Raw genomic sequence first — 72,089 nt, 5'->3', positions numbered from 1 at the left:
TGATCATCCTACTTTGATAGATAAGAAGCTTGGGGAAAATGGAGAGAATAAGAAGGAGGGAGGAACCCATGTTGTAACTATCGTTCCTACATGGCCAAATTTCTCACTAGCTCAACAATGTCAATACTCAGCCAATATCATCCCTTCTCATTACCCACCACCCTATCAGCCAAGAACACCTAATCATCCACAAAGGCCACCCCTAAATTAGCCACAAAGCTCACCTGCCACATAATCGATACTAGACACCACCCTTATCATGAACCAAAAACCAACCAGGGAAGGAATTTTCCAGCAAAGAAGACTATAGAATTCACCCCAATTTTGGTGTTGTATGCTAACTTACTACCATATCTACTTAATAATGCAAATGTAGCCATAACCCCAGCCAAGGTTCCTCAACCTCCATTTTTCCAAGGATACAACTCAAACGCAACATGTGCTTATCATGGAGGAGTCCTGGGGCATTCCATTGAGCGTTGTATGACCTTAAAACATAAGGTACAAAGTCTAATTGATGTGGGCTGGCTAAAATTTGAGGAGGATAATCGCTTGTAAATTCTGACGTTGGCAAGCGATGCTGTGCATGGGGCAATAAGAAGATTGTTGCTAGATGTCTCCAATCACTCATTAGGATTTTCAAGTTTATGCCATTACTGTAAACAACAACCACAATGCTAATAATATGGATAAATTTGATGTCCTTGTCTCATTCTCTCACAATTACATCTTGGCTTATTTAACTTCCACTAGAATGTGAATATAAGCCGTTGGTCTATTTGCTCAAGCGACCTACGCTCCTGAGTTTGACTTCTAAGTCTGTTCAATTAGAAATTGTTTGTTCTACACGTTTGGTGAGGGTGTCATAAATGACAAGTAAAAAGTAAAAAAAAAATGTTTGATTGAATGTGTTTCAAATAAAAAGTACAAACATTCATATGAACTCATTTTATCATTCCTAAAAGTTGTCTTTTTGAGATAAAAGTGAGTTATCAAGAATAGGAGTCATTTGACTTAATCTGTCAATTGAAAATCCTTTAAATGTTTCTCGTCCTTGAAAATTCATTTTCAAGAATCTGCATAGTTTCTTTCATTTCTCCTTGCTACAAGGTCGTGACAAAAGACAACAATAGATACCTTAGAGCCCTACACAGGGGCAATGAGAGGCAACATGCATGAGCCTCAAGCGAACCTAGGGGTAGATTAGAAGTTCTTACTTGGTAGGTCGAGAACCCAAAAGGGCGGCCTAGGCAAAAATTAGGGTAATAAAAAAGCACAATCAGGGGCATGTTATTAAGGTTGTGTCCCAAAATCCAAACTCAAAAGGATCTAAGTCAAGATTTGAAATGACACATGGTCATGTTTCAACATCCCAAACACTAGTTTATCCTTTGCTACCCCCTCCAAGCCAAAGCATATTTGTTTTCTAAAAACAAAAACAAAAAACAACTAGAGCAAAATAGAAACCTTGAGTGGGAACCACCACTAAACTAGTGAGAAGAGAAATGCAAACAACACATGCATGAAGTTGGGAAGCAATTAAAACAAAAGGAGATAAAATCCACCAAAGGCGAGTGAAGAAAAAAGAGAGACAAAAGATCTCCAAATTCTACAAGAAAGGCAAAAAGTCCAATAAAAGACTAATGTGTAATACAAAAGAAGTAAAGCCCAACCTAAAAGGTACGAGCAACACTCTTGAAGTTCTTACTCAATGTAACCCTCAAACACTCTTTTGTAGAAGCAAGCTTCATGATGATGAATCAAGTTGATTCAAGTAGTTTTGATAATGACAAAGATGATGACAAAAAGCCCAAAGAATGATTTCAAGATTGAGTCAACAAGAATCAAGAGAAGTTTGATTTCATGATTCAAGAGAAGATGAATTCAAGTTTCAAGAGAAGAAATCAAGAAGACTTCACAAGGGAAGTATTGAAAAGATTTTTCAAAAAACAAACATAGCACAATTTTGTTTTTCAAAAGAGTTTTTCTCAAAATTTTCTAAGTTACCAGAGTTTTTACTCTCTGGTAATCGATTACCAGTTTCCTGTAATCGATTACCAGTTTCCTGTAATCAATTACCAGTGGCAAAGTTTAATTTCAAAAGCTTTTAACTGAATTTGCAATGTTCCAATTGATTTTTAAATGATGTAATCGATTACAATATATTGGTAATCGATTACCAGTGTATCTGAACGTTGAAATTCAAATTCAATTGTGAAGAGTCACATCTTTTCATAAAATGCTTTGTGTAATCGATTACATGGTTTTGGTAATCGATTATCAGTGACAAGTTTTGAATAAAAATCAAAAGATGTAACTCTTCCAATGGTTTTCAGGTTTTTCTAAAGGTTATAACTCTTCTAATGGTTTTCTTGACCAGACATGAAGAGTCTATAAAAGCAAGACTTTGACTTGCATTTTAAGAACAACTTTTACACAACTTTTCATATATTATTTTACAACCTTTGAATCTCTTTGAATATCTTCTTGAACTTCTTCTTCTTCTTCCTTTGCCAAAAGCTTTCTGAGTTTTCTGGTTTCCAAACTTTCACAGAAAACAAAAGTGTGCTATTCATCTTTTTCATTCTCTTCTCCCTTTGCCAAAAAGAATTCACCAAGGACTAACCGCCTAAATTCTTTTTGTGTCTCTCTTCTCCCTTTTCCAAAAGAACAAAGGACTAACCGCCTGAATTCTTTTGTGTCTCCCTTCTCCCTTGTCAAAGAATTCAAAATGACATAGTCTGAGAATTCTCTTGATTCTTCCCTTTCCCTTAAACAAAAGATTTCAAAGAACTAACCGCCTGAGATATCTTTTGTTTCCCCTTCACAAAGTTTCAAAGGACTAACCGCCTGAGAACTTTGTCTTAACACATTGGAGGGTACATCCTTTGTGGTACAAGTAGAGGGTACATCTACTTGGGTTGTTGTGACTGAGAACAAAAGAAGATACATCTCTTGTGGATCAGTTCAAGTGGAGGGTACATCCACTTGGTTGTTCAAAGAGAACAAGGGAGGGTACATCCCTTGTGGATCTTTGCTTGTAAAGGATTTTACAAGGTTGAAAAGAAATCTCAAGGACCACAGGTCGCTTGGGGACTAGATGTAGGAACGGGTTGTTGTCGAACCAGTATAAAACTCTTGTGTTTGTCTTCTTCTTCCCTACACTCTTTAATTTTCGTTGTGCACTTTAATTATCGCTTTTACTTTTGGTTAAGTTTCTATTTCTGTTCTTTACTTTCTTAACAGTATAGTAAAAGCCTAATATAATTTAGTAACATTAAGAAGAATAGATTTTTAATTAGTAAAGGTTCATTAATAATTAATTCAACCCCCCTTCTTAATTATTTTGAGGCCACTTGATCCAACATCTTTGAGCCACTCTAATCCTTTCTTTCGTAGCCCTCTTACCCCTGACCACGTTACAAGCCCAATAAAGCCCATGTGGATCAAGGAATGACTAATTTTGCTTTTAAGTTGGGATTCTGGAATGAAACCCGCGCATGCTTGTGATTTTTGAAAATATATATTTATATATATAAAGAAAGAAAAACCCCTGAGGTTCGCACTTGCACATTTGAGAAGAAAACTCATTTGACCAGGAGCTCGTGGAAGATGCCCAAACATCTGATGTTAGTCTCTCATGCAAACTCTTTGGGATTTCTTTCGAATCCAAGGGTAGCTCTGTTATATAAATTCTTTTGAGATCAACCCATGTCATCAATTTTCAGCGGGATCAACAGACCCTTGGCGCCACTCTATCAAGAAAGTTTCACTTGGTCACATACCAAAGTGTGACAATTCATTGCCACCCTTCAGTGGGGCGCACGATTGATCCCAAAGCCTTACGTTTTCTTTTTGCGCAGAATAATCGAAGTTTTTAAAAGGAAAAGGGAAAACCCTAGGATCAATATTTTGATTGATTGAATGTTAAATGGCTCCCAAACAAAACATATACTCTGAGGGAGTCCCAAAGGAGATTTGCAAAAAAAGAAGAATGAGGTTGCACGAATTATAGCGTCTTCCAGAAAGAGACAGTCAATCTATGTTTTCCACAAAAGAAAAAAAGAAAAAAAAATCAAATCAAAATAAAAAAAAATAGGAAAGAATGTCATGAGCATTACACAATTCAAAACCTTTTGCATTTCAAGATAAAGGTTGCATGCATCTGCATCCCAAAATCATGTTCATATTAGGCTATAAGTGCATAGATTTCTCTTTATGTACCACTTTCCCAAATCTAATCTTTCAAGTTTAGGATGAGGGGGCCTCTCAAAGACTCAATCTCTGGCTTTCTCATAAGGTTGAGCCCTTTGGTATTAGTGCCCATTGGCTTGTTTCATAGGACTCAACGTCCTTTGCTTTATGCTTTCATATGACTCAAAGTCCTCTGTCTTTGCTTTCATAGGACTCAAAGTCCTATGTCATTTATATTTCAAACACTTCAATGTCTTTTGTAAAGACTATCATAGTCTTCTTTACATTTCAAAGACTTCAATATCTTTTATTGAGACTATCACAGTCTTCTTTACATTTCCAAGACTATCAGAGTCTTTTGTCAAAACTATCACAATCTTCTTTACATTTCCAAGACTATCAGAGTCTTTTGTCAAAACTATCACAATCTTCTTTACTTTTCCAAGACTATCAAAGTTTGTTGTCTTTTCCAAGACTATCAAAGTCTATTTTCTTTTCCAAGACTATCAAAGTCTGTTGTCTTGCGGAGACTATCAATGTCTTCTGCCCTTTATTTTTCAAAGACTATCATAGTCTTTTGTCTTGCAGAGACAATCAAGGTCATCTGATCCTTTACTTTTCAAAGACTATCAAAAACTTTTGTCTTGCAGAGACTATCAATGTCATCCACCTTTACTTTTCAAAGACTTCAATATCTTTTCTCAAGACTATCACAGTCTTCTTTACATTTCAAATACTTCAATGTCTTTTGTCAAGACTATCACAGTCTTCTTTACTTTTCAAAGACTATCATAGTCTTTTGTCTTACAGAGACAATCAAGGTCATCTACTTCTTTACATTTTGAAGATTATCATAGTCTTTTGTCTTGCAGAGACAATCAAGGTCATCTGCTCCTTTACATTTCAAAGACTACCAGAGTCTTTTGTAAAGATGACAATGTCTTCATTTACATTCAAAAGACTTCAATGTCTTCAGTCATTTATGCTTTCAAAAGACGACAATGTCTTCATTTACATTTCAAAAGATGATAATGTCTTCAGTCATTTATGCTTTCAAAAGATGACAATGTCTTTATTTACATTTCAAAAGACAATAATGTCTTTAGTCATTTACGCTTTCAAAAGACTACAATGTATTCATTTACATTTCAAAGACTTCAATGCCTTTTGTCTTTTATAGGACTCAACGTCCTTGTCTTTGTGCTTCATAGGACTTGACGTCCTCTGTTTCAATGCTTTGAAAAAAATATGTGTATAAAAAAAAAGAGAAAAGAAAAAGAAGAACTTCAGATATCTTCCACTCTACATAACTTCAATGTCCTTATGTTTTCTCGGTTTCACTTCCTTGGTTCGCCAATTGCCCAATCGAATAGTAGGATCGCTCAAACGAAATTAATGTCTTTATCTTTACTTCCCTTTTATTTCCAATAAAAGATAAGTAAAGAGGGGCAACTGTCATACCCTAATTTCGTTTGGGGACTATCATTTGTTGATATTTTGATCCTTGCTACTTGACTTGCAATGTTAAATGCCAGTTACAGTGCGAAACAGACGATCATTCAATGTTTTGATCAAGGATGCGAAGATGCCCAAAGGGGAGGGCAAAAAGGTCATTTTAAGGCTTTTTCTGAACCCTAGCTCGCCTAGGCTAGCCTCTGGCTCACCTAGGCCACCAAATAACTTCATGGTGAAGTAATCATCTTTCCTGGGCGAGCTTAGCTCGCCTGGGCGCGAGCAAGGTTGCTTTAGGATGAAGCAACAACTCACTTGGGCGAGTTGTCATGATCCCAAATGCCTTATTTTTCTATAAATAAGCGTGAAAAAGGGGCTGAAAGGGAGGTTCTGAGGTCCGAAGGTGAAGGATTGGAGAGAAAGAAGAGAAAAAGAAGCTAAATCGCTACCGAATTGTGACCATAATCGTTCTTCGTTTCTCATCCGGTTAGTGCTTGTCTTTAAGGATTTGAACATGATTCATGGACCCTTAGGGGTCCTCTTTATTGTTTTGTGCATCTTCATCTCCTTCTCCTATAATCGGTAATCATTTTTCTCTTGTAAAGTAAGTTTTAACTAATCATTAGTGCTGCAAGTTATCAATAAAAAAGGTTGAAGGTTAATAAACAAAAACCAAGATAAAACTAACTCATAACTAACTTTCTTTTTTATCAAACATCACTTGAGATTGTTTCAAGGTCCAATGCCTTAACGATTCTCTCCTCTTTACGATAAAAGCAAAAGATCATTTCAAGGTCCAACGCCTTAAACGACTGTCCCTGCTTTTCAAAAATCAAAAGATCGTTTTAAGGTTCAACACCTTAAACAACTTTTGTTTGTGGTCAAAATCAATCTTTCAGAAACCACAAAAATAATTTAACACACAAACTTTCAGACTTAAAGAACTACGTAGGTCTGAATTTCTCATCACACCTGAGGATACGTAGAAGCAAGGGCAACACCCTTATCGACCCCAAAAAAAGGGAAAATACACGATTTTGAAGTCATGTTTTGCACATTCGATTAAAGGCTGACATCCATTGTGACGAGTGCGTCGGGTGCTAATACCTTTCCCATGCATAAACAACTCCCGAACCCTCATTTTCAAAACTCACATACCTTTTTTTTGTTTTTCTAACATTTTCCTCAAATAAACGTTGGTGGCGATTCCGCTCGTGTTCTCCCTTGGAGACAAATGCCTTGGCCCATGATCACGGCCTTTTCGCACCCTCGCCAAAGGGTAGGTTGTGACAACATGGAATTGAAATTAGTGAATGATTAGGTTTTGGTATGAATATGAAGGTTTTAGATTATGCCTCTTTTGAAACTTTTTTGGTACTTTGAATTTGCTATGGGGTTTTAGGTTGGTGTGCTGAAGTTGGGGTTTTGTCGGTTTATCACTCACACCTTTGTTTGGTTTTCTAGGGACTATTTAGAGGAAAGTTTGATTGATTTTGTTTATCTACATTGTAATATGTAGAATTTTTTGTGTAATTTAGAGTGTGTTATAACGGAGCCATAGAAGAAGGATTTTATTTCTCTGTGAGTTGTATTGGTATAAGTTGTAATTCAACATTAATCTATGTATGTTTATATTCTTTAATTCCTTGTGTTTCTTTTATTCAATATTTTATTTCAGTTTCATCGAGAGTTATGTATAGAGGCATGATGTGAATCATGAGATTATTAGTCGTTAATTGACAAATTCATAGTATAAACCCTTTTTATTATTTTGTGTTTTTGATTCTTTTACTATTATTTTTTAGAGGATAAAGAATATATTATTTTAAATTTTTTTAAAAAATACATTCTAAACGGTTCTTTGAAAAATCGTCTCAGAAAGTCTACATTCTAAGACGGTTTTCTGGAAAACGGTCTTAAATGTATTTTTTAAAAATATAATTTTTTTAAAAAAAAGACATTTTGAGTACGTTCTTTGAAAAAACATCTTAGAATCTTTAATTTTTTAAGATTTATTTATAGAAAAAAGAATTCTAAGATAGTTTTCCCAAAAATCGTTGTAGAATTCTAAGACGGTTAGAATTCTAAGACAATTTTTAAATTTTTTTAAAAAAACATTTTGAGACGGTTTCAGAATAAAATCATCTTAGAAATTGTATCCTTCTAAGACGGTTTGAAAATCATTGTGGAAAGTTTTGACTATCCACAACGACGACTTCTGTGATGATTGAAAACCGTTGTAAAAATCCCCTCATAATCGTTGTAAAAGAATGTTTTTTTAGTAGTGTGGTAAACACTCTTCCCAAGTCCTAAGAATTTTATTAATAACGAATCTAAGAAGAGTATAAAGAGTTCTATTGACCACCTCAATTTTCCCATAGATTTGGGGATGACATGTAGTTGAAAACAATAATTTAGTTTCAATCTTACCTCTACAAAGTTCGTCAAAAGTGACTAAGAAATTTGGAATCTCGAACACTTATAATACTCCTAGGTAAACCATGCAACATGACAAACATCATCTACCTTCTTGCATGATATGAAGTGAGCCATCTTAGAAAACTTGTCAACCACCACAAAAATTGAGTCCTTTCCTCCCTTGGACTGAGGCAAACCTAGAACAAAATCCATAGAAATGCCAATTCAAGGATGTTCAGGAACTGGAAATGGAGTATATGAACCATGTGACATGACCTTGGATTTAGCTTTCTTACAAACAAGACATTTATCACAAAACTTATGCACATCATGCTTCATGTGAGGCCAATAGAAGTGCCCATGCAAAATGTCATGTGTCTTTTGTGCCCCAAAGTGCCCCATTAAGCCCCTTCCATATGCCTCTCTAACAAGTAAGTCCATAACTGAACCCTTAGGCACTCAAAGTCTCTTGCCCCTTCACAAATACCCATCATGCCTAAAATACCCATCAGATGCAGCATGAGAACATATTTATTAGAAAAGTTTGCATCATGCTCATACAATTCCTTAATGAACTCAAAACCAAGAAACTTAGTTTCAAGGGTAGACAATAATGCATACTTGTGGGAGAGTGCATTAGCGACCACATTATTCTTACCTTATGTCTGATCACATAGGAGAATTGTTCAAGAAATTCCACCCACTTGGCATGCCTCTTGGTCAACTTTCCTTGTCCTTTCAAGTATTTCAAAGACTCGTGATCATTATGACTAACAAATTCCTAGGGCAAGAGATAATGTTTCCAAGTCAGCAAAGGTCTAATTAAGGCATAAAATTCCTTATTATATGTAGAATAGCTAAGAGCAACCCCATTCAATTTCTCACTAAAATATGCAATGGATGCCCCTCTTGCATCAACATAGCCTCTATGCCTACCCTAGATGCATCACATTCAATATGAAGGATTTAGCAAAATTAGGAAAAAGCAAGAATAGAAGCATTAGTTAACTTTTCTTTCAAAGCAGTAAAAGCTTTCTCTTGTTGATCGCCCCATTCAAAAACAACATTTTTCTTAACAATTTCATTTAGAGGTGCAGCCAAAGTGCTAAAATCTCTAACAAGCCTCCTATAGAAACTTGCAAAGCCATGAAAGCTCCTTACCTCACTTATATTTTTAGGGGTTGGCCAATCTTGAATGGCTTTCACCTTTTTTGGATTAACCTGCATTCCTTGTAGGCTAACAATAAATCAAGCTAAAACAACATGGTCCATACAGAACACACATTTTTCCATGTTAGCAAACAATTTCTCACACCTAAGTGCTTCCAAAACACACCTCAAATGCACAACATGGTCATAATAAGATTTGCTATAAATAAGAATATCAACAACATAGACCACAACAAACTTTCCTATAAATTTCCTTAACACATGATTCATTAATCTTATGAAGGTACTAGGAACATTGGTTAACCTGAAAGGCATAACTAACGATTCATACCACCCATATTTAGTTTGAAAGGTTGTTTTCCACTCATTTCTTTCTCTAATTCTAATTTGATGATATCCATTGTTCAAGTCAATTTCAGAGAAGACACAAGCACCATACAACTCATCCAACAAGTCATCTAACCTAGGAATGGGATGTCTATACTTTACCGTGATGTTATTGATGGCTCTAAAATTTGTGCATATCCTCCAAGTTCCATATTTCTTAGGGACTAGAATGATTGGAGCTGCACATGGACTCAAGCTTTCTTTAATCCACCCCTTTTGCATCAAGTCTTCAACTTGCTTTTGAATCTCCTTGGATTATTGGGGATTGCTCTGATAGGCTGGCCTATTGGATAATGAAGCTCCTGGAATGAGATCAATTTGATGCTCAATGCCCCTAAGAGGAGGTAGACCTTGATGCACTTCCTTAGGAAAGACATTTTCAAAATCCTGCAACAAAGAAGAAACCTTTTTTGGAAGACACTTAGTAGGACATGCATCCTTTGAATTTCACTCTTTACTCAAAAGTAAGAGTATTGAATTTCTCAATTGCATAACCTTTTTCACTTCTTTTTCTTTTATAAACATATTTGATTATTTTCTCTCTTTCTCTTTTCCACCCTCTTTTTCCTTTTTCTTTTCACTCTATTTATCTTTTCTCTCTGCTTTTCTTTTCTTTCTCATTTTTAATTGAACATCACTAACTTCTCTTGGAGCCAATGGTGCAAGAGTAGTTTTGTGATCTTTATGCAGAAAAGTAAACTTATTGGTGAAACCATCATGCATGACTCTCCTATCATACTACCAAGGTCTCCCAAGAAGCAAATGACAAGCATCCTTGAGCACCACATCACACAAAACAAAATCTTCATATTTCCCTATGGAGAAACCCACTTCAACTTGCCTATTCATAGTCATCTCACCATCTCCACTAAGCCATTGAATTTTGTACGGCTGCAGGTGTGGCTTAGTCTCTAAATTCATTTTTGAAACTAACCTTGCACTAGCCACATCAGTGCAACTTCCACCATCAATGATCAAAGAGCATAACTTCCCTTGGATGAGGCACCTCGCATGAAAAATATTTTCTCTTTGACAGTCATCCAACTCAACTTCTTGACTACCCAACATCTTCTAATCATGAACAAATCTCCTTCCGACTCTCTTTCCTCTTCATGCTCCTCTTCATCGCAAGATGGGGAAGATTATGAAGAAGATTCACTAATTATTTCTCCATCCTCCTTAAGTAACATAGTCTTCTTAGTTGGATATTAAGAAGCTATGTGTCCTTTTCCCAAACACTTAAAGCACTTAATCTCACTACTCCTTGCTTTCTTAAGTGCCTCATCTGACTTATTTTGAGTTTTTTGAGCTGTAACATTGTGATTGCTTGTTGATGACCCTCCATCCTTCTTATTTCTTTCCTTCCAACCAAGAGAGTAAAAATTAGATGAACTCCTCCTCATGACACTCTTTCTCTTCAATTGTTGTTCCACCTTAGAAGCTTGATGTACTAAGTCCTCCAACTCCACATAATTTTGCAACTCCACAGCATCCCTTATATCACTATTAAGCCCATTTAGTAAACGAGCCATAGTAGCCTCTCGATCCTCCATAACATTAGCTCTAATCATGGAAACCTCCATCTCCTTGTAATACTCATCAACACTTCTACTACCCTTGTTTGAGTCTTTGGAGCTTATTATGAAGGTTTCTTTGATATGAGAAGGAACAAATCTTCTTCTCATCAACCTCTTAATTTCTTCCTAACTATCCACCAAGGGTTCTTCGCGTCTCATCCTCTTCCTTTGTAATTGGTTTCCCCATATGAGAGCATAGTTAGTGAATTCCATGGCTACCATCTTCATCTTTTTATCCTTAGTGTAATTATGGCATGCAAATAGTTGCTCGATTTTCATTTCCCACTCCAAATATGCTTCTGGATCACTCTTTCCTTGAAAAGAGGTTATCTTCAACTTTACTCCTTCAATTATGTCCTATCTAGCATCACCCTAATTATTTCTCCATCTCTTCCTTCTACCTCCACCATCATCACCATTTCCTTGATTTTCTAGTTGTTCAATTCTCCCATACAACTCCTCGGTATGTTATGTCAACATTCTTTGCATTTGGGCTGTAATGACATCAATCAAAATCTATTATCTCCCCCTAGAGGATGGGTACCATCACTACTTGTACCAGCCATATTTCATGTAAAGGACCAAAAAAAGTAAAGTAATAGGACCTCACCACTCTTCTCACGTGTTTATACTCAAAGATGTACCACTCGCATATAATGTTCTCTTTTATGGATTTTTCTCTAATATTTCACTCTTTTCCTTTTACCACTCTTTTCCTCACTTAAAGTTCTTACCTAAACCAAAAAATCTATAATCAAGAAGTACTTTCAAAGGTAGCATTCGTAGAGCTTAAACAAAATTCCAGCACCAATAAATGCAAAGAAGTAGTAAAGAACAATGTCACTATGAACAAACAAGCAAGACAAACGTTAATTTTTATGGAAAAACGATGATTAGAGAAGACACTTGACACTTAGGAGTCTTATCAAACAAGTGGGGTGCAATGAATATAATGAGCACAATTGATGTACTTTTTTTTAACTTCTTTTTGCTGCAGAATTTTTTTTTCTTTTTTTCCTCAAGATGCTTCTAATAATGAAATATGTAATTTTGGAATGAAGCTTTGAAGTTGCAGCAACTGAGGATGAAACTAGACTAAAATTCCCAACAAAACAAGAAAATATTTAACACTCAATAGCAACTTAGCCCAAATCACATGGATTGAAAGGATTAAAGTTTATGGACATAGGATGAACTCCAAGAACACAAATGTAAAATTGTATCAACTGAAAAAGAATTGAAGAAAATGACATTCTAGGAAATTGAAAGAATAAATTGACCAAACACAAGGTTGTAATAGAGTTGTATAATTCAAATTGAGCAAATAGAATTTAGGGGATTAGGGTTACCTAAAAACACAGAACATGATGGATGAACTCAACCTTATTTCTAGCCCTAGAACATTGCTCTGATACCAAATGATTTAAATCCCCCTACCTTGCTTCATTTCTAGGTTAAAATTTACGTATCATTAACTTTTATATGTTTCTCGGCCTATAGAACTCATATTGGAACAATTCCAAAATGAGGTGAAAAGGGACATTCTAAAACGCAATTTAGGCACAAGAAATACTGAAAAAAGATAAGTAAAACGAGAGATATGCAAATAAGGAATTCAAATAGAATTACAAAATTAACAATGTGGAAATTAAACAAGGAAACAAAAAATATGAAAAGGAAGAACAAGATATGCATCACAAACAATGATGTTTAATAAGGCTTAAGGATCGCCACAAGAATTGAACAATTCTTGATAATATCAAATGGTTCAAGAAAAAATCCTAGCAGAGACAATTCTCATGCTTTAATGACAAAAGTCCTTTGTCTATTCACTTTAAAAATGATTTATACAAATTAGTTCTCATGCATTTGGTAGAAAATAGAAGAAAAATAAAATCTCAACATTGTAAGCATAACTAAAATTTAATACGATGACAATAAACAACAATTACCCTTGTGTTATTACAAGTTCTAGCATTAAGTGAAGTTGTCGTATAAATATATAAGTTACATTCCAAAAATTGAAGGAAGTAATGTGAAACTTATGAACACCCTCCCTCAATAGATGTAAAACAGGTGGGCCTACTACAATACACAATTTATTAGGATGAATTATAAGCTCAAATAATATTTTAGAATATTTCATCTTAAAACTAATTAACATTTAGTGAAGTTGTCAAACAAATATATAAATTGTATTTTAAGAATTGAAATAGATGATGTGAAACTTCCCAACAATTAGGGTGAAGTACACACCAATTTTGTCATAATTAATTTTTGTTAAAAAACTAATTGATTATCTTTAATAGGATCTTCAATTAAATTTTTTTCATGCACAAAATTAAATTCAAAATCTTCTTTAAGGATCAAACTTTTTGGTTGGACATTCTAATACACATCTTGGCTGGTATACACATCATGTCATTATGATAGTTTGGCTGGATGTGTATGCATGCGTGTGTAGAAAAGAGAGAAAGAGAGATAGAGTTTTGGTGGTTTTGTCGTTGGTGTACGTGTATGTGTGAACAAGAGATTCATTATGCCTATGTTTGGGTTATCGTTCATGTGTCACCAACCTACGTTTACAAACGGAAGGATCCTCTTATGCGTTGAACTTGCTTTGGAATTTGTGTTCTAGCAATTTGGACGAATACACAATTTTGGCTAAAATTGTTGTTTCTGTTTCTTCAAGGATTTTTTCCAATCTTGTTCAATGAAAAAGGTTTAAAATGCCATGTTGAATCCTAAGACAACATTCACAGTTTCATTACTCTACATGTATTAACAAAACCAATGTAGTTCGTTATTTGGTTTATATCAAAGACAATCTGATTAACAATGTAATTTATTGATAAATTTCCTAGAAATTATGCCTAGAGTTATTATTGTAATTGCTAAAGCTGATATTGTATTGTTCATTGTGCAATTTTCTCTTTTATTAGGTTGAAGATTCATTGTTTGAAGCCATGAAATACTTGAAATTGCTATCGAAGAATTCACCTGATTCATTGGAGACACATTTTTTCTCTTTGGAACTATATATCATAAAACAAAATATTTTGCTTGCTTTTCAAGTAAAAATATGTAAAATGAGAAGCTAAGATTCATTTTGTTAGGCTAGTAATTTACATGGGATAACAAATCAGACTATCTTCCTTGACATTTTAAGCTCATTGCAAGAGTTTAGGGGGCCTATGTTGCGATTTTATGTTGATTAATTGAATATTTATGTTACTTTTTTCATTTCTTAACGTTATAATTTGTAAAACTTGTTATTACACTTTGCCATTTTAGAATAATGCTAGTTAAATGTGTTTTGTTCTCGATCTTTTGGCAGTCCTAATTCTCATCGTTGTTTGGTATGCTTGTTTTTTTTCTCTAAAGAACAAATCAATTTCATGTCACTAGAATTAAAAAGTTTAGGAATTTAATGTTTATTAATATCAAAACACCACATAATAACATCTGAGGCTTTTTTTTATCAATTAGGGGTAAAATTTTACCTAATTTTCTAATCGATGGTATATTTTAAAAAATTATCCAAAACGGGGTAAGTCGTAACAGGTGTTCTGACTTCTAACTCAGAAGTCGTAACACATGTTACAACTTTTTATTTTTTTGACTGAAGTCGTAAAATTATTTACGACTTCAGTTCAAATGTTATTTTTTTCCCGACTTTAAAGTCGTAATTTTTTTTTAAATCGAAGTCGTAAAATTATTTACGATTTCATTAATTTAAGATTTTTTTGTTTTACGACTTTCAAGTCATAAAAACTTTTTTTTTTATTTTTTAAAGGTTTACGACTTTGAAGTTGTAAACCTACTTTTTTTTTAAAAAAAAGAACTATTTTTTTATTCGTACACCTGTTTTTGTTTTGTTAACCTGTTTTTTTCTTTTCGTAATTTTTTTTTCTTTTAAATTTACAATTGTTTACGGTTTTATTTTTATTTTAAATATAAAAAAATTTTAAAAAATATATTTAAATATATAATAAATAATATTAAGCTGACTTATTTATTAGTATATTTTTTTATGATTTTATTTGATATGTTATTATTTTATTTTAATGTTTTATTATTTAACCAGCATTTGGTTAGTGTGTTGGTTGAATGTTGGAGAACAGAGACGCACACATTTCATTTTTCACATGGAGAGGCAACCATTACTTTACAGGATGTGGTCCTACAGTTGGGCTTGAAGATTGATGGATTGCCAGTAACCAATTTCATCACCAGTGATGTACGTGTTGCTTGTTAGACATTACTAGGAGAAACTCCACTTGATAAGTATGTAAAGGGTAAAATGATTTACCTAACTTGGTTGCGGCAAAATTTTCAGCAACTTCCCGTTGATGCTGATGATGTTGTCATTGCACAGCATGCTAGAGCTCATATCATGATGATTATAGGCGGTTGTCTAGGTGCAAGAGTTCATTTTATGTATCTTCTTTTATTATCAAATTTAACTGAGGCAAGTCATTACAGTTGGGGTGCAGCAGTATTAGCATCCCTTTTTCGAGCTCTAGATCGGGCTATGAAGTCGGACCAAACAGAAATCGGTGGATGTTTGTTGTTGCTATAGTCATGGGCGTGGGACCGCATTAAATGTATTACCCCAAAGATAGATAACCTATCCATAGAAGAAGTACAAGAAGGACTCGGATTTCCTCTTGCAGAAAGGTAGTCTCATCCAAGGACCGAAATAAATATTATCACCAATTTAGTGAGATTGATACATATCATATTTGATAGACTACATATTAATGAGGTTCATTTTTTAATTTTCATGAATTAACTATTTTTTCCAGTTTCCTATTCGATTATAAATATGTTACAATAATAATGCATGTGTTGCAGTTCTTATGGACTCCTTATGACACAAGAAATAAGGCCATTAATTAATGATGTAGAGGTATCAATGATTGTTCGGGCAAAAGTCCCTCTCATATGTTTTACAATTATGGAATGGCATCCAATAGACAGGATCATGAGACAATTTGGACTACGACAAATTATTCCAAATGATCCATCAAACCTAGATCAACTCCATGACATATATATGAGAGGAAGAACAGATATTTTTTGGTCTCACCATCATCGTCACTGGATTGTCAAATGGAATCATTGGAATAATTATATTGTTCATGGTGAAATAGACCAAGGTCTTTTACATGAAAATTCAGAATACATGCAATGATATATACGTCGAACTAGACGATATATATCGCGTGAAGGAGCAGTATCTACTGAGGTTGTAAATCTACTCTACAATTTTAATCATTCTTGATATTATTATTCATTGTTATTTCTAACTTTGTAAATTTGAATCACATTATTATCCTGGTCATCACTAACATCAATCATATGCAGAACCCAATATACCTCTAGTGCATGTTCCTGGATTTATGTCCCAACATCATCCATCACAAGCACAATATCAATCAACAAGTTTTTCTGGTCATGCATCTCAAGGATGTCAACAAAGTTTTCAACCACTAGGGTTCTCATCATATATACCTCAATACTCATTTCAACTCTCTTCTACCTCAAATGTTTTTTATGACTCCTCATAAATGTTTGCCACCACTTTCAACAGTCCACCATCTGCATATAATCTAGCACCATCGAGTTCTTGTTACCCACTCAAATACGTGACATGGGTCACGAAGATAAGGATGAGGATAACAACAATAACAATGATGACAATGACGATGATGATGGTGATGGTGATGATGATGATGATGATGACAATAGTGGTGATCATGTTCCTCAACAATAACAGATAATTACACGTGAGCATCCTAGAACAAGAGGAGGTAGAGGCCGTAGACCAAGAGGACAACAAACACAGACAAATCCAGTCCAACAAGATGAGAGATCGATACGCATATCTAGAAGAACTCGTTGCGGGACATCGTCTCGTTATTAGTTTAACGAATATGTAATTTTTATTTGAATATAATCAATTTTTAAATTAAAGTCTTTCAAATTTTTAATATCTCATTTTAATTTTTTTATGTACTTTTATTGATAGATTATTTAAACTTTAAATAAAAAATATTTAAAGTAAACTATATTAAAAAAAAATATATATATATATATATAACATGTTTTAAATAAAAAATATTAAAATAAAATAATAACATATCAAATAAAATCATAAAAAAATATTAATAAGTAAGTCAACTTAATATTATTTATTATATATTTAAATATATATTTTTTTAATTTTTTTATTTAAAATAAAAATAAAGCCGTAAACAATTGTACATTCAAAAGAAAAAATAGATTTACGAAAAGAAAAAAAAAACAGGTTAACAAAACAAAAACAGGTGCACGAATAAAAAAAAGTAGTTTTTTTAAAAAAAAAAGTATGTTTACATCTTTGAAGTCGTAAACTTTTAAAAAATTAAAAAAAAAGAAAAAAAAGGTTTTACGACTTTAAAGTCATAAAGCCAAAAGAAAATCTTAAATCAATGAAGTAGTAAATAATTTTACGTCTTCAGTTTAAGAAAAAAGTTACCACTTTAAAGTCATAAAAAAATAACATTTGAACTGAAGTCGTAAATAATTTTACAACTTCAGTTAAAAAAATAAATAAATAAATAAAAGTTATAACAGGTGTTACGACTTCTGAGTTAGAAGTCGTAACACCTATTATGACTTACCCCGTTTTGGGTAATTTTTTAAAATATACTCCCAATTGAAAAATTGGGTAAAATTTTACCCTAATTGCTAAAAAAGCCAATATCTGATGTTACTTGTGCAAGCTATCTTTTTATTTTGTTTACACTTAGCATTTAATACATGCAAATTAGATAATCTTCAAAAACCATTAATTTTAATTTGGTACAGGGTGCTTGTGGTTCCCCTCCCCTTTCTACTTTTTTTTTCTTTCCTCCTCTGTTTTGATTTCTTCCTTCCTCCATTAATTAGAAAAATGATTCTTTTTCTACTATCATTCATTTGTAAGCCCAAATGTTGATGCTTCAATTCTTCAACAAAGTGAGATCCATGAATGCTCCTATGGTTCACAATGAGAAACTAACTCATTTGGAGTGTCTCTGAATAGAGGGTCTTGGCTCCCTGATATTTTTTCATATAGTGACTAGTCACGTGTATTGCTTGCTTGGAGTGAGAACACAAGACAATAATTGACTTAGGCATTTAATAATAATAAAGTGTTTGTAGCTAGATTTTAGGCCTAGACCTCAAGCCTAATCATGTCTCACTTAACCACTAAGGCATTTTAGTTATGTTTACAATGTTGAGATTTTATTTTTCTTCTATTTTTTTATCAAATGCATGAGAACTAATTTGTATAAATCATTTTTAAAGTGAATAGACAAAGGACTTTTGTCATTAAAGCATGAGAATTGTCTCTGCTAGGATTTTTTCCTGAACCATTTGATCTTATCAAGAATTATTCCATTCTTGTGGTGATCCTTAAGGCTTATTAAACATCATTGTTTGTGATGCATATCTTGTTCTTTCTTTTCACATTTTTTGTTTCCTTGTTTAATTGAATTTGAGCCTATTTCAATTACACGCTCTTTTTCAATTTAAATTCTAAACTTTGAATTCCCCCAACACAGTGTTCATTTTAATTTTAATTTTTCATTTTAATTTCATTTAGTTAACAATAATTACTTTGCCAAATGTAACATTCCAACGAAAACAACGATTTATCACTTAACAACAACGTACACTTGCAGGTTTGATCCTTGACAATGGCGTCAAAAAGTTGAAAGACAAAAACCATAAGTGTAAGGTTTCATCAAGTAATAAAATGTTCTTTTGACAAGGATTTTGCGTTTGACAAAATAATTATTGCTAATTAAATAGAATTAAAACAAGAGGAATTTAAAATTAAAATGAGATTTGAGTTTAGGAAGTTAAGAGGGAATTTAAAATGTAAAAAGAGCAAGTAGTTAAAATGGTCCGAAATTCAATTTATGAGAACTGATTTTGGTTCATGCTATGACAATAAACAAATTAATCTCTCGAAATACTAAGAGGTATCTAATTAAAACTCTTGATTCCTATCGAAAATGCCCCCAACAATTTCTTCTCTTCCAAAAATATTTTGAATTGAAACTCCCAACTAAAATAACTCTTCCCATTGAATCAATGGAATTTTTCTCCATACATAGTTAACCGAAAGGAACGCATTCCCACCAAACAAGATTTCAAGAATCTAAACACATAACAAGAACCCAAATAAAATTTGGGTTTGAGAGTTCAAACAAGATGTGAAAGCTCCAAGAGAAGAATGAGAGACGCAAGCTTTTAGGTTTTAGAGCTGAAGCACTGTACCATATCTAAATTAGTTGAATGCCTCTCATGATGGAGAGAATCTCATTAAATAATAATCTCTAACTTCATACAAGGAAACTTTGCCTATCACTATACAAGAAAACTTTGCCCAATTACTAATTTACAGCTATTCACATCTGTCAATTAATGAAATAAATGCAGCAAATAAATCAGAGAATACTGTAGACAAATTATAGGAAAAGCAATAAATCAAAGATTTACCTAATTATGTTGACACTAATAACATGATTACAGAAAGAAGTGTCCAGTTGCAAAATCTTTCAAATCATTGGATCACACTACTCTAATTTAACCAAAAACATACAAACACTTAGAATTCTTTTATTTCATAAGTAGTACAATTACTAGTCAACAATACTATTATATTTCACACTATTTTTGAATGAGGCATGTCACTTATTTAGAATCACAGTGCTATGTCCTGAATTGATTGCAATTATCCCCAAGCATTGGCCTAACTTTTGTGGTTGGCCTTCTGCAGTTTGAGTGACTTCAACTCCTGGATCAGTTCTTTCAAATTGTTGTGAGAAGACCCTCCAACCTGAATAGCTTTCTTAGCAGCATCACTAAGTGCTTTTGCTCTTCTCCTCATTTCTATAGACTCTTCACCACCCATCAAAACACCAATTGCATTTCCTATCTCTTCCCTTTTTACCACCTCATCTCCAAACTCATTCCAATTCCTCCATTCCTTTGCCCCCACTGGCACCCCAATTCTCAGCACCTCAGCCAGCAACTTCTCATTGTAAAACTGCTCAGCAAACAGAGGCCAAGTAGCCATTGGCAAACCAGCATTAACACTTTCGATTATTGTGTTCCATCCACAGTGTGTCACCACAGCTCCAATGGCATGATGCTCTAGTATGAGAAGTTGTGGTGCCCAACCCCATATTAGATACCCCTTGTTGCTTGCTTTCACTCTCTTATCAAACTCTTGGAGAAAGTCATTGCCTTCCCCGTCTTCACTTTCACCCTTTTTCCTAACCACCCAAATGAAATCATGGTCTGAATCCTCAAGGGCATGAGCTATTTCAACAAGTTGAGGAGTAGGGAACTTGTTCATGCTCCCAAAACTCACATAGAGAACAGAGTTCTCTGTCTTGGAATCAAGCCATGTGAGCCACCCTTCTTCTCCTTCCCCTTGCTCTTCTTTGGCATGCCCTCTATCGGCCTTATCCAAAGCATCTTGGTTCACCCAAAAGGAAACTGGTCCAACACTCCAACTTTTAGTTCCCATGGCCTTCTTGTAATGCTCCTCATAATCTCCCTCAAGCTCATAAAAAGTATTCAACAGCGATCCATAGCTCTTTCTCTCCGAGTCTTTCATCATGTTCATCAAATAAGTATAACCTGTCGGTGCTCTAAGCCAATCCGGTAACTGCAAACGCGTCATCTTCAATTCATGGGGCAATCCAGGAAGCAGAAAACTCTCAGTATCCGAATCTACCTGTAACAGTTACTTAATCAGAAAAATGAAAAGTATTTAATTTGGTCTCTAAAAATATGATACTAAACATTGAGTATTGTAATAAAGAATAAGTCCCAACTTTTAGCCTTTAAAATATTATTCTAAGCATTCAGTACATTATATTAAAGAAATTATGTTTGATTGCCTAGTAACGATTACTCTACAAAAAATAGGTGTTTGTAATCAGAGGATGAGAGGGATACAAATTATATGCATAAGACAAATAGAGAGAATAATTCTCAGGAGATGTCATATTCATATAGTTTTTGGACTAAACAAGTGTAACTAATTTCTTACTAATTGTATACTTTAATAAATAATAATTGGAAATTCTACCTCTGTCGAATATGAAAAAGAATAGAATATGAGAATATCCTCTTGCTTGTCATGTAATCCAGCAGTACCTTGGTGTGAGGTGAGAATTGTTCAATTGTGTTCTGAGAAGAGTGAGCAAGGTAACCTCCACTAACATAAATGAGCCGTGGAATTCCCAACTTAGCAGCAGCATCCACAGTCCAGGGGTAGAACATGTCGGTGAACAAGAAATCAGGCTGCAAGTCATGGAAGAGTTGTTGGTATTGGTCTTGGAGAATGGTGAGTCCCTGGTAGATTTTGGGGACCAAATCCCGAGGAGTGTTGGAGTTGAAGCTCTCTACTCCTTCTGGCAACCCAACTTGTTCACATGGGAACTTGACAACGTGGGTTCTAATAGCGTGGCCGCGGTCACGGTCGCGATCGATAGAGCTTTGGAAAATGGCGGCAGTGGCTGTGGTGGTGATTATGGTGACATCAACACCATGAATGGCAAAGAGCCTAGCTATGTCTACTACGGGAATGAGGTGACTGGTTGATACAAAGGGAAGAGAAACAAGCTTTAGTTTGTGATCATGTTCACCTGGAACAATCAAGGAGCCCATGATGAGAATTATTGAGTTATGAACAAATTAGAAAAGATTTTGGGAGCGATTGGAATGCTTGCACACTGATTTTGCGATGGGGTTGTATCGAACTTGATTTATAGAATGTAACAATGAGTACGAGGAAAACTTCGTGTTAAATTCGAGAATGCTGGTTTTGTTTTTATGTCCACTCCTCGCCTTACGCGTGGGAATTATATATTCTAAATCTTTGACTCCACGAGTTCCATCAAGTGCATGTCTATATTCGTACTAAGATGAATAATTACGCCTTACGCGTGGGAATTATATATTCTAAATCTTTGACTCCACGAGTTCCATTAAGTGCATGTCTATATTCGTACTAAGATGAATAATTACTTTTGTCTATTATAATTCACGGATAAATGTGTCTTTAAAAAATAAAAATATAAAATTAATTAAAAAATATAATAAATATATCTTGTTATTTTCTTTAATAAGATAATATATGTGACACAAATAGACGAATTAGTCACTAAAATAATTGTCAACGCGGCATGTCATCGTCCTCCGCGGGCTCACCAACACCAGCCTTTGCTTCCACTCCACCATAAACGACACCTTGGGAATGGAGCCACACATGGGAACCACGCGCTTTGTCGGGATGACCACCGCCACGACAGAGAGGAAAAGCTTGAGATCCCTAGGGTTCGTCGCGAACTCAGAACTATGACTCACTTAGTGATGTTCGTGGAAAAGAAACAACCTTATATGTTGATTCTTCATTTGTTTTATTTAAATACCTTTTTGTTTTCTCTTCGTCTAGATCTTTAATATATAATGCCTAAACTTAAATGTGATTCATCTTCTAGGTGGACGAAGAGCTGGATGCATTAACTTCACGTATAAAGCTGGAGGAAGGAAATACAAAGTTCTAGAAATGTCACTTTTCAGGGGAGATGGTTACAGGAAAGGGAAGTTGAGTTGACAATCAAAGTTATGCAGAAGGTAAATAGCTAAACCTTGACTATTTTTTCCTTTTAACTGTAAGCTTGCTTCTTGTTGAAATGGTTTTAAATGTAGAAGGGATCTATTGAGTATTACAAAAACAACCCAGCAATGTCCATGTGTACTTTGGAAGAAAGGTAGCATCTTGGCGTTCAAAAAGTCGTGATCTTTGTTTGGAAAGATTTTATCCCTCTCCGACTTGGGTAATGAAAGCATGGGAAACAACTCAAGATGAAATGATGATTGCTGGTGGTCTGCATGTTGTGGTTTTTAACAAAATGGTTGTGTTCACGGTGTTCAATCATTTTAAAATTGACACTTTTGAAGCTTCATGTCTTATACTGTGGCAGGTTATGGTGAAATGGTTATACTATAAGTTTTAATTTGAAATCCACAAGATGTCAACCTACTAAGTGAAGTTACCTTAATCCTATATAAGTTGAAGTGAATAGATGGTATGGTATTAGGCTTAATTATTTTGATATTTCCTTTGTTTTTGAAGTCTACTTTCTGGATGAACCTGGTCCTAGGAATCATATGCCAAGAGTACATGTTTTGATAACATGACACCAACATTATGCACTACAAAAACTCTTAAAATCAATATTTATTAAAATGTTGAATTTGTTGCATAACAATTTTATGATTTGCTCAAGTCTCTTAAATAAAGGAAGCCAAACATTAAAAGTGTTTTGTCCTATAAGGGCACTGTCAACTAATTATTTTTTTATTGTATTAGGTACAATTATTACATGCAAATGAATGGTAAAGCAGAATGTATAGCATCACCTTATGGCACATGTTAGTTGCATGGATCATCTCTATGATTTGTCATGTTACTTGTAGCTCAACCTTAGGACTATAAATCACTGACTATTATTGTGGAAACAACAAAGAGAAATGAAAATTGCCGCTTTCAAGAAGCATCTGAGTGTTTACTATTTTATACTCTATTATATATAGTCACTCAAGCTTCTAGAATTTTTGTCAGCTGCATCAAAATGGGAAGCAACTTGAGGTTTTTGAGTCTTTGCATCAACTCATGCTCAACTTTAGCTTGGTTTTTATGTTAACAGTTGCCCAAAAATAGAGCAAATTGTTTTGAAATTTGTTCATGACCATATCCATAATGCTCCATCACTAGCAGCTGCATTAATAAGAATGCACTTTCATGACTGTTTTGTAAGGGTATGTGCTTCAATCTTTAAGCTTCTTTCATTTTTACTTAACAAGTACAATGTTATTGTTAGATTAAGGTTAAGGAGCTAACTAAGATGAAGCATTTCAGGGATGTGATGCATCAGCCCTTTTGAACTCAACAACCAATCAGGTTGAGAAGAATGCTCGTCCAAATCTTACAGTAAGAGGCTTTGACTTCATTGGCATTATAAAGAGCCTTGTTGAAGCTGAATGCCATGGTGTGGTCTCTTGAGCTGATATCCTCACTTTGGTTGCCAAAGACACTATTGTTGCAACAGTAAGTACTTAATTGCTATCAGAAAATCTTAAGAGTGTGTTTGGATGAGGGAATTTAAAATTCTAAGAAATTTTAAATTCTAAGAATTTCAAATACTTCAATTAAAATTATTTTATTTTTAAAATTTTGTGTTTGGATAAAAAAAATTAAAATTATGAGAGTGAAAAAAAGAGAAGATATGGTTGGTGTACTAATTATACTTGTTCCTCTACACTCACACTCGATCCATATTCCATGAGTCCAAACGGTGTTGTTTCTTGAAGAAGAATATAAGAAGAGAATTTCAATTTCTCATCTTTTAGAAGGAAATTGAAATTCCAGATTTTTAGTTATTTAAAATTCTGTTTTAAAATACCAAAATTTTAAATTCTTCACAAAAAACATTCAAACAATGAATTCTAGATTATAGAAATTTAAATTCTTTGATAAATTATTTTCCTCAATTAAAATTCTCTATCCAAACGCACTCTAAGAGTATAAGTACAATTTCTGATTCACCTTTATTATCTTTACGCTTTCATTTTTAGAACAAGAATGACCCATTTGCTGGTTTATGCCATTATTGAAATTGGCTTTCAGGGTGGACCTTTCATGGATGAATCTTGTATCATTTGTTTTTTGGGTTTGATTATTTATGTTATGCCATGTTTTTTTATTAGTTATGTTATGCCATATGGTGTCTGTCTACATATGTGTGATCCTATATGGTATGAACTAATATGTTTTTGATAAATTGATTATTGATCAATAACATCTATCACTTCGGAATGAACTAATGTTTTTTAAGCAAAAAAGAAAAACTTTGTTAATTGAACAACTAACTTTGTTGACCAATAATTTTTCACATGTTTTGTGTCTAGTTCTAGCTATATATCGTCTCTAATGATGGTTATTATAGTGTATGCATAAGAAATTATTTGCTTAACAATTTGTACAATAATAATTGGAACTGAGACTTGTGCTCACAGGAGTGATACTGTCGTTGACTATATATGTGCTTAATTGATATAGGTAAGCAGTTTAAGTCATCAAGTTAAAATAGCTTTTTGGTGATGCTAAATTGAAATTTGCGTTGGGCCCTTTATGAAGTTTCACCATCTTTTTTTTTTTTTTTGGATTTGTCTTTCTGGGATTTTAGTATTTTTTTTCCCTTTAATTAGAAATATACATGATTCTAAGTTTAAATTTTTTCTCGCAATTCCAGTTTCATTATTTTTACAATTAAGTAAATATTTAGTTTTGTTATTAAACTTCTTTTACTTTAAATTCTTGTTTTCTAATCAAAATCTTTAATAACTTAGTTGAGTAAAAATTTTAAAGTCTTCTTTTGTTAAAAAAATCATTAACAAAAATATTAAATCTTACTGGGAAAAATGGTGCAACCCCCCCCCCCCCCCCCCCCCCCCCTCACATCTTGTAAAATCTTTCGATAAAAAGTTCACTAACATTTCTTATGTTCCAAATCCATCATAAATTTTCAAATATTGGATACAAAATGATAATTTCAGAATTTTAGATAGGAGTAAATTTAGATGACTTTAAAGAGAGAGAAATTTAATAGCCTCAAAATCTAAAATTGCGTACACTCTATTTTAAATTGATTGAAAGTGCAATTAAGTTTTGTTATTATTAAATTGGGAGAGTTTAACCTTTTCGTGTTCCAACTGGAATCATTCTTATTATGATTTTTCACTCACATTTTAGATGTTAATGCATGAATAGTGGATTTCATTTGTATCATGTCAGTGGGATTTCAGTTCCTAATTATTTATCTAGGTCATAGTTATTGCATTTCACTTGTGTGACTTTTGCTATTACCCTTGGAATATAAGAAACAATTACTTTATATTATATTAAATTGAATTTCATTAGCTAGATAGTGGGGTGTTATCTCTACCTAGAGCATTATTTATTTATGTTTTTTTAGGTTGCTTGTGTGTATTTGGAATCCGAGATCTAGATCAAAGACTTTGAAGCTAAATGGGCATATAGATAACACCGGGGTCTTACTTCTCGAAACTATGAATGAATATTTTTTTTCCTTTTGTCTGTAGCCCTGGTATGGCACGTATGGCACGTTTGTCTACTAGAATTTTATTCTTTTTTCTTTGATTGAAATTTACCCATATAAAATTCAATGCATGGAGTTTTTTTTATGGAAAAATTCAATGCATCAAGTTGCTAGATATACTTTATGGTATTTTCTTGCTAAATTACTTGTCTATTATAGGATGATTATATCATGTGTTTTTATTAATGTTGCTTATGTGTCCAATGGGAGCAATACTCGAAATAGCAATATTTAGATCAAATAAAACAAAGTTATAGCCAAAAGGAATTACTAAATAACTTAATATAATCGATATGACTGATATAGATGGTCCTATACCGAATAAATGAATATCTCCTCTATATGGAATAAGATTCTCTTTGAAAAGTAATTTGTTCCATCTGCTAGAGCTTGAAGAACACCAAAAGGACCTGTGTATTCAGGTCCAATACGTTGTTGTATCCCTGCGGATATTTCCCTTTCTAACCATACAATTGCTAGTACACTTATCGTAATTCCCAATATAAGAATAAAAATAGGGGCAAATACCCATACAATTCCATATATCTCTTTAAAAGATTCCAATCTGAAAAAAAAAATAGATATCTTGTATCTCTGTTAAATAAATTATCATTTCAACAATCAACTTCTCCCATAATAATATCTATGCTACCTAGTATTGTCATATATCGGCCAATTTCATTCTTTTAACTAATTGAGGAAGAATTTACAAATTGATAAAACCTGGCAGACAAATTTTCCATCTCCAGGGAAAACCATTTTGATCCCCTTGTTAATCTTGTAGATTAATTGTCTGCTAAGTTGGGGATTAAATTGTCAAATTAAATTTTTTTACGCCTAGAGGTTCTTGAAGTTCTGCTTGTGTTAATTAGTATTAGAAAATTAATTCACACTTCTTAATAAACATACATTTCAATATAAATTAGTGGTTGAAACTAATAAAAAATTTATACTAATTACATTCAATTATTCAAATTTATGGTTATATATTTCAGTAGAGTTACATAATTGGGCTTTGGATGTCTTTATCATTGCAAATGCTAAAAGGTGTGTTTTAATTTGTGAGTTTATAATACTTTATATTAATTATTAATTTCATGTAGTTGGGTTAGAATTGATATAGAAATTTTGTTACTAACCTTATTTACTATTTTATAAGAATTTTTATTTTTTTTAAAAATAAGACATTTTAAGATGGTTCTTTAAAAAACTGTCTTAGAAAGTGTATATTCTAAGACGATTTTTAACTAAGAACTGTCTTAGAAGAACACGTCTTAATTAAGAACCATTTTAGAATGATATCTTTCTAAGACACTTCTTAGTTAAGAATCATCTCAGAAGAACACGTTTTTCTAAGATGATTTTTATAGAACCATCCTCAAAAGTCTTGACTTTTAATGACATTTATTTCAAAGACAGTTCAAAACCGTCTTTGTAAGTCGTTAAAAACCGTCGTTGAAGCTTCTTTGTGCAGTAATGAATTAATAATAATGTAATACCTATATGAAATATATAAATTAAATATATAACAAATACATATTTATAATTGTTTAAATTGTAGAATTCATTTATGTTACTATCTTTAAAATAAGATTTAACTATTTTGTGAAATAACTCAAAAAGGTGCATTGGGGTAAGGCTTTGCTGCGTTTACGTCTAGAGGAACAATTTGTTTGGCATGACAACCCCTGTTTGATTCTCTCCTTGTGTAAAATCTCATTGTACCAGGACAGTCATGCACCACGAGTTGGATTAGCCTTCGACCCAATGGGTTAGGAGATACAATGATTTTTGACCCAAATTAAAATTAGAGCTATTAAAATGGACTAGCCCAGCTTGTTAGGCCCTACATTTTGTTTGGTCCTGAAAATTTTAGCTTGGCCTGAGCCATCACGGGTTGGTGGGTTAAACGGGGTGTCCACCTAAAATTGAAACAAAAATTGTTAAAAAGAAAATTCAACAAAAAATCAATTTTTGAGAAAAATAAATTTGAAATATTTAGCATAAATTTGAATATTCAATGATGATATTATTTTTAAATTTCACGAGTTTAAAAATACACAATTTAAATTATATTATAAAGTACATGTTGTGCATGACTCATATTTTATGGGCATGGCATAGTTGGGGTGGAGTATAAGGGTCACCTGTTCTTGGGTTATGAAGCAGGTTAGGGGTGCAGGGGCAAAGCCCTTGCAGAACACGTAATATTATACACGGATTAAGATAACGCACGTGGGCTAAGATTTACACATACATTATCTTTACAGGTGCATTATTTTAATCCATGTACAACATTATGTGTTCTGCGAGGGCTTTGCCCCTACACCCCCAACCAACTTTGTAACCCAACAACAAGTGATCCTTACACTTCACTCCAACTTTGCCCTGCCCATAAAATATGAATTGCACAACAATCTCCACCTTGGCGAATATTTAGCCCGATTGAAGATAAAGAGCACTTTCACTTCATAGTGTCCTAGGTTGGGGATCCTATCGCGTCTAGCACTAAGCAACATACAACAAGTCCAAACAATGCTTGAACTTGTTGGTTGTAACCACCTTGGTTAACATATTATTGCATTCTCTGAAGTGTGAACCTTCCTAAGCAAAACCTGACCAGATGTCATCAGCTCCCTTATCTCATGGAACCTCACATCAATATGCTTGGTTCTAGCATGAAATACCTGATTGTTTGCCAAATCGATAGCACTTTGACTATCATAATGCAACCAAATTCCACCTTGTTCAATCCCTAACTCCTTTACTAGCCTTGCTAACCACACAACTTCCTTGCTGGTCTCTGCTACCACCATGTACTTCGCTTCAATTGTTGACATTGCCACAAGAGACTGAATTATGGACTTCCAACAAGTAGGCCCACCTCCAAAAGTAAAGACATACCTTGTTGTAGACCTTCTATCATCCAAATCACCAGCATAGTCAGAATCCACAAATATGAAAACTGAAGGATCATCTTGCTAGCTGTCTAACATAATACGATGACCTGTTGTACCTTTTAGGTACCTAAAGATCCATTTCAGTGCTTCCCAGTGTCACTTTCGTAGGACAGACATAAACTTGCAGACTTGGCTTACAGCATGTGTCAAATTTGATTTAGTGTACACCATAGCATACATCAAGCAACCAACTGCACTGGCATAGAGAACCTTTGACATATACTTCACCTCAACATCTATCTTTGAACATTGATTTATAGAAAGCTTAAAGTGTTTTGCAAATGGAGTACTCACAGGTTTCACATTGCTCGTGTTGAACTTATCTAGCACCTTCTCAACATAGCCATGTTGTGAGAGCCATAGTTGTTTGGATTTCCTGTCCATGTGAATCTCCATCCCAAGAATCTTCTTGGTAAGACCCTAGCCTTCATGTCAAACTCTTTGCTTAACAGTGACTTCAACTCATTCACATCACACAAATGGTTACCAGCAACTAGCATATCATCAACATACAGTAGTAGAAAAATAAAAGAGCTATCATCAAGGCTCTTAACATAAACACAAGTCGTACTCACATCGCCTATAGTTTTTGAGAAGTTCAAGCTATGGAAGGATGAAATGTTAAAAAAATTCAAATTTTTGTTTCATGAAATACACCTACACCTTACGAGAAAAATCATCAATGAAGGTGACAAAATAGTAAGAAGCACCCTAGGACGAATCTTTAGTAGGACCCTACACATCAATATACACATAATATAGAATCCCCTTAGTGGTATGCTTCACAGCTTTAAACCACACCTCCCAAGCACACAATACTTACACAAGTCTAACTTGCAACTCCAAACTCTTTTCAAGAGTCATCTCTTATAAAGCTGGGCCATCTCATGCCCATTGAGATAGGGTCGTGTCTAGAAGTTTTGGGACCTATGACAATTTTTTCAAAAAAGACTTACATTCTCTTTGAATAAACTTTTTTCTTAGCACGTTATGAAAAAAATAAAATAAATTGAAGTTTTCTTATACGATAAAATAAACTTATGCACTTAACATTTTTATAAATTATTCTTATCTAAATTCTCCATTATATTTTACCTTCATTTTTTTCTATAAATATTTATAGAGAAATTTATCCCAACATAATCTTAATATTTTAATCTTATGGAAAAATTTTAATATTTAACTTTCAATGGATAAAATGACTAATCCATTAATTTTTTGTTGTATTTGACCCTCTTCCTCTTTATTTTTTCTAAACTAAATTCATATTTTCTATTTGAAATTTTATTATATTATTAAACTTTATAAAGTATAAGAATAAAATAAAATGAAAATACAAAAAATATAAATAAAAAATGTTGCAAAATAAATAACAAAAAAATGATAGAATGGTAGAGCTTGGAAATAAAAAGAATTATACATGGATATTATCTATTATGACACCTTAATATTAGTTATCTACTATCAAAATCATTTTATTCATTTTAAGACTACTCCAAATGAAAATATTAAATTTTATATTTAACCGTTATTTTCCTCTATTAACATTCAAACTTTCAAATTTATCTGTTAATATTACTCACTAATTAATACTATTGTAAATATTGTTGCAATGATTATTGGCCAATAATATGATAATTTTATAAATTTGTAATTCTACACTTGCACACTTTAAAGCCTTGACATTTGTTTCATTAAACAAAATATGGCTTTGTTACTTGACGTGAATTAATGGTTGCCGCCGTATTGAATTAGTATATAATAAAATCACTGTAGTTTTAGTGAACCTAAGGCAATAACCTACTTCGACTTGTCGTAAAAGTATGGCTTTGCATTGAGATGACCTAAACATAGGTGTCACAATCTAGTAGCATCATCATTAGACTCAACAAATGTAACTTAATCTAAAATTATGCTCTCCACTACTACAAAATTACTTTTTTACGACATGCATTCTACATCGGTTATACGCAACCGCCTTAGAATGTCACGCAGTGACAGTTTTGTAATTAAGAAGAATTTATAACACACATTCTAAGACGGTTTTACAAAACCATCTTAAAATTTACTAGGGGAAACCTAAACGATAATGGATTTATATATAGAAACGTCGCTATTTTTCTTCCATGCCAACAGTCGCGTGTACTTTAATTTAAAATTCCTAATCCTTTAACTAGAACCCTTCACTCTCTCGAGCTTCCCTTGACTCTTGCTTTGGCCACTAGCTCACGCCTGCACAAGAGCATCACCCGCTTCCACGACGAGCTCGATGTCGTCCTCGACTGCCACTTCCTTGCCCTGTCACGCGTATTCGTTGGTGGCATCTACATTAGCGCCCTCGTCCCTGCCCTCCTAACCTGCCTCCAACACATCTCTGCCACCGACCTCCGCCACCGCGCCCTCTCCCTCCTCCTCCACCTCTCCCTGGACAACGACGCCAAGGTCAGCCTCGTCGTCGAGGGCTTCCTCTCCCCCGCCGCCCCCTCCGACTGTCGCGCCCTCGCCGCCACCCTCCTCACCAGCCTCGTCGTCCTCCACGTTAACAAGGCCACCATCGGAGCCTTCCCGGGCTCCATCCACGCCCTCGTGACACTCCTCCGCGACGGATAGGGAAGGGAAAGAAAAGAAGCCGCCACGGCGCTCTACGCCCTCTGCTCCTTCCCTGATAACCGGCGTAAAGCGGTGGAGTGCGGCACCGTTCCCGTTCTGCTTCAGAGCGCCGATTCTTGACTTGAGAGGAGCGTTGAGGTTATTGGGGTTTTGTCAAAATCAAAGAGGGGAGGGAGCAGATGGAACGGTTTCGCGGGTGTGTGCAGATTCTTATGCGTGTTTTCAGGAATGGAAGCTCCAGGGGAGTTCAGTATGCAGCTAGTGGATTGTGCCGGTGCTTTCAATAACTTTGGCTGTAATGGTGGCTTTCCATCCCAATCCTTTGAATACATTAAATACAATGGTGGCCTTGACACAGAGGAAGCATATCCCTACACCGGAAAAGATGGTGTCTACAAATTTACAGCTAAAAACGTTGTTGTTCAAGTCATTGACTCTATCAAATTTACACTCATTGATGGGACATTAATAAATATGAATTTGTGTGGCAGGATGTAAATCATGCTGTTCTTGCTGTTGGGTATGGAGTTGAAGATGGTGTTCTGTATTGGATCATTAAAAATTCATGGGGAAGCAACTGGGGTGTCAATGGTTACTTCAAGATGGAATTAGGGAAGAATATGTGCGCTAAGGATCCACAGGACCTAAATTCTTAAAGAATAATTAAATTTGATTGGTTATTTTGTATGCATTTCGAAGGTTTTAAAGGAAAATAGTCTCACACTAATTGTCTATCAATTCCAATTTTCTCTTTATTTTAATTAGATCTGCAACTTTAGCTTCGTGGTTAGTTACACCCTCCAATACACCTTGTTCATTATGACATCCACTGCTTTTATATGCTCCATTTGAACTGAAATACTTGGATTGTTATACAAGCCTTTGTTTGAGTTGCTGGGTAGCTGCCTATGGCAATTGGAGATGATGAGAAATTATATTTTTGGTATGTTGTTTGTTTCTTGTTGCTTTTAAGACATCGGTTGTCAGCCTGCAATTTAGTTACATTTTAGCTTGATGAAGGCATGTAGTGGTACTAGGGAAGAAAAGCTAGTAAAAGTTCTCTAGTAAGATCACTTTCAGTGGTACTAGGTTCTTCTGAATTTGCTTTGTTAATTCATGTGCTGCTATTTTAGTCATGTTATCAATGGCATTAGCTGATACTGATGTGGTCGTTGACATCGCATTGTTGTGCTACACATTCATAGCATACCAGCCTTTCAGAAAAGCAAGCCAAATTTCTTTTAGGCTATGTTTTTTTTTTTTTTTTTATGAAATTAGGAAGGAAGAGCAGTGAGAGAAAAAGTGAGGTTCATTATCTCTTCCTCTTTTAGTTTTTCATAAATAAATAAAATATTGTTTAAGGATACGCGTGTGTGTGGGTCTGCATCTAGAGAGAGATCGCATAAACAATGGGCTTCATTGGGATAGTTTTGAACCAGCCAAATGATTGAGCCCAGATCTACACCATGACAAATCAAGCTGAGAGAGTTACTTTAATGAATTTTGGACAAAACAAATCATGACAAGTTTATTAATATAATCTACCTTTGGAAAGAAGAAATAGAGAAAATAGGAAATCAATGATTACTTTTCAACCCAAGGTGCTGTTATTGTTGCTTCAACTCTTCAAATAGTACTAGGCTTTAGTGGCCTTTGGCGTAATGTTGCAAGGTTGGTCTCAGGTTCTTAGTAAGTAGCTGCATTATATTTTGATGGTCTTAATATTTGGTTGAAAAATGTCTGAATTGAAATGTGTAATGTAGATTCAGGGCATGTTTTGCCATGTATGCTCATTGTCAGTTGTTACTCTGAATTGAAATTGTTAGAAGTACATAATATACTGACATGTTGGAGTGATTTGTGCGATGTAATTTGTATCAACAATGTAGTCCCTATGAACTGAATAGATCAAAAGAACTTACCATTCCTGCAATAGAGTGTAATATTCCCAAGTGATGTAAGTCCAACTTCTTTCTTTAGGTTCTTGAGTCCACTTTCAGCAGTCCCTTTGGTATCTCATGTTGGTTTTGGGCTTTATGAGTTGGGCTTTCCTGGGGTAAGTACATATTTAAATTGCTTGGGTTCAAAGCTAATATATTAAAAAAATTCAATATTGATCCCAGGCTTGTGTGTAGGTTGCTAAATGTATAGAGATTGGACTGCCAGAGCTTATATATTACTAGTATTTGTTTCGCAGGTAGAGTTCTTTAGAGTGTCAAAAACTCTTAGCATCATGATCTCACTTCATTTTATTCACTTGATTTCTTTACTTTTTATGGCATGATGGCTTTTATGAAACTTTTTTAAATAACAGTTGTTGGTTTTCAGGCAGTTTGTACCCCATGTGCTACATTAAGGAAAACATGTCTTTGATCGGTTCGTTGTTTTATTTACAATTGCAATTGTGTGGTTATATGCTTACCTGCTCACTGTTGGAGGGGCATACAATCATGCTGCACCTAAAACACAGTCAACCTGTCGCAAAGGCTGTTTGAACAAAAAATAAAATACACGTTTGTTATATGTCCGGTACCTATGCAGACTGTTTCAGCTTAATGAATTGTTCCTTACAGAGCCTCAAAAGTCTAGGATTTATCATTACTATGTACTTGTCTTTCTCTGGTGCATGTGAACAACAAATTACTGAGCATCAGTCCAAGTTCAAAGATGGAGAAGATATACCTCCTTTAGTGGGATGCTACATACTTGTCGCTCTCTCTGCCATAGTGTTATTTATTTTTATTTTTAAAAGGCACTCTCTCTGATAAATTTTAGGGAGTTTTCGTTTTATTTGTCAGTCATGTTTTAGCTCTATAAAGAGAAATAAATAACATGCTTGTAATTTGTGAGCTTGTTTTCAGATTTTTTTTTCTTGCATATTCTTTCAATATAACAACAATTTTCTTGATTATGTATGAAACAGATTGGTTTTAGTGCTCCTCAAGGTTGTGGAAAGACAACCCTTGTCTTTGCTGTTGACTATCTTTTCGAAGTGATTGGCAGGTAAGCTCTGAACTTTGAAGTAACTGTGATCTTAAAATTATCCTTCATTCTGTTGACTATAGAAAAAGGTTTTTAATTAACAAAATTCCAGGTAAGCTCTATAGATGATTTGTATTTGACGGCTGAAGGTCAGGTATCTGCTATTTATATTTGTCTTCACAATTGTAGCTTCTCTTGTTATTGTTTCTTTGGCGTGATGGGTTTATAACTTTTTATTGAGTGTTTTGACATGGATGAGGAAAAAAAAGAAGGAATAATAATAAAGGCGATTGTAACCAGCAGGAAAGTTTGATTTTGAAGATATATATGGAAAACATCTTCAATTTGCTTGTATATTTTGTTGGTTTTTTACTGTCAAAAATAATGAATTTGCCTACTCTAAGTGTGGAAAACGTCTTCAATTTTAGATTTGCCTTACTGAGAAATTTTTTGAATATATATATATATATATATATATACACGTAACCAATATGCAACTTGAAGCTATATATTTAGTTTAGCAAATACTGTGAGAATCTATAATTATTATACTCAATTGATTAGTGGTAAGTTAGGAATCAATTTACATAGCTACACGGAATGATGGATTTAGGAATATATTTGATAGACTGTAGACTATCAAAATATCATTCTTTGAATTAAGAAAAAAATGGAGAAATTAATTGTTATAAATAAATTAAAGAGAAACTAAAATTATGAATTATTTAAAATAAATTGCCAAAAAATATAATTTAATTAAAAAGAGAGTAGAAAATCATACTGTATTGAATATGTTAATTGCATATGTGTGGAATGGGTAATTTTCCTAATCTATTGACCTATTGTCAATAAACCATATACACTTGGGTATCAACGAACTTCAGTTATCCAATTAAATTTTGGAGGGTTAGCTAGGTACCTATCTCTATCAAAATTTTAAGAAAAATAAAATCTTTGCCACGTGCATAAACAATTTTTGGAATACAATATTCAAAATGGGCCATGCTTATGCTGAGTTACTAACTAGTACTTACTTTTGTTCCTCCTTTTTTTTTCTTCCTGCACTCAAAATTATTCTGATTCTGATTGGATTATCATAACTAGCCTACCTACACACTCTTTTGCCGTTTGATTTCCTTTTTATAGGTGTATAATTAGAATTTCTGTGTGTTATTACTCGCTCATCTTCCATATAAGATCTAATTTTAGTAAGAAGAAGCAAGATTTGCATGGAGATCCAAAAAATAATTGATGTCTACGGTGGAGATATGTTATTGTATAAGAAGAAGCAAGATTTGCATGGAGATCCAAAAAATAATATTTTAATATCTCTTTTCATAAAACTAAAAAAATGATTAATTAATTTTAATTATTTTAAAATAAAATATAAATAAATATTAGAAAGTGGACTCATTATGAGACCTAAAAAAATAATTTAAAATTATAAAATTTAATCTTCTATTAGAACAAAAAATTAAATAAAACATTCAAAGTTATATAACACTACAAGATCCAACAAAAAATTGACTAGGATTATAAAACTTAATCTTCTATTGCACATGTTTTTAGTTTAATTGTATTTGACTCACTCAACTGTCTTTATTTGTTGATAAATATTGTTAAATTTTGGTTAAGCGTACATTTTAGTTTCACCAATAATATTTGTTTTTAATGTATTTATACATAATGTAAAGCTTAGTGTGATATTGTTATTTTTTTATGTACGAAAGTTTATTGCCATTTATAAATATGATGTAATGTGGTTGATAGATAATATTATTTATGAATTTGATCATTGGTCTTTATGTTTAAGAAAACATGTATCAAAAGAAATTAGTTTCTCAAACGAATCTCACATTGAGAGAAAACATGATGTGTTGTGAATCTTTGATAACGAATTTGTAGAAGTTAGTTCTCGGAAAAAAAAAATATCATTGTAAAATCATGTAGATCAGTACTTATTATTTTATTGGTTTGTTACTTATTATTGTGCTGACTAACTTGAAAGCCCAATATTGATCATTAGACAGCCCAACATTATTTGGTGAACTTCGGCCAATGTTCAATTTGACCAATATCGTGACTAACATTCGTTAAAGGTGATGCTATTAAAATAAATAGTATATATTGTTTATCTATTCGTTAAAGGTGACTAACTGACTAATTGAAATTTTTTGTACCTTGTTGGATTCACTTTTTTCATTTCAGTGATTTGAATAAACCTTTCTCTGTTTTGTATTGTATTTATATGTTTATATATTGTTTACAATCATTACAGACTCGGATATGGCTTGAGGCGATTCTCTGGGAGAAGAAATATGATATGGATGTTTATATATTGCTGTCAAGAGGTAATTTTGCAATTTATTAGAACTGGTACTTACCTATTGTAATTGTTAATTAAATAAAAAACATCTTATTATATACAATGCACAAGTAACAAGTTAACTAGTTATGAAAATATGTTAATTTAGTTTTTAAAATTATGAAAATTTACTTCTATATTATAAATTTACTTCTAGGCTGAGATGTTTCTTTCAATAAAAGTCATGTTAATTTTTTTTAACACTAATCTTAATATGATTTTTTTAAAATTCTCACTAATACCTAGTTTACGTGCTTGCGGTAGAATGAGCGATGTATTTATTTTAAAAACGATGGGAGCTTATGACTTATATACTATAAGAGTCGTGGGGATTACGATAACAGAGTAGTCTATATATATATATTGGTGGAAATTATATTTATAATTAGATTAGTCTATTTATAATATCAGCTGGGTTTTCTTCTTTCAGCGCATGGGGCACACGAAACAGCCTAGTGATGAGAGAATCCATCGATGGTACTTGATCTTCAACAAGAACTTGATCACGCACATGATCAAAGTCTGAATGGAGACTCCTCAAGATAAGAACCATATAGAACTTATCCAGCTTTTTAGTCACTTCTTCCAGCGAATCAGCCACAAGGAACTTCTTCAACTCTTCCACTGTAACCCGAGCTTTACCTATGTGTGCAATCATGCCATGACTGATTTGTTTGAGGGCTGTGACCTTCATAGTTGCATTAAACAAACTCTGAATATCATTGGAAAAGATTTCTCGGGCCTTCTTCCAAAAAGGAACAACATGTTTTGAATGATCTAAGGATCTCCAAAACATCTGCCTCGACTGATTGCCATAAGACAGCGCATAGCTGATAATCCAGCTTTTCCCACTCAGATTTTCTGTCACTTGGAACAGTATCAATACCTTTTTCCAAGTGGTTATGGTGTCCTTGGCCGAGAAACCACAGCTCAACCGAAGCAGACCAAGACAAATAGTTCTTCCAGTTTAGTTTTGCAGTCGTGATAGTTGGGGTTCCAGAAAAGGAGAAGGCAAGTCCAGCAGAAGTCATTTCTGATCAATGACAAAAACCCTAACGGAAAAGGGTAGAACTAAGCACAAGCTAACACACGAGCTTGCTGAAACGAAAAACCAACACTTGGAACACACTCAGGAGGGGCCGACGAAGCTGCTGGGACAACTCGGGCAAGCTTTCGATGACGACACGGCGGCGCGTGGACTTCACGTGCCGGAAAACACGCGAGACTGTAACGGCGCGTGGCGGCGCGTGGGAGCTTTGATGGCGGCCGGAGACGACGGACGGCGGCGGACAGAACCCGCTCTGATGTCAACTTGAAGCTTTGATATTTTAGTGAGTAAAAAAGTTAACTCACTTAGCTTAATTTTATTGCCTTTAACACACATACATATATACACAATACAAGACTTGATGAGAAAACAGCTTGATGGGACATCACAATGTTGTCTTCTGAAACAAACTAAACAGAAAATAGAAGCAAGCATGTATACACATAATTTAACAAATGTAACCTATTTGTTTACTTGTGTCTATTCTGATTGAGTGTGTGAAAATAATATTGGAAATTGGATAGATAATTTTTTGGTTATTGGATCAAACGAGGGTTGTTATGATTTTAGCAATGGTATTTGGGAGGAATGACTTTCGTGATAAGTGTTACTAATGACTTTTTAATTCATCAGCGGATAATGGATGTACGAGTGGGGAGATAAATTTTTCTTAAGAGAGAGAAATGTTATACGTGTGTCAAGAAAACCGATCCGTATGGATTATCTGCTTTGAACTTTTGGTGGAAAGGGGATAATATAGATGGATTGAATCTAATTGAATTCTGTTTCCCGAAAAATGTAGTTGGTTTGTAGTTAAGGGAGCTGTAACCTATAATTATGGCTTGACAGGATTTGTTCAGGATTCACAAGTGCACCATTTTTCAAATCTTTATGCTTATCATGACTTGCTTGGGCTATGAGCTGTGAGGAAATTTGGGTGGTTGTTGGCTGTGATGCTTGCATATATAAGCTGCATTTTTATCATACTGGCAAAGATATTTTTAATCATATTATCTCTGCAACCTAATCATGCAGATTTATGAAATTGTACTCTATTTGTCCTTGGCTATGTTGAATTATGTGTATATGGAATAATTTGTGGAAAATGTGTTTCCTTCTCTTTTTAGGCTTAGTAAATAAAAAAAGAAACATCACTCGGTTTAATTGATGAGGGACCACTAAGGCAAATAATCGAAGATCCAATAAATGTCATAATTTTTATAATTTTATCGGTGAACTTGTGCGCTGAACTCTAACTTTATGCAAATAGTCATTAACTCATAGTTTCTCCTACTTGATTGTGACAACTGTAGTTAGATCATAAAGTATTTTTGTACCGAAATTCTTTAGCTGGTTTTGTTTTTAGTTTGTATAAAGATAAAGGTGCTTAAGTTTTGGGTTGATGTTGGATTTGCAGAGCAAGGCTAAAGAGATGGTGATGCTAGCAGAGAAAATGAGGCTAAAACTTTTGTCTGGCTCAAATTCTCAAACCAATGCGACTAATGATGAGGAGATGGGTTCAAAGGAAGAGATGCAAGATTGGTTATTGAGTGTTGGTATTATATCCCCTGTTACCAAAGAGTCTGTGGGTGCTTTGTATCATCAACAACTTTCTCGTCAGGTTGTCTTATCACTCCTCCTCAATCATGCATTACTATCTTAGTAATCAAAAGATCATGCAAATTGTAAGACATGTTTTAAGAAAGATATTAATTATTATTACTATTATTATTATTATTGGTCTTTTTTCCTTAAAATTTAAAAGTTTGATTTGATCACGATTGAAGATTTTTACCATGCAACCTTTTGTTCCTGCTATTTTTATTGGGGGCATTCTCATGACTCATATTGTTCAGTTTCTGAAAAAAAAAGTCCGCAGAAGATTGGAATATCCTGGATTAATTGAAAAAAAGAAAATATGCTCTTCGTGTACATAAAGCTATGGTTTAAATCATGATGAATGAAAAAGATTGTCAGACAGTGTATCTATTCCTCTGCATTGCACAATATTGGTCTTTGGGCTCAATTGTTATGCAAGAACCTTAAAAATGTTCTCCTATTCAGTCTTTCATACCTGGGGATATGAGTTGTTGATTTGATATCTTGCTAACACCTACAGACTGTGTGCGTATCATTTTATATGTTTTTCTCATTTGTATAAAAGTACTAAGAAAAATATGGCCTTTATTTATTTATGTTATAGAGTTAACCAATGGTCATGTGACTAATTGCCTTTTGCTAGTTTTCTATTTGTGTAAAATAATCTAATCTGTCCTTGTTAATGTTTAGTTGGCAGATTTTGTTAAAGTTCCACTTGAGAAAGCTGGGGGAATTATCAATCTTATTGATATATATTGTCTCTTCAATCATGCTTGTGGCATAGGTTTCAATATTGTCTGTGTTCCCTCTGACATGATTTTCTTTCAAGTAGTACATTTTTTGAATTAATGCTTCCCTTCTTTTGATTGTTTAATAAACAGAATTGATCTCACCTGATGATTTGTTGCAAGCATCTTCTCTGTGGGAGAAGTTTGATGTGTATGTTTTACATTATCTTCTATTTAAATTACTTCTGTTACTGTGATTCGGTAAATTAGTATAGACTTGGTGAGTAGGTGACTTCATTTCATTCTCCATTGAATTCATGGTAGATAAAATTGAGATTCAAATTGTAAAATCGCACAATTTTATGATTTTAATCCCTCTGAATGACTCAGATAGCACATGGAATTGTAGTTGGAGTAAAATTGTTTTATTCCCAATTCAAGTTGTAAAATTGTGATTTTATGATTTCTCAAAACTGACCCAGTTGCGTTTTCAACCTGGTTTTGTTTTTTTTACCTGCTTTTAACGTTAGTGATCTTCAAAGATACTGCTTCTTTGTTGACTGGAAACCCTAGTTGAAGGACAAAGCTTCTACTTCTGCTTCATGATGACTCCTAACCACTGTTATACTCCCTCTGACCTCTATCTGAGTCATCTGCCTCCCACCATTGCCGTTTGAAGTTTTATTCTCTGCACCAGTCACCATTTTTTCTCTGTTCTATTCTTTGTTTGAATTTCTTCTCTGTTTCGTACTGTTGACAACCCAATTGTTTGTGTTAGGAACTACGATTCTAATTCTAAGCAGAAATAACAAAGGAAAAGCTATAGTGGAAATTTCTCATATTCTCATTTCAATTCTGGATACATATTTATAAGCAGCACAAGCTAAATGGTGCTTGTGTCCCTCTGTGAGTGCGCTAAATTGTAATAACAGAATTGAACAGATTGTTATAACAGAATTGGTTAAGGAAATCTAGAAATATTCTTGTACTTGTCCTTAGCCTAGTGCTGTCCCCTCATACGTAATCACAAAGATAATTGGGCCTCTTGATGTTCCTGCTTGGTCTGGTATCAACCCTCTCTGTATTGCTATCAGCACCCTCCGCTGGGAAAAACAACCTTGAGTCCCAATATCTCCAGTATTTAGCCATCCATCTTCATCAATGGGACCCCTAACACAAATTTCCCCACGGGGATTGGGCTGATCATCAGATGTATAGTTCATTTCTGGAACATCCACAAGTTTTATATCACAGGCTACATTAGGAGAGCCAACAAGGTTGTCATCCTCATCAATGCAACTTATAACACAAGACTCTCCGTCATTGCATATCCTTCAGTCATCCGACAACCAAGGCAAATCTTCCAAAATTCCATGAAATCGGGTGATAAATGTGAGGCACCTAATGCCATAACTCGAACTCGTCCTCTAAGCTTCTTTTTTATCTTGTTGAAAACTAATCTGTCCCACATAGGAGATGGGTTCGTCCCATGCAATAAAGCCCGCCTTTTAACATTTTAGGCAATATTAAATAGTCTCTCCTTCAGACCACCAGATGTTTTAACAGCATTAATGATACCAGCATATATTCTGTTATATAGCCGAGGAACACTACAAAAGACAGTAGGTTTTAGAGCAGCTATGTCATCCATTAATTTCATACTATCCCCCTGGTAGAATTCCACTGCAATGCCAAAATGTACTGTCATGACCTGGTTTGCTTGCACATAAATGTATTCCAAAGGGAGACAGGATAGATAAACATCAGAAGGGTCGAATTTCTCATCTCTAGTACTCCTAGCAACACTTGCAATAAAGTTGCCATGGGTTGAGATAGCACCTTTTGGGGTTCCAGGTGGTATTTGTACCACCTGTATAGAAAATGGTTGCAATGCCATCAGGTTTTGGTGGTCAAAAGGGCTGAAGGTTGTTGCATCCCTGATTAAGAAGCTTTGAATTTGTAATAATGTGAACTCCAGTTGACGATGGAACTGATGGAATTCGATCATCCATACCTCCAACTACCATGATTAGATGTACAGTTGGAATATCTGACAAGTAGCTCAGCAATAATTTTAATGTTTGAGGTACACAAAATATAACTTGCACAAATGAGTATGCAGAGCAAGCATGATCAACAATGAGCCACTCAGGTCTGTTAATAAAATACAACCCAATACTAGAGCCCTTTTGGATTCCATAATAAATCAAACCAGAACCTATTGCTGACCGGGGCATACCTACTTCTCCATATGTCATCCATTTGTACTCCCGAACAGTTCCATCAACACGGACACGTGTTCCCCGATATTTGTAGTCTTGAAAGGTGTCAACTGAGCACACAAAATTATTGTGCAGGGTACTAATTTCAGGATGATTAGGAAACTTGGTCACCAGCTGCAGAGGAGATCGTATAGATCTGTAAACATTCCACCTTCCTGTTTGTAATTTCTCTAGGAGTACAACACTATACCCCTGTTCTGCATCACTTTCAGCACAACTGTAAAGATCAGTTGAGGAGGAATCCAACACCTCAACCGAACGTGGAGCGCGATGCATGTTTTTATCATATGGGGACTCATCAAATTCTCCGTTAAGGAGAATTTTTCTAAGATATTCTTTTGCCAATCCAATAATATGCATGAAAGCGGTCATGGCATCAGCAACTGAAGCCAAGTTTGTTGGCAATTTTTCCAAATCAGGCATATTATTAGCCATCTTCTCATTGATCTTTTTCACTATTTCTGGCAACATTTTAGATGTGCTCATAGCCTGTATTTGAACCTGAACCAGTTTCTGTGCTAAAACTGAAACACCCACAATAGACTTGTCAATTTTGAAAAGAAGTGGATGGAACTCGAACAACTTTTGTTCTTCCACCCTAGCATCCTCATAAATTTCATCATCAATGCGGTTTCGGACACAAACATAGCCAAGACCAATATTGACTTCATCAACTGTAACTTTCTCTAACAAGCCTTCAGGAGACTTGGCAGTATTTGTCACCACAGCCAAAGTCCTGAGCCCAGTGTTGTCAACACTTTGAGACATCCAAATGGACTCACAAGTAGTAAAATCAGCACTAACAGAGAAAACATTCAGTAAAATGTTTTCTTCCGGCTTTATATACTCCATGATCATATCCTTAATCTGGTCATAAATATTCTCAAGGTGTCCATGAACTGGAACCTGAGTTATACTAGGAAGATCAACCGTAGAAAGATCAGGAATGCCATTCTTATTCACCAACAATGTCAAATGGTTGTTGGAAATCCCTTTGCCATGGCCAGCATGCTCATCTTTGGCAGCATTTATGGCCTGAGAAACGTGTGCTTCATCTGTTGAAAAGGTCTTGCCATAGAACTCCAACACAAGCTCTGGGGTTGGAAGAGGGTGATTCCAGAGCCTAATATCTAAGGGTACCCTAGTGCAACACGTGGCAGACTAATACCAGCCAAAGATTCAAGAACACTAGATTTACCTAAAGATTGATCGCCAACAACATCAATGGAAGGAAGCTGAATCTCATGCATCTTCATGAGAACCATTGAAGAAATTTCCTTAGCAGCGAACTGATTGTCCTCACCTTTGTATTAGACCACAATCATAGCTTTGTCAGGAGGCCCAGGGATAGCCTTAGATGGCCATAGCTGCATATCACTCCGAGTGGAGGCATCACAAAATCTCTTTCCACTCAAACGCTTAGCATCGAAGATGGTATTGACGGGGTTCATGGCAACCTGGTCCTTGGCGGCGTCATCGACCAAACATTCGGTGAAAAGAACCATCTCCTTTTCCAGCCATGGGGAGTGGAGTCGGCATGGGTGTGTGGCTTTGTTGTCTGGCTACGGGGCATGGAAGCAAAGTTAGCATGAGAAGCATATTGGGCATGGGTGCATTTGGTGGAGGTGACGTAGGAGAAGAGGGTGCCGGAGTGAGAGCAGCAAGACAATCTAGGATGGAGTCAAGCTTGCCATTCAAAGCGCTTTGGGCCTGGGAAAATGCGGTGTAGTTCTAGGTTAAGGTGGTAGAGCCCTGGGTGAGACGAGTCACTGCTTCAAGTTGGTCAATGGTGGGCTGACAGATATTGTGTTCTGGCATGGTGAGGTAGAGGAGGAGGAGGCTGGTCAGACCAATTGTTAGTGTTGACAGCTGTATGTCTATATTAAGAATTAATTAGACAACTGGATGTTTATTTTTGCAATTAATTTTCTAGAAGATTGAATAATTCGGATCAAGATCATATTATTCCAATTTTGATATGCTTTTATTATTATTTTGGGTCAGAATCAAATCTCTCTTATTTGATCTGATCCCTTTTTATTTACTTTTCTTTCTGCATTTATTATGTAATTGGTAGCCTTGCCTATATATGTAAATCTTTTATTCCTAAATAATATACAAGAATTATTCTTCCTCTCCTATTGTTTTTCTCCCCAGCAATCCCTAAAATCACATGGTATCAGAGCTTCGACTCTAATCTTGTGGTATCTTGCCATGGAAAAAAACGTTGCGACTGGAGAAAATTCCTCCACCACTTCTACGAATTCTGGTGGTAATGAAACTGTATCATCCCCTATCATATCTGATTCTCTGTCCATGGGTACCAATTTACAGCTTGTAAAAATTATGTTGAATGGGCTCAATCCGTGAAACTGGCCCTTGATGGCAAGGGAAAGTTGGGCTACCTGATAGGAGACACCTCTCAACCAGGAGTGACCGACCCCTCTCTCCCAAGATGAAAGTAAGAAAATTCACTAATCATCGCATGGCTGATCAACTCAATGGACTCTTCCATTGGGAAGTCATACTTATTCCTCCCAACTGCAAAAGATGTGTGGGAGGCCGTCCGCGATTGCTATTCTGATCTAGAAAACTCTTCTTAGATTTATGAACTTAAGACTTAGTTGTGGCAGTCCAAACAAGGAGACAAGGATGTCACAACCTTTTACAATCTCATGGTTACTCTCTGGCAGGAGCTGGACCAGTGCTATGAGGATGATTGGGAAAATCCCAATGATGCAACCAGGTTCAAGAAGAAAGAAGAGAATGATAGAGTTTACATGTTTTTAGTAGGCTTAAATCAAGAACCGGATGAGGTGCGTGGTATAATTTTGGGCAGAAAACCACTGTCGTCAATGCGAGAAGTGTTCTCTGAAGTTAGGAGGGAGGAATCCAGGAGGAAAATCATGCTGCGAAACTCTAATGGTACAAAGATGCAAGAAGCTGAAAGTTCAGCCCTGGTTGCAAGAGGACACGAACCAGAAGGAGAAAAAAAGAAGTGACCTTGGTGTGATCATTGTAGAAGACCATGGCACACTAAGGAAACCTACTGGAAACTCCATGGAAAACCACCCAACTCAAAAAAGAAACCAACTGGAGAGGGTCGGGCTTTTCAAACCTCGAATGCTGAAAATGTGGAGCAGAAAGGCAACTCTGAGTCATCTCCGTTCACTAAGGAACAACTAGAGCACATGCATAAACTCTTTACCACAAAAATGTCAGTGACTTCATCCTCTTCTTTTGCTCAAAAAGGCATCTCTTTCTCTGCTACTCTCCTTAGTTCCAAACCTGATTCCAAAGCACCATGGATCATCGATTCTGGAGCCTCTGACCATATGACAAACTGTTCAAAATTGTTTTCCACATATAGTCCTTGTGCAGGTCACAAAAAGGTCAAAATAGCTAATGGTACCTTTTCTACTATAGCTGATGTTGGTTCTATTCCTGTATCTAAAACTTTAACCCTTCACAATGTCCTTCATGTTCCCAAATTTATCATGTAATTTGTTGTCTATAAGTAAATTAACACAGGACTTGATTTGTTTGGCTATTTTTTATTCCTCTACATGTATATTTCAGGAGTTGAGTTCAGGGAGGATGATTGGCAGTTCTAAAGAGGTTGATGGTCTCTATTTCTTTGAAGATGAGTCTAGTCCTAAGGAGAAACTCCACTAAAATTGTCTCAATTCAATTATGATTCATGAAGATGAAGAAATAATGCTATGGCATTATCGGCTAGGTCACCCCAATTTTTTGTATTTGAAGCATTTATTTCCTGATCTCTTTAAAAATAAAAATCCAAATTTGTTTTCTTGTGAAATTTGTCAATTTGCAAAACATTATTGTTCCTCTTATTCCCCTAAGGATTATAAACAATTTAGTCCATTCACCTTAATTTATAGTGACGTTTGGGGACCTTGTCAGGACCCTAAATGATGCAATCCTATCCCGCAAGGGCATTGGATAGAAGACTCCAAGTAGATTGGGCCAGAGATGCAAGAGAAGGCCCTAGGGTTTTCATGAGCCTTAGGGTAGATTTCGGGCCCATGGGCTAAGTATGAGTCCACTTATCTTTGTACATATTAGATTAGGATTTCATTATTTTTTGTCCTTGTATTTAGAGCTCCATAATGTAGGTAGGGTACCCTAGAAATATAGGATTTTCCAGCCCTTGTATTTTAGGGCACCTGGACTAGTTTTTGTATTAGGGGTAGTTTTGTAATTTCACATGCATTAAGTGAATATTTGATGTGTGTGTTGGGAAATAAATTTAATTGAATTGAGCGAAGCCCAATCCAATTAAATTTTAGAGGGGGAGGTGAGCATTTGCTTGCTACACCCCATTGTCACATCGTATAGTCACACTTTGTGCACGTCCTTCATGCTTTACATGCTTCATGACACCTAAGCACACTTAGTGGAAAATCTTTTACTTGATCTTGGATTAGTGAACTGAAACATATCTAAAATTCACTAATCATAATTAGTAAAATTTTGGCTCCACAAATTCAAGTGAAATTTGAATAAAAAATCAAATTTCTCTCCAATTTTGTATGACACTTGGGCTATAAATAGAGGCTACGTGTATGCGTTTTTCCAACTTTGATCATTTGAGAATTAAACTTCAAAGTTCATACCTCTTTTGAGGCACTAAATTTCATGCTCCTTCTCTTCCTCTCCCTCCATTCATCTTCTTCTACCTTCAAGCTCTTATCCATGGCTTCTTATGGTGGGGAGCTTCTTCTAGACTCATCTTCTCCTTGAAGTGGCATCTCCAATCATCTTTCTCCTTCTCCATTCCGTTGCAATCAGACCTCAAGAAGCAAAAGACTTCATTGATGAAAAAGATCCAATGCCTACAAGCTCCAATGGAGCTACATCATGTGGTATCAGAGCTAGGTTCCTTTGTGGGCTTAATATGAAAGTGAGGGACAAGGTTGAACTCCTTTCATATAGGGACTTAGATGAACTAGTCCATATTTGTATAAGAGTCGAACAACAACTTAAAAGAAAGCATTCTTCAAAATCTTATGCCTCTCATTCTTATCCAAGAAAGGACCAAGCCCATGGAATTTTGGGGGCTGCACCTTCAAAACCCAAGGAAGATAAGGGTAAGTGATGTGCCATCATTTTCTTCTATTTTCAAAACCCTTTTTGCACCATTTTAATTACGGATTGGTCTTAATTGTCAATTAATCAGGCAGTTTTATTATTTGGGCTCATTTAGCTAATTTGATGTTTTTAATCTAATTTCAGGAATTAATGAAACATTGGGCTTAATCCGGATTTTGGTTATGGACTTGAAGAGGGCAAATTAAGCAGCGCTTACCTTAGTTAATTAGGAAATTTCGCAATTTTATTTTATGTTGTTCAGTGTTTATTTCGTTTTGGGCCAGAGTATTGTAATAGGGCCCAGTGACTTTGAGTGACTCTTTTTAAATAGCATCCTTGGGATTCGTGCAAGGCATTCTGTTATGCTATTCATTATCCAGAGCTTTTGTTTTAGGGTTTTCATTTTTCTGCTTTAATGCTACTGTTCATGTAATGCAATTTTACGTTTTCTGTTTCTAATTACAATTTCGTTCTTGCTTCTTTTTCTACTCTTATTTACGTTTCTGTTTCATCTACATTTCTGTTCATTTACGTTTTTGCTCATTTACGTTTCTGTTCATTTACGTTTCTGCTTCATGTTTCATTTGCGTTTTCTGTTTGAATCCATGGAAGGCTAGATTTTCTGGTGTTGTTTCCTTTTGAAGACGAAGCCCAACTCTCTTTGAGGTTTCGCTTGTAATGTGGTTTCCTGGCAGTTTTCCCTTCACCAGTTATCCCAAATTCGTGAATATTAATCAGTGCACGCTTCGTGTTCGATTAATTGCCTCTGAGCCTAACTTGCATTCATGCTTAATGGACGAAGGGCTAACTGGTGTATGTGGTGCCTAATCACGTATTGAAAACCCTAAGTTGATTTTCGCTTAGTTAATTGAAATAGGGTTGGATTAAGTGGTTGACTGTTAGGGACAAATTCTCCATAACCCAGGATAAGAGAATGGCTTCTGAATCAGAGGAAACAACCCGTTTTTAATATTAGTAGTTTCGTATTCCAGTTTACTTGTTCTGCTCTTTAATCACAAAACAAACAAACCCCCCCAATCGTTACTGTTACGGCAAGTATATTATGAACATTTGGTTTGTCACTGCTCGTTGGGAAACGACCTAGGATCACTTCCTAGTTACTGCATTTTCATGTTTATTTGATTCGGGTACGACCTCGATCAAATTTGGCGCCGTTGCCGGGGAGCAGTGTCCAAAGGTTCGTAATAGCTAGCGTTGTGTGTTTAATTCTTTCGTGTTTTATGTTTAATTGTTAGTATTGTGTTAGTATGTGTGTTAGTGTCGTTTAGTATCTTGATATTTTGTTTAGTGTGTGTTCTGTTTCAATTTTCCCATTAAGCGTTTTCCCTGTTTCAGTCTTGGGTGTTTTGCTGTAAATAGTGTTTTGCGACGGACTTAGCGACCATTTTTGCTTGCGGCAAACCAGAGTAGTAGTAGAAATCCCTTAGCGACGGATTTAAGCGACCACCCATGCTGAATTATTTGTGATTTTTTGTTTTAGTAGCTAGGGTTGTTATTTTTGGCTGAATTTTTTTTGTGGTAACTTCTTTTAATCCATATTTTGTGGGAAAAATAGCTAGAGCCTTTAGTTTGGTCAGATTTGAAAGTTCCAAAAAACTAGCAAATTTTGTGTTTGTCAAAACTTCAAACGGCCATAACTTTTGCTCCTGTTATCAGAATCGCAATTATTATATATGCATTTGGGGTAGAAAAAAATTTCCAACATCGTGGGAGCTGGCCATAGGCCGGCTGAGGTCTCCATCGTCCAAAAAAAGCGATTCTGTCAAAAGTTTTTTATTTTTCAAGTTTTATGCACTTATTTTTCTTAACCTACCATTTTTAGCTTTCATAGTTAGACTTTGAATTTTTGTCTGAAATTTTTTGTGCTATCTTCTCATCATTTTATAAGGTTGCTCACAAAATTTCAAGTCATTTGGATATCATTTGAGGATAGCTGTAGTTCAAACCTACACCTTTATTTACATGACAAGGCAACTAGTTGTGTGCATGCTGAATGTAGTGTATGACTAGAGGCAATCCATCTGACTTACAACCCTTTGATCCTGAGATAGATAGGACATTTCATAGATTAGTTAGGCATCGTTTTATACCTTTTGATCATTCTGAGCATTCCATTATTGGTGAATCTGTGCATTCTGTTATTGGTGATTTTGAACATCCTGATCTTGAGCATTATAATTTTGAGCATTCTGATTCTGAGCATTCTGATTTTACACATTCTGAGAACATGGCACAACCTCCACCCCGTGAGAGGACTCTAAGGGAAATGGCTGCACCTGATTTCACCTACGAAAGCTTGTGCATCCAATACCCTGATGAGGATGTCCCATATGTTCTTAAAACTGGACTGATTCATTTGCTTCCAAAGTTTCATGGCCTTGCAGGTGAAGACCCGCACAAACATTTGAAAGAATTTCACATTGTCTGCTCCACCATGAAACCCCCAGATGTCCAAGAGGATCACATATTTCTTAAGGCTTTTCCTCATTCATTAGAGGGAGTGGCAAAGGACTGGCTGTATTACCTTGCTCCAAGGTCCATCACAAGCTGGGATGACCTTAAGAGAGTATTCTTAGAAAAAATTTTCCCTGCTTCCAGGACCACAGCCATCAGGAAGGATATCTCAGGTATTAGACAACTCAGTGGAGAGAGCCTGTATGAGTACTGGGAGCGATTTAAAAAACTATGCGCCAGTTGCCCTCACCATCAGATTTCAGAGCAGCTTCTTTTCCAATATTTTTATGAAGGACTCAGTAATATGGAGAGAAGTATGATAGATGCTGCCAGTGGTGGAGCCCTTGGAGACATGACTCCTGTTGAAGCTAGAAATTTAATTGAGAAGATGGCTTCCAACTCTCAGCAGTTTAGCGCCAGAAATGATGCCATAGTCATTAGAGGAGTGCATGAGGTAGCTACAAACTCAGCTGCATCATCTGAGACTAAGAAGCTTGAAGGCAAATTGGATGCATTGGTTAACTTGGTAACCCAGCTGGCCTTGAATCAGAAATCTGTACCTGTTGCAAGGGTTTGTGGTTTGTGCTCCTCTGCTGACCACCATACAGACCTTTGCCCTTCCATGCAGCAACCTGGAGCGATTGAGCAGCCTGAAGCTTATGCTGCAAATATTTACAATAGACCTCCTCAACCTCAGCAGCAAAATCAACCACAACAGAACAATTATGACCTCTCCAGCAATAGATACAACCCTGGATGGAGGAATCACCCTAACCTCAGATGGTCCAGCCCTCAGCAACAACAACAGCAGCCTACTCCTTCCTTCCAAAATGCTGCTGGCCCAAGCAGACCATACATTCCTCCACCAATCCAACAACAACAACAACCCCAGAAACAACCAACAGTTGAGGCCCCTCCACAACCTTCCCTCGAAGAACTTGTGAGGCAAATGACTATGCAGAACATGCAGTTTCAGCAAGAGACCAAAGCCTCCATTCAGAGCTTAACCAATCAGATGGGACAATTGGCTACCCAATTGAATCAACAACAATCCCAGAATTCTGACAAGCTGCCTTCTCAAGCTGTCCAAAATCCCAAAATTGTCAGTGCCATTTCATTGAGGTCGGGAAAGCAGTGTCAAGGACCTCAACCCGTAGCACCTTCCTCATCTGCAAATGAACCTGCCAAACTTCACTCTACTCCAGAAAAAGGTGACGACAAAAATTTACCTAACAATTTCTGTGCAGGTGAATCTTCTTCCACAGGTAATTCTGATTTGCAGAAGCAACTCATTCCCCCTCTTCCATTCCCTCCAAGAGCAGTTTCCAACAAAAAAATGGAAGAGGCAGAGAAAGAGATCTTGGAAACGTTTAGAAAAGTAGAGGTAAACATACCTCTGTTGGATGCAATAATGCAAATTCCAAGATATGCCAAATTCTTGAAGGAGTTGTGCACTAATAAGTGGAAGCTTAAAGGAAGTGAATGGATTAGCATGGGCAGAAATGTCTCCGCATTGATTGGTAAATCTGTTCCTCAAATTCTTGAAAAATGCAAAGATCCAGGTACATTCAGCATACCTTGTATTATAGGGAATAGTAAGTTTGACAATGCCATGCTAGACTTAGGAGCTTCTGTTAGTGTTATGCCTCTGTCTATTTTTAATTCTCTATCTCTAGGTCCCTTACAGTCAACTGATGTGGTAATTCATTTAGCTAATAGAAGTGTTGCCTACCCTGTTGGTTTCATAGAAGATGTCTTAGTTAGAGTTGGTGAACTGATTTTCCTTGTTGATTTTTATATTTTGAATATGGAAGATGGATTTTCTCAAGGATCAGTTCCCATCATTCTAGGCAGACCCTTTATGAAAACTGCTAGAACTAAGATAGATGTTTATGCAGGCACACTATCCATGGAGTTTGGTGATATAACTGTTCATTTTAATATTCTGGATGTTATGAAATACCCATCTGAAGATCTTTCTGTATTTCGTGCTGAAATAATTGACCATGTTGTTGATGAATACATGACTGATCTTTATTCTAATCTGCATGCCTCTCACTCTTCATGCATTGAGTCTGAAATTGTACTTGATCATATGTCTGAATTTGATGCTGAGAGTGAATCTGAGAGTGATATTGATTGCATGTCTGGTGGTGGTGTTTTACCTCTTGAGATTGATTTTATAGAGTCAGATAGGACTAACCATGTTTCAGAAAGTACACATACCTCTGACTTTCTTTATGAGGTAAAGGCTGAGAAACCATCTCCTTCTACCACTGTCCAGCCGACCACACCAGAATTGAAGCCTCTGCCATCAAATTTAAAATACGCTTACTTGGATGATAGCAAGAGTTTTCCAGTGATTATATCTGCCTCCCTTGCTGATGAGCTAGAGGAGAAGTTGTTGTCAGTTCTCAAGAAGCATAAGAAGGCTATAGGCTGGACCTTGGCGGACATTCCTGGTATTAGCCCATCCACATGTATGCATCGAATAAATTTAGAGGATGGAGCTAAACCAGTAAGACAGCCACAGGGAAGACTCAACCCGGTGATTCTTGATGTAGTGAAGAAGGAGATAACCAAGCTTTTGCAAGCTGGAATCATTTATCCTATCTCCGACAACCAATGGGTGAGTCCCGTCCAGGTAGTCCCGAAGAAGACCGGCCTCACAGTGATAAAAAATGAGAAGGAGGAGCTAATTCCTACTCGGGTGCAGAACAGTTGGAGAGTCTGCATTGACTATAGGAGGCTGAACCAGGTTACCAAAAAGGACCATTTTCCCCTGCCATTCATTGACCAGATGCTTGAACGCCTGGCAGGTAAATCCCACTACTGTTTCCTTGATGATTTTTCTGGTTATATGCAAATTACTATTGCTTCTAAGGATCAGGAAAAGACCACATTCACCTGCCCCTTCGGCACTTTTGCCTATAGGAGGATGCCTTTCGGCCTGTGCAATGCCCCTGGTACCTTCCAGCGGTGCATGATTAGTATTTTCAGTGATTTTTTAGAAAATTGCATAGAGGTGTTTATGGATGATTTCACTGTATTTGGATCCTCTTTTGATGGTTGTTTGAATAGTTTGGAAAAAGTTTTGAATAGATGCATTGAAACTAACCTTGTTCTAAATTTTGAAAAATGTCATTTTATGGTTGAGCAAGGTATAGTTTTAGGCCACATTATTTCCAATAAGGGTATTGAAGTAGATCCTGCAAAAATTTCTGATATTTCACAATTGCCTTACCCCTCTTGTGTGCGAGAGGTGCGATCTTTTCTTGGTCATGCAGGATTCTACAGGCGCTTTATAAGGGATTTTAGCAAAGTAGCCCTTCCATTGTCCAACTTGTTGCGAAAGGAGGTGGAGTTTGACTTTAATGACAAATGCAAAGAGGCTTTTGATTGCCTCAAAAGAGCACTGACTACCACCCCCATCATCCAGGCACCCGATTGGACATCCCCTTTTGAGCTTATGTGTGATGCATCAAATTATGCATTGGGGGCTGTCCTTGCTCAGAAAATTGATAAATTGCCCAGGGTGATATATTATGCTTCTAGGACTTTAGATGCTGCCCAAGCGAATTATACTACTACTGAGAAAGAGCTTCTAGCCATAGTTTTTGCTCTTGAAAAATTTCGATCTTATTTGCTTGGTACCCGCATTATTGTTTATACTGACCATGCAGCTCTAAAGTACTTGTTGAAGAAGGCTGATTCTAAGCCTAGGTTGATCCGATGGATGCTCTGGCTCCAAGAGTTTACCTTTGTGAGAATTTGAGCCATCCATCATCATAATCATTTGGTGTGTTTTGCCCCATTGATTGCTTGCACAATAGCCTTGGCTTGATTCTTGTTGATGCGTCCTAATTCACATGCATATTTGGAAATGATTGAGACAATTTTGTTCTTATAAGCTTCTAGCCAAATGGACTTACCTTGAATTAATTCCTTTGATAGCCCTTTTGAGCCTTGTTTCCCTTTCCTTGTTTTGAAGCTCACTACAAGCCTTAAGTGAAAAACCATGATATCACCATATCCTTAAGGAATTTTGGAGCTTTGGAATTGTTTTGTGAATAAGTGTGGGGGGGGTTTTTGTTTCATTGGATAACTTGTTTTGTTGGCTATACTTCATGATGTATTTTGGGCCATACTTGATGTACATTGTATATTGGTTAAATGTTGGACAAGCTGAATGAAATGCTGTTTCTCAAAGGATATGTTTCAAAAAAAAAAATCGAAAATGAAAAAGAAAAGCAATAAAGTTGAGTGAATAAGATCTTAAATGGCAAAAGAATGATGAGACTCTTGGTTCTACTCTTTATGTTTAAATTTTATCTTTACTTCTTTTTATTTTCTTATTTTTTCTTATTATGCACTTATTCCCCATTGCTCCTCTATTCTTTTGGGATTTAGCCACTTATTCCATATTTTTCCATACCTTGTCCTTGGCCCCATTACAACCTTAAAAGACCTTTTGATCCTCATGTGCTTGTGTTTATGGGTTGATTGTCAATTTTAGAATCTTGCCAAGTTTATGTGGTGTTTGTTTTCATGGGTGCTTTGAGGGTAAATAGTAGCCTAGACACTTGAGAGATAGAGTGTATATCTTGTGAGGCTTTATCACTTTTCATTCTTGAGCTGATTAACTATTTTGCCATGATTGGGTTGCTTGGATGATTTTCATGAATGTCTTGACTTTTCAGATCTCCTTATGTTAGATGTTACCCATTACTTTCATTCCTTGATGTTCATTGAGAAATATGTGAATGTTTTCGTTTGTCTCTCTTTGATACCCTTGGATTTTGTTCTTTGTTTCATTTTGCCCAGGAGTGCAAAAGGCTAAGTATGGGGGGTTTTGATGTGCCATCATTTTCTTCTATTTTCAAAACCCTTTTTGCACCATTTTAATTACTGATTGGTCTTAATTGTCAATTAATCAGACAGTTTTATTATTTGGGGTCATTTAGCTAATTTGATGTTTTTAATCTAATTTCAGGAATTAATGAAACATTGGGCTTAATCCGGATTTTGGTTATGGACTTGAAGAGGGCAAATTAAGCAGCGCTTACCTTAGTTAATTAGGAAATTTCGCAATTTTAATTTATGTTGTTCAGTGTTTATTTCATTTTGGGCCAGAGTATTGTAATAGGGCCCAGTGACTTTGAGTGACTCTTTTTAAATAGCATCCTTGGGATTCGTGCAAGGCATTCTGTTATGCTATTCATTATTCAGAGCTTTTGTTTTAGGGTTTTCGTTTTTCTGCTTTAATGCTATTGTTCACGTAATGCAATTTTACGTTTTCTGTTTCTAATTACAATTTCGTTCTTGCTTCTTCTTCTACTCTCATTTAAGTTTCTGTTTCATCTACATTTCTGTTCATTTACGTTTTTGCTCATTTACGTTTCTGTTCATTTACGTTTCTGCTTCATGTATCATTTGCGTTTTCTGTTTGAATCCATGGAAGGCTAGATTTTCTGGTGTTGTTTCCTTTTGAGGATGAAGCCCAACTCTCTTTGAGGTTTCGCTTGTAATATGGTTTCCTGGCAGTTTTCCCTTCACCAGTTATCCCAAATTCGTGAATATTAATCAGTGCACGCTTCGTGTTCGATTAATTGCCTCTGAGCCTAACTTGCGTTCATGCTTAATGGACGAAGGGCTAACTGGTGTATGTGGTGCCTAATCACGTATTGAAAACCCTAAGTTGATTTTCGCTTAGTTAATTGAAATAGGGTTGGATTAAGTGGTTGACTGTTAGGGACAAATTCTCCATAACCCAGGATAAGAGAATGGCTTCTGAATTAGAGGAAACAACCCGTTTTTAATATTAGTAGTTTCGTATTCCAGTTTACTTGTTCTGCTCTTTAATCACAAAACAAACAAACCCCCCCCCAATCGTTACTGTTACGGCAAGTATATTATGAACATTTGGTTTGTCACTGCTCGTTGGGAAACGACCTAGGATCACTTCCTAGTTACTGCATTTTCATGTTTATTTGATTCGGGTACGACCTCGATCAGTAGGACCATAGAAAAGCAACCCCCTAAGGTTAATATGCAAGATAAGACTAGCTCTATAAAGTGCTTTAAATGTCTTGGAAGAGGACATATTACTTCTCAATGCCCCACCAAGAAAACCATGATTATGAGGGGCGAAGACATTTATAGTAGCCAAGATGAAGCTACTACTTCACCTTTCTCTAGTGAACTTGAAGAAGCAAAAGGGGAAGAATCTAGTGAAGAAATCTACCCCCAAGAAGAAGGACAACCATTAATTGTTAAGGAGGAGTGTAAGGAGGTAAGTGTCTCCTCCAAGAGGTTAGCTAAGAAGGAAAGTCATTTTACAATAAAGACAAACACTAAAGAAACTTCCCCTCTTAGACAACCTCCACATTTTCTCCTTCGTAAAAAGACACTTGGTAGCATTGCCACACCTCTTGGGCTTGAGTTTATTCCTCAAGTAAAGGAGTTGTTGGATGATGATTTGGTTCATAAGAGCTTAAATCCTTGTGCTTTGATGGTGTCCAAAATAGGTATTATTAGGCACCAAATCCCTAAAATAGGTGGTATGATGAATGTTTTGAGTGGTGCAACCCTCTTTTATAAAATCACTCGTGCACCCAAAATCTTCATGATTTGTGTACGTAGGGACTCATTAGGTAGGTTTATTTTTATTTTTAATACAAACTTAGGTACTCATATGGGACACCTTAGGTTTGTCATACTTTTTGGTAGGAATAATCAACATGAAAATACAGAAAAAGATGTGTTTTATTGCATTACTTTTCTTAATTTTTTAAATAGTTATCAAGGGGTTCCCATGAACCCAAAGAGAATAAAAGTCATTCCTGAGTGACCCACTCCACCAAGTATAAGAAAAATTTGGGACTTCCATGACTTAACAAACTTTTACAAAAGGTTTGTCTCATATTTTTCTATACTTGTAGCACCACTCATTGAGTTGGTAAGGAACCATGTTCCTTCATTGGAAGATGCTCAGGAAATGGGTTTTCAAACCTTACCTTACTTCAACATACCAAACACGACTAATATATATGTTTTTGTTCTTGTTACAGGTGTTGAGGTAAAAAGCCTAGAGTTTCAAGAACCTCGGGATTTGAGGTCAAATCCATTTCAAGGGGAGGGAATGATGCAATCCTACCCTGTAAGGGCATTAGATAGAAGACTCCAAGTAGATTGGGCTAGAGATGCAAGAGAAGGCCTTAGTGTTCTCATGAGCCTTATGGTAGATTTTGGGCCCATGGGCTAAGTATGGGCCCACTTATCTTTGTACATATTAGATTAAGATTTCATTATTTTTTGTCCTTGTATTTAGGGCTCCATAATGTAGGTATGGTACCCTAGAAATATAGGATTTTTTCAGCCCTTGTATTTTAGGGCACCTAGACTAGTTTTTATATTAGGGGTAGTTTTATAATTTCACATGCATTAAGTGAATATTTGATGTGTGTGTTGGAAAATAAATTTAATTGAATTGAGAGAAGCCTAATCCAATTAAATTTTAGAGGGGAGGTGAGCATTTGCTTGCTACACCTCATTGCCACATCATATAGTCACGCTTTGTGCATGTCCTTCATGCTTTAGATGCTCCATGACACCTAAGCACACTTAGTGGAGAATCTTGGACTTGATCTTGGATTAGTGGGCTGAACCGTACCTGAAATTCACTAATCATAATTAGTGAAATTTTGCCTCCAAAATTTGGCTCCACAAATTCAATTTCAAATTCAAGTGAAATTTGAATAGAAATTCAAATTTCTCTCCAATTTTGTGTGACACTTAGGCTATAAATAAAGGGCTATGTTTGTGCATTTTTCCAACTTTGATCATTTGAGAATTAAACTTCAAAGTTCAGACCTCTTTTGAGACACTAAATTTCGTGCTCCTTCTCTTCCGCTCCCTCCGTTCATCTTCTTCTACCTTCAAGCTCTTATCCATGACTTCCTATGGTGGGGAGCTTCTTCTAGACTCATCTTTTCCTTGAAGTGGCATCTCCAATCATCTTTCTCCTTCTCCATTCCGCTACAATCATACCTCAAGAAGCAAATGACTCCATTGATGAAGAAGATCCAAGGCCTACAAGCTCCAATGGAGCTACATCACTACACCAAATGGAAAAAGATGGTTTATAACCTTCATAGATGATCATACTCGGATAACATGGGTTTACTTGATGAAAACAAAATCTGAAGTTGAAAGCATATTCAAAACTTTTTTTCAAATGATGCAAACACAATTTCAAGTGAAAATTAAAATTTTTCGTAGTGACAATGGAATGGAATATTTTAACAAGCACTTAAGAAAGTTCTTTCTTGAAAATGGCATAATTCATCAAAGCTCTTGTGTTGACACTCCACAACAAAATGGAGTGGCTGAACGGAAAAATAGACACCTTCTTGAAGTAGCTAGGGCATTATTGTTTCAAAATAAGGAACCAAAATATCTTTGGGGTGAAGCAATTCTTACTAGAACATATTTAATAAATAGAATGCCTAGCAAAATCTTGAATTTCAGAACTCCATTAGATTTTTTCACAAGTGTTTTTCCAAATAACAGTCTCTCGTGTACTCTACCTCTGAAAATATTTGGGTGCACTATTTTTGTACATATTCATGAACCAAACCAAGGGAAACTTGAGCCTAGAGCATAAAAATGTGTTTTTGTTGACTATGCTCCCAACCAAAAGGGATACAAATGTTTTGATCCCACTTTCAAGAAAACCTTTGTTACTATGGATGTTATCATTTTTGAAAAAACTCCTTTTTTTTAGTGATCGTCCTCAAGGGGGAGACAAGAGGAAGATGTTCAATATTTTCAAACACAAAATTTAGATTTCTCAAAAAGTTTGGATTTTTTGGAAAATTTAGAAGAGGCAGACATTGGAAAAGCAAAAATTTGGGTGAATCAAACCAGTTAAGTCAAGACAGCCATGAAAATGATATTTCAAAAACTGTATTGTCAAAACCAGAAGTTGAAAATGAGACAATTAGAGTTGGTAACAAGGGTATTCAACCCTTTGACCGTGTTTACTTAAGGAAAAAAAGACCTCAAAGAATATAACCAAATGATTCTTGAAACTGCTAGTCATTCAAGGATTCATCAGGTAAGAATCCTTCTAGTTTTGTTCAAAACCAATTGATATTTCAGAAACTGTATTGTCAAAACCAGAAGTTAAAAATGAGACAATTAGAGTTGGTAATAAGGGTATTCAGCCCTTTGACCGTGTTTACTTAAGGAAAAAAAGACCTCAAAGAATAGATCCAAATGATTCTCGAAACTACCAGTCATCCGAGGATCCATCAGGTAAGAATCCTTCTAGTTTTGTTCAGCCCATTCAAAATACTATGGAATTTGAATCTGTTCTTACTGTTCCTGAGCTTGTTGAACCTTTTTTTGACAATTCTGACCTTCCTATTGCTGTTAGTAAAGCTGTAAGGTCCTGTACAAAATATCCTATTTCTAATTTTATATCTTATGAAAAATTGTCTCCTACCTTTAGAGTTTTTACTTGTGAACTGACAAAAATAGAAATGCCAAGAGATATACAGGAAGCTCTAAGGGTTCCTAAGTGGAAGGAAGCTGTCTTGGAGGAGATGAGAGCTCTAGAAAAAAAATTAAACTTGGAAAGTGGTGGACCTAACAAGAGGAAAAACAACTGTGGGATGCAAATGGGTGTTTACTATCAAATATAACGTAGATGGGTTTGTTGAGAGGTACAAGGCCAGGCTAGTTGCCAAAGGCTTCACACAAACCTATGATATTGATTACTCAGAAACTTTTGCTCATGTTTCAAAACTTAACACCATTAGAGTCTTCTTATCATTGGCTGTAAATTTAGGTTATCCATTACATCAACTTGACGTAAAGAATGTCTTTTTAAATGGGGACTTAGAGGAGGAAGTCTACATGGACTCACCTCCTGGTTTTGAATCTCAGTTTGTCAAAAGATTTGCAAGCTTCAAAAGTCTTTGTATGACTTGAAACAGTCACCTAGAGCATGGTTTGAGAGATTTGCCCAGTTTATTAAGAAGCTGGGATACTCTCGGTGTCAGAGTGATCACACCATGTTTGTGAAACACTCTTCTAAAGGAAAGGTGGCTGTATTGATTGACTATGTGGATGATATTGTAATTGCCGGGGATGATTATAGAGAAATAAATAATTTGAAGGCATCTCTTGTGGGTGAATTTAGATTAAAGACCTCGGATCCCTAAAATATTTTTTGGGAATGGAGGTTGCAAGATCAAAAAAGGAGATTGTGTGTCTCAACAGAAGTATATTCTGGACCTACTCAAAGAAACTGGGATGATGAGTTGTAGGCAAGCAAATACTCCAATAGACCCTAACCAAAAACTTCAGAGTGAAGGCAAAGGAGGCCCCATAGACACAATCCCATATCAAAGATTAGTGGGGAGGTTAAATTATCTATCCCATACCCGTCCAGATATAGCCTTTATAGTCAGTTTAGTGAGCCAATTCATGCAATCACCACACGAAGAACATTTGGAGGTTGTCCATCGAATTTTAAGGTACCTTAAAAGTACTCCAGGCAGAGGATTATTTTTCAAAAAAATTGGACAGGAAGCTATTGAAGCATTCACAGATGCAGATTGGGCAGGATCTATTACTGATCAAAAATTAACATCTGATTACTGCACATTTGTTTGGGGAAACTTGGTTACTTAGAGGAGCAAAAAATAAGATGTTGTGGCCAGGAGCAGTGCCGAGGCTGACTATAGGGCAATGGACCAAGGTGTTTGTGAGATTTTATGGCTTAAAAGGATTCTAGAAGAATTGTAGCTTCCTATGACTCTTCCAATGAAATTGTATTGTGATAACAAACTGCAATCAGTATCTCCCAAAACCTTGTTCAACATGACCAAAACAAGCATGTTGAAATTGATAGACATTTCATAAAGGAAAAGGTGGACGCCGGCCTAATTTGCATGCCTTTTGTTCCTTCTTCACAACAAGTTGTTGACATTCTTACAAAAGGTATCAACCCTCTTGATAATTGGGCCTCTTGATGTTCCTGCTTGGTCTGGTATCAACCCTCTCTGTATTGCTATCATACGTAATCACAAAGATAATTGGGCCTCTTGATGTTCCTGCTTGGTCTGGTATCAACCCTCTCTGTATTGCTATCAGTTTGGCATTGTTTTATTCTCCCTTCTTACGTTCTTGTTAGAACCCACATCCACCTTTTATTATGTTACTTTGGTTACAGTTCTGACCTAAAGTGGAGATGGATTAAGGGTTATGACTTACAAATATTATGCATTTCATTTATGGAATTTGGATTATGATATGGGCCATATGTACTAATACTCATGTATATGAATTTATATGCATATTAGCATATGTATATGAAGTTTGTAAAATCTTACGATTTGATTTATGATTTTACAATTTGTAACCTCCTTCATGATGTGAGGTAAAATCTCTATTTTAACTACCTTGTTAGGATTCTACTCTGCTTAATACTTTAATGCAATCCCCTTTTTGGTTTGTTGTCTTTCCATGCATTGATTATGTTATTCAATTTTTTATTTTTATTTTTGGTTTTTGTTATTTTTATTTAACTGATCCATGTCATAGAGATTCGACAAAGTTTAACGTTGGCTGTCGAAAGCCTAACACAACCCTCTCCTTTTATCCGGGCTTGGGACCGGCTAAGAATAGCAAAGCTACCCTAGGCAGGATTTAAGCTGTGGTATACGGGAAAAATCAGATCAAGAAATGGGGTAGGGATTATTGTGGACAAGGAGTGGAAGAAGGATGTCGTGGATGTAAGAAGAGTAGGAGATCGTATCATAGTCTTAAAATTGGTAGTGGGACAGGACACCTTTAATGTTATTAGTGGGTACGCACCTCAGGTTGGGTTAGCAGAACACTTTAAGGTAAAATTTTGGGAGGATCTAGAAGGGGTACTTCAGGATATACCCCAAGGAGAGAAAGTTTTCCTAGGAGGGGATCTCAATGGACATGTAGGTAGCGTGGCTAGAGGTTTTGAGGGGGTGCATGGGGGTTTTGGCCTAGGGGAGATGAATGGGGAGGGTAAATCCATCTTGGAGTTTTCGGAGGCTTTGGATCTTTCTATAGCCAATACATGGTTTAAGAAAAGAGAGGAACATCTTATCACTTACAAAAGTGGAGGGACATGTTCTCAGATAGATTTCTTCCTTATCAGGAAGTCTGATAGGAAGTATTGCTTGAACTGTAAAGTTATCCCGGGAGAGAGCTTGACTACCCAACATAGAGTTTTGGTTATGGATGTAAGAATTAGAGATAGGGCAAAGAGAAGAAGTCCTCTGGTAGCACCAAGGATCAAATGGTGGCACTTGAAGGGTGAGAAACAAGGAATCTTTCAACAAAAGATATGGGAGGGTTGGTGTGGACAATCACAAGGAAGTGCAAATGATATGTGGAACAAGATGTCCCAAGAGATTATTAAAGTGGCTAAAGAGACGTTGGGTGAATCTAGAGGTTTTGGACCTAGGGGTAAAGAATCGTGGTGGTGGAATGAAAATGTTCAGAGCAAAGTTAGAGTAAAAAAGGAGTGTTTCAAGGAGTGGTCTAGGTGTAGAAATTCTGAAACTTGGGATAAGTATAAGATAGCTAGAAATGAAACCAAAAAGGCGGTGAGTGAGGCAAGAGCCCAAGCTTTTGACGGACTATACCAAGCTCTAGGAACCAGGGACGGAGAAAGATCTATATATAGGCTTGCTAAGGGTAGAGAGAGGAAGACTAGAGATTTGGATCAAGTAAAGTGTGTTAAGGATGAAGAAGGCAAAGTCTTAGTGCATGAAAAAGATATCAAGGAAAGGTGGAAGGCGTATTTCCACAACTTATTTAATGATGGATATGGATATGACTCTAGCAGTCTAGACACAAGAGAAGAGGACCGGAACTATAAGTACTATCGTCGGATTCAGAAACAGGAAGTAAAGGAAGCGTTGAAAAGAATGAGTAATGGTAAGGCGGTGGGGCCAGACAACATACCTATTGAAGTGTGGAAAACTCTTGGAGATAGAGGTCTTGAGTGGCTCACCGAACTCTTTAACAAAATTATGAGGTCAAAACGCATGCCGGAGGAATGGAGGAGAAGCACGTTAGTGCCAATCTATAAGAACAAGGGGGATATACAAAATTGTGCAAATTATAGGGGAATCAAGCTCATGAGTCATACCATGAAATTATGGGAAAGAGTGATCGAACGGAGATTAAGAAAGGAGACTCAAGTTACTGAGAATCAATTTGGTTTCATGCCGGGAAGGTCGACCATGGAAGCGATTTATTTATTACGGCGGGTGATGGAGCAATATCGCATGGCCCAACAAGACTTGCACTTGATTTTTATTGACTTGGAGAAAGCGTATGATAGAGTGCCTAGAGAGATTTTGTGGAAAGCTCTAGAGAAGAAAGGGGTTAGGGTTGCATATATTCGAGCTATCCAAGATATGTATGATAGGGTATCGACTAGTGTTAGGACACAGGGTGGAGAGTCAGACGATTTTCCCATCACAATTGGTTTACATCAAGGGTCAACCCTTAGCCCCTACCTTTTTACCTTAATTCTGGATGTCCTCACGGAACAAATCCAAGAGATAGCGCCGAGATGCATGCTTTTTGCAGATGACATAGTCCTCCTTGGAGAGTCGAGGGAGGAGTTGAATGAGAGGTTGGAAACTTGGAGACGAGCTCTAGAAACACATGGCTTTCGCCTAAGCAGAAGCAAATCGGAGTATATGGAATGTAAGTTCAACAAAAGAAGGAGGGTTTCTAACTCAGAGGTGAAAATAGGAGACCATATTATCCCTCAAGTCACACGGTTTAAATATCTTGGGTCTGTAATACAGGATGATGGGGAAATTGAAGGGGATGTGAATCATCGCATTCAAGCAGGATGGATGAAATGGAGAAAAGCATCGGGGGTGTTATGTGATGCAAAGGTACCGATCAAGCTAAAGGGAAAGTTTTATCGGACTGCGGTAAGACCGGCGATTTTGTACGGAACAGAATGTTGGGCGGTCAAGAGCCAACATGAGAATAAAGTAGGTGTAGCGGAGATGAGGATGTTGCGGTGGATGTGTGGTAAGACTCGACAGGATAAAATTAGAAACGAAGCTATTAGAGAGAGGGTGGGAGTAGCGCCTATTGTAGAGAAGATGGTGGAAAATAGACTTAGGTGGTTTGGGCATGTAGAGAGAAGACCGGTAGACTCTGTAGTGAGGAGAGTAGACCAGATGGAGAGAAGACAAACAATTCGAGGCAGAGGAAGACCCAAAAAGACTATAAGAGAGGTTATCAAAAAGGATCTCGAAATTAATGGTTTGGATAGAAGTATGATACTTGATAGAACATTATGGCGGAAGTTGATCCATGTAGCCGACCCCACCTAGTGGGATAAGACGTTGTTGTTGTTGTTGTTATTTTTATTTAACTGGGGAAATTGTGGGATCAGATTTGTCGATTGTTGTAGAATAGCTTGTATTTATACTACCTATGTTTGGCTAATAAATCCTAAGTATAGCTTTTACTTAGATTCTTCCCTATTCCCAAATGGTGTTATAGCCCAGGGTGGGTCCCACAGATGAGGTTGGGCCTTTTTCTCCTGGGCCATCTAGGACTGAAGTAAAGAGCATAGTTTTATGAACCATAGTAGCCTGCCTTAAAAACTGAAGATTTATCAGCAGATTCAAAACTAGGTTATTGCAAATAAACTTCATCAAGTAATCAAGTTCCTTATTAAAAATGGTGTTATTCACATCCTGCTGATGAAACAAAATGTTGCTTGGGGATAGAGATGGAAGAAGTGGTAGACAGTGAAATCAGAAAAAGATGAAGTGGGAGTAATATGAAATGAAAGAAGAGGTGGATATGCTGAAATGGGGAGAGAGGGGCAGGGCAAAGAATGGAGAGTTGTCAGACTTAAATGAAACATAGAAGAGGATATCCTTAGGGATATAAAGCCTACCATCTTGAGATAAATCGTTTGTATCCTTTTTGGGCAGAACACATGTTATAGTGACCTAAGAAATTTATAATCAGACAGCCTAGTCTAGAGGGTGAAACACCCATTCATCATTAGACTGGATAGATTTGCTTTTGGTGCTTAGTAGCAACTCTACAATAGATTTAAACTAATGAAAGATAAATGCCGTCAGATTTAGAATGGAGTAAATAAATCCAAATTTAGTGTGTGCAGGCATCAATGTAAGTTACATTGTCTGAGATTCCACTAGATGATAACATAGGACTAGTCCCCAAGATCAGTAAATATAAGTTAAAAAATGGTAAACAGAAGTAGATGACAATCATGATATGGAAGGCAACTGATGAGCCTTCCCCAAACTGCATGCTGAGTGGATTTCAATGACTAATTTTTTATGAATGAAATATTACAAGTGTCGGTACCATTTTAACAACATTTGAATCAACTATAGGAATGAGGGACAAAATTTTCCTTTTAATTTTTAAGGATGGGGTAATCCTCTCTCCTTGAGTTAGCTTTGAGGTTGAATTAAGTTTGGTATATTTCTAATGTGGTATTAAAGCGTATATGGTCTTAAAGTTGGGTTAATGTCCAATGCTGCAAGCTTCATCCTCTAGAGGTCCAATGCTGGTAGTGAGGGCACATTGACTAAGAATATGGCTAAATTGCTACTTTTAAGTCTTGGGCAATCCTCTCCTTTCAAGTTAGCTTTTGGGGTTGAGTTAATCCCGGTCTGTTTCTAATTGGCAGCCTAGTCTACAGTGCCAAATTGAACAGAGATTTTGAAGAGATGACAGACATGTAGAAATAGGAGCTGATCTAGTTGCCTCCAATCTTGGTGGTCACTAGATAGAAGACTCCAAGAAGATTGGGCCAGTGATGCAGGAGAAGTCCTAGGGTTCTCATGAGTCTTAGGGTAGATTTTGGACCTATGGGCTAAGTATGAGTCCACTTATCTTTGTACATATTAGATTATGGTTTCATTTTTTTGGGCCTTGTGTTTAAGGCTTCATAGTGTAGGGGAGGGTACCCCACAAGTTTAGAGTACTCTAGTAATATAGTATTTTTCAGCCCTTGTATTTTAGGGCACCTAGACTAGTTTTTGTTAGGGGTAGTTTTGTAATTTCACATGCATTAAGTGCATTCTTTGATGTGTGTGTTGGGATAGAAATTTAATTGAATTGGGAGAAGTCCAATCCAATTAAATTTCAACCAGCCTAAGGGGGAGGTGAACATTTACTTGTTACACCCCATTGCCACATCATGTAGTCACACTTTGTGCATGCCCTTCATGCTTTACATGCCTAATTACACCTAAACACACTTAGTGGAGAATCTTGGATTTGATCTTGGATTAGTGGGCTGAAATTCACTACTCATAATTAGAGAAATTTGGCTCCACAAATTCAAATTCAAATTTTCCTCCAATGTTGTGTGACACTTAGGTTATAAATAGAGACTTTGTGTGTGCATTTTGTAACTTTGATCATTTGAGAAATTAGACTTCAAAGTGCAGACCTCATTTGAGGCATAAATTTCATTCCCCCCTCTCTCCCTCCACGCGTCTTCTCCTACTTTTAAGCTCTTATCCATGGCTTCCTATGGTGGTGAGTGGTTTTTGACTCATCTTCTCCTTGAAGTGGCGTCTCCAATCAATTTTTCTCCTTCTCCGTTCCACTGCCATTGATCTTCAAGAAGCAAATGAATCTATTGATAAAGAAGATCCAAGGCCTACCAACTCTACATGGAGCTACACTGGTTACTTTGCCACTCCACCATCTACTATGAGAAATTGATTTGGAATGTCAATGTTTACAATAAATCTGTGTATTCAATGACCTTCTGTTACTCTTTACTTGCTGCTTTTACATGACGAAAATGTTCTATTCTAGGGGCATATATTGAGAGTGTGAAAATGTCGAAGGCATAGTTGCTAGAATTGGAGCATGAGCAGAGGAAGAGTAAACATGAGGATCCCCTGAGACTGAAAGTTTGAAAGGGATTTATAGGTGAGGCTATAGTAGGATTGAAAATCAGGATCTAGATACCATATTAGGGTTGAAAATCAGCCAAGCTGCCATGCTGTCACAGACGCATCAAATCTCGAAGGTGATCCCGATGATGCGTGTGTGGTGCACTTCTTTGCGACCACATCCAAGATTGTTGGGGGTGTTGTCCAATTCGCACATTAGTCGCTGAAGCTGATTAGGAATGCCCTCCTCCATGTATGATAGTGTATGTAACATCCCATTTTTCATAACTAATTTAAAAAGAATTGTTATTTATAAATAAATAGAGTTTTTTTAAAAAATGATCATGTTTTTATAAAGAAATAAATAATGAGAAATAATGGTTTGAAGAAAAAAAAAGATATTTGATTTATTCATTTGATAGGGAATAAAATAGAGTTTCTTTTTATAAAATATTAAAAATAAATAAATAGAGTAATAATAAGTTGTGTGTACCTTAGGTATAAATAGCGATGTTAGGTCAGTTTTAGACTGACGATGCCTCTTCTTTCCCTCATTTTCGTTTTCCCTCTTCTCCTCTCCAAAACCCTTTCTTTTTCCCGCAGCCCACAAAACCTGTCTCAGAAAAACGATGATCTCGAACTCATTCACCGTTGGATCATCGTGAAATTTGAGAACCAAGTTCGCAACCCAATTTCGAGCATTCTCGCCGTTGGGAATTGCAAAATAAATCAGAGCTAAGAGAAATACCCTTCGCACCGTAGCTTTCTCTTTTCCCGCAGAAACCCAAAATGGTCTCAGTAAAACTACGATCCCGGTTTCGTTAACCATTGGTTTTCAGGAAATTTGGATATGTTGTTCGAAATTCAATTGCGCACACTTTCACCGTTGGGATTTGCGAGATAATATTTGTGGAGGGAGAAAAAGGAATCGCATGAAGATAGTACAAGTGGAGGCTTCAATCTCTTCTCCATCTCTCTGATGTTTGGGAATTCTATCGGAGCAATCGGAGGAATAACTGGAGGAATCTTAGGGAACCGCTAGAGATGCCGCTATTGCTTTCAGAAGACACGTGAGTCCGCTTAGAGGTAAGGGATGAGTTTATCACAATTGGGGTTAGAATGAACATGTGTAGGGATCCTTAGAGAACTAAATTTAGGTTTATTTTGGGATGTTTATTGAATTATAATTTTATCTTTATGATTATAAATACAATATTATTGTGTTCTATGTACCAATTGATGTTCTGATGATAATTGATTGATAAACTTGAGTGCCCTTGATGTCTTTGTGTTTAACCAATGAATTTGATTAATTGATTTTGATATAATTGTGAGAAACTATTTCAAGGATTTTACACCCCATGTTGTGATAAAATCTTTTGTATAAATTGTTATGTTGAGGTTATGAAATGATGATTCAAACTGTGATTATGTGATAAATTCAACATGTGACGGATGATGAAATAGATGTGTATTGAGATGAGATGTGTGTATTGAGTTGTGAACTATGAACTGTGCAATCACAATTCTAAGACCCTTTAAGGGCGACAAGTATTGTGATGGGATCCATTGTGGGAACCCGACGAATTAAAATGATTTTGAAAACAATTGAGTAGTTGTGTATATTGCATAGTTCATAGGTAAAGTGAATATGATTCATGAAATGTGATAACATGCTATTTTGAGATTATACCATTGTGATTAAGATCGAGTATATGTGATAAATTGTGTATATATGTGATTGAGATGTTGTGTGCATTGAGTATTAACTATGAATTGTACAATCACACGACTATAAGTCCCTTTAAGGGCGACGAGTTAATGTTAAGTCCCTTTTTGGGCGACGAGTTAATGTTAAGTCCCTTTAAGGGTGACGAGTTAATGTTAAGTCCCTTTTAGGGCGACGAGTTAAAACTATTTTGAGAACAATTGAGGAGTCGTGTGTTTTGTACAGTTCATAGATAGAGTCTGTGTGCTAAAATGTTTTCTGGGTTGGACCTGAATCAGGAGGGAGAGGCCCTGACGGACTCTTCAGAGTGTAGGCCTTAGGGGTCACACGGTTTGAGTGCTCCTTTAAGCCTATGTTGATCTCATATGGTTGGAGCATTCTCGCAAAGCAGTGTGACCCTGATTGGTCTCCCTATGATATTACCTAGTGAGAGTGACTTGACTTGCTAGTGTGTGGTTTGTCTTGTCATGTACTCCTAGGCGCCCGACAAGGTTTTTCACTGACATGGTACCACATTGCATATAGGCTTGAGTCTTAGCATAATTGTTGCATACACTTGCTAATTGTTTATTATGAAATTGATGTGTTATTATGTCTTGATCGTAGTGTGTGATTCTTGTGTATTGTGATTGATGATTGAAAAGTGAATTTTGAATGACAAAGTGATGAAATAATGTGAGATATGCTAAGTAAATTGTATTTGGCTACTATATGTTGTCTTGTCTCTCTCTAGTAGTTAGGAATGTGATAACTCACTCCCGGTTTGCTATTTGTGTTTGAATCCTGTGATGATCTTGAACTTTGTGTTTGGGGGAGCAGATGAATAGGTGGATGACTATGAAGAACCTCATGCTAGAGGACACGGGAACACAACGCTCTGATAGGATGTGACATTAGGATATAGGTTCTATATTAATTGTATGAAGCTTAGACGACCTTGTTTGAGCTAAGATGACTTTATTATTTATTTTGACAAGTTTGAATATGATGTAGAAGAAAGTGAATGTGAGCCTTTTATCCCTTTGAAAGGCTTGTATTTAAAAATGTTTTAAAAATACTTTTAATGAATATTTGAATTTTTATTCCTTTATTAGTATATATGTGAGGGGTAGAGGGTGTCATACTGTATCAACCTTTGAAAGCCTCTGCTAATTTGAGCATATCGTTCTTCCACTTCACTCATCATCACCTGAGGTCGTGTGTTTCTGTGCTCTTGATACCACTGATATAGAATTTAGGTGGGAAAGATAAAGAGAAAGAAAAAGGGGAAGAAAGAAGAATAACAGAGCAGAGAGGACAGAGGGAGAGAGAGAAAGTAGAAACAGATAAGAGAAATTGTGCATTGTGTTAGATTTCAACTTAAAATCAATTGACACTAAGTAAAGTTGCCTAACAGATATATAAGCTGCACCCCAAGAACTGAGGCAGGCAATGTGGGACTTCCTAACACCCCCCTTCCATAGATGCCTGCCAATACATATAAAAATAAGAAAAATATAGGGAAGTTAAGTGAAAACCGTGTGTCTGGCGCACAATAGATGGGTGCGTGAGAGAGCGTTTGAGCTCCGATGAGGTCGTCGCCACCACCATTGTGTAGATCAGTGGACAACGATGCTGGTGGTTGGGTCACCAGCCGGAAAGGCACCGTAGCTCTAGCAACAGCTACCAGAAAATGCAGTAGATTCCCGGTGGGGGACAATTTTTGTTATTCCCTCAACCAAGCTCTAATACCATGTTATATTTCAACTTAAAACCAATTAACACTAAGTGAAGTTATCCAACAGATATATAAGCTGCACCCCAAGAACTGAGGCAGGCGATGTGGGACTTCCTAACACATTGCACTTCTTGATTATCATTTTAGTCTGTCTAAAATGTACAACAACTATGCTTTATTTATAGGCAGCTACCCAACAACTTACAGTTATAAAATCCTAACAAACAATAACTTCCTAACTAACCAACTAACATTTTTTCTTATTTATATTCACTATCTGTTTATCCTTATTTTAAGGTACCATATTTCTATCAAAATGCTTTGAATTGTCTTTAATTTTTGGTTGCCTCAAGGGTTTTGTTTTGCTTGTATGTTTTGAATATGGTTACCTTTTTTACAAAAGTAAAAGAAAATAAATAGCATTAGAGGATGAAATAACTAGTTCCTTTTGCATAAACTTGGTTGTTTGTTGTCTGTATCTCTTCTGGTTGGATCATTGGACGAGCAATCAAGGGTTTTTTGTTTTGCTTGTATGTTTTGAATATGGTTACCTTTTTTACAAAAGTAAAAGAAAATAAATAGCATTAGAGGATGAAATAACTAGTTCCTCTTGCATAAACTTGGTTGTTTGTTGTTTGTATCTCTTGTGGTTGGATCACTGGACGAGCAATCAAGGGTTTTGTTTTGCTTGTATGTTTTGAATATGGTTACCTTTTTTACAAAAGTAAAAGAAAATAAATAGCATGAGAGGATGAAATAACTAGTTCCTCTTGCATAAACTTGGTTGTTTGCTGTTTATATCTCTTCTGGTTGGATCACTAGACCAGCAATTCAGCCAGTAATCTTGTGATCTGGCCCTTTGACTAGGTTGATCAATGGTCTAGGTTGTGCAAAGCAAGTAAAACACTTTATCTCTTTCCAATTGCTTAAGCATAAACTATTTCAATTATAGTTATTTTACCAAACATTTCATGTTATTTTATTTCCAAAGTTGAACTTTTGATCTCCCATTCTTACTTTTGATTTTTTACCTGCAATGGACTATACAACATAGCATCTGCAA

The 72,089-nt window shown here is 35.8% G+C and overlaps 2 protein-coding genes, 2 non-coding genes and 1 pseudogene across 12 annotated transcripts; 2 read left to right on the top strand and 3 right to left on the bottom strand.

Moving 5' to 3' along the window:
• Positions 1-19,705: 19,705 nt before the first annotated feature.
• On the bottom strand, positions 19,706-22,088 carry LOC100810117 (soyasapogenol B glucuronide galactosyltransferase-like). The gene is made up of 2 exons (XM_003546626.5): positions 21,408-22,088; positions 19,706-20,982 (listed from the first exon to the last, which is right to left on the bottom strand). Exons 1-2 carry the CDS (start codon positions 21,918-21,920, stop codon positions 19,990-19,992), a joined length of 1,506 nt encoding a protein of 501 aa, XP_003546674.1. The 5' UTR covers positions 21,921-22,088; the 3' UTR covers positions 19,706-19,989.
• Positions 22,089-22,284: 196 nt separating this feature from the next.
• On the top strand, positions 22,285-41,065 carry LOC100810988 (uncharacterized). 9 transcript variants are annotated; one of them, XR_003264791.2, is made up of 11 exons: positions 22,285-22,627; positions 22,754-22,889; positions 22,968-24,077; positions 24,178-24,366; positions 33,988-34,063; positions 34,143-34,204; positions 34,340-37,088; positions 37,268-37,340; positions 37,785-38,685; positions 39,820-40,023; positions 40,692-40,867. It is a non-coding gene; the product is annotated as an uncharacterized protein (transcript). The 9 variants fall into 9 exon arrangements; XR_003264789.2 differs by having other exon boundaries at positions 22,965-24,077; XR_005888675.1 differs by having other exon boundaries at positions 22,754-24,077; positions 34,340-35,010; positions 35,102-37,088; positions 40,692-40,866.
• Positions 30,939-33,980, top strand: LOC121173584 (thiol protease aleurain-like). The gene is made up of 2 exons (XM_041009722.1): positions 30,939-32,421; positions 32,499-33,980. Exons 1-2 carry the CDS (start codon positions 32,236-32,238, stop codon positions 32,661-32,663), a joined length of 351 nt encoding a protein of 116 aa, XP_040865656.1. The 5' UTR covers positions 30,939-32,235; the 3' UTR covers positions 32,664-33,980.
• A 514-nt stretch (positions 41,066-41,579) lies between the features above and the next one.
• On the bottom strand, positions 41,580-44,392 carry LOC100809920 (long chain acyl-CoA synthetase 6, peroxisomal-like; annotated as a pseudogene).
• A 6,357-nt stretch (positions 44,393-50,749) lies between these two features.
• LOC112999692 (small nucleolar RNA R71) lies at positions 50,750-50,856 on the bottom strand. Its single transcript, XR_003264901.1, has one exon. It is a non-coding gene; the product is annotated as a small nucleolar RNA R71 (small nucleolar RNA).
• Positions 50,857-72,089: the final 21,233 nt, after the last annotated feature.

This window comes from Glycine max, chromosome 15 (genome assembly GCF_000004515.6).
Source record: "Glycine max cultivar Williams 82 chromosome 15, Glycine_max_v4.0, whole genome shotgun sequence".
NCBI lineage: Eukaryota > Viridiplantae > Streptophyta > Magnoliopsida > Fabales > Fabaceae > Glycine > Glycine max.
The sequence above is the reverse complement of the archived record's forward strand: the minus strand, read 5'-3'. Positions and strand labels throughout refer to the sequence as shown.

Coding starts and splice junctions, on each gene's coding strand:
- LOC121173584 (XM_041009722.1), top strand. CDS start 32,236: ATGGAAGCTCCAGGGGAGTTCAGTATGCAGCTAGTGGATTGTGCCGGT. Junction 32,422..32,498: donor ACAAATTTACAGCTAAAAAC/GTTGTTGTTCAA, acceptor TTTGTGTGGCAG/GATGTAAATCATGCTGTTCT.
- LOC100810117 (XM_003546626.5), bottom strand. CDS start 21,920: ATGGGCTCCTTGATTGTTCCAGGTGAACATGATCACAAACTAAAGCTT. Junction 20,983..21,407: donor AATTCTCACCTCACACCAAG/GTACTGCTGGAT, acceptor TAACTGTTACAG/GTAGATTCGGATACTGAGAG.